This window comes from Haliotis cracherodii, unplaced genomic scaffold (genome assembly GCF_022045235.1).
Source record: "Haliotis cracherodii isolate W230 unplaced genomic scaffold, xgHalCrac1.p SCAF_8, whole genome shotgun sequence".
NCBI classification, from domain to species: Eukaryota; Metazoa; Mollusca; class Gastropoda; order Lepetellida; family Haliotidae; genus Haliotis; species Haliotis cracherodii.
In genome coordinates this window covers 46,955,058-47,019,454 of record NW_027266341.1, presented here as the reverse complement: position 1 = coordinate 47,019,454, position 64,397 = coordinate 46,955,058, and the positions used below count along the sequence as shown (strand labels likewise).

Below are 64,397 nucleotides of genomic sequence, written 5' to 3'. Positions count from 1 at the left end.
TGTCTCGGCGGCCTGTAAATGATCGAGTCTGGTCAAGGCAAACCAAGGACTGAAAACATGAACTACGATTTTCGTCATCTGGGCACGATGACATATTACCAGCCCAGTCACAGAGCCTGACCACCGGTCTATACTTAAGTCGGCTCTTGCAACCTGCTTGAGACATTGGGGGCATATCATGACATGGTATCCCCACAGGGAGATTTCGTATGCCAAGAATTCGAGGGCAATAAAGAAGCTTTCATGTCAACAAAACCTGAATAATATACTTGTACATACTTCCTACGAATCAATGGCGGTGGGGTAGCCTAATAGTTACAAAAGTCGATCGTCACGCCTAACATCCGGTTTCAAATTATGTAACTGTATGCAAAGCTCTTTCTTTGGTGTCCCCAAAAAGAATATTGCACTTTCGCACGCAGATCCAACAGGACTCCAAGTGAGTTCTATTACCTTTGATATAAGATGTCGGGAGTTTGAGAATCACAGAGAAGAAGGAAATATATATGACTTTTATTGTATACATTACAGTGCATACTTTTGAAACTCACTGAAGAGGGTAAAAACAATCATTTTATAGTGCTTAGCTCCGAATGACAGACGTACGTACGGTATCCAAGTTTTCACAGAAAAATATTCATATAGGTCAACACTAGACTGCTTTTGTCAACTCTCAACTGTTACAAGCAAGGACGACTCAGGACTAACTCTGGATCAGTGTACGGAATAATGTAAGTTACGCCATCATGATGAGGTCACGCGATTGTTGTTGCAGTTTGTTCTGAGCCAGGAATACACTAGCCATTCTCACCGTGCATCTTGTGAAAGGGAAACTGACGCAACTGTATGTCATTATGCAAATTATAGAGAAATTATATCAATATTTCCTGGCTTACGTCAACGAACGAGGCAACGGCTTGTAAAAACCTTAGTCGTGTTATGGAAACATGTGATTTTCTTTACATACGGACCTTGTGTCAGCCCCTTGGCCTATATTCACCCTTGTTTGTGCTACTTCCTGGTCATGGTGGGGCTACTTATCAACTGTACCAGCAAATTGTTTACGTCGGAAACAATGACACGCCTACCACACTGTGTAATGATCAGAAATACCTTTAGATAAATAGCTTTGCAATTTATGTTTGGGTGACGTGTTCAGGTTAGTGTGACCTTTCTTGGAAAACCGATCCAAATCGTAGAGTTAAAGTCGGACAAGGTTATACAAGTACACTACAATCAGTTGCGTAATCAATACACTCAATAGTAATTAAGTGGTTCTGTATCTGCATGTATTATGAAAGGCACATGAACAGAATAATAGCAACAAAAACAATACCAATAATAGTGATAATAATAATACAGAATAAAAATGTAGAATATAAACGAAGACTAACGAAAATCTGGAGTTCAGAGCTGAACGCTCGCAATAAAGTTAAAGTTACAAATACTTATGCTGTACCCGTCCTTTCGTGTTCTTGTGGTGTTGTTGAATGATCCGAACAAGAAATTCAAAGTACGCCCCCACACCAGGAATCATGTCCGATAATAAATCCCACCACCCTCACCCACTCTTCCCTCAATCGCTCATACTTACCAATCATAGTGGGAGGGCGTGGTTTCAGTAATGTGGAGTTTCTTCATGATAGAATTGTATGTGCACTTTTGCACACATTTATTTGTCTGATGATGATGATTTATTTGTCAAGACTCATGATGAAAACAAGTTATTCCACAGATTTCTAAGACGAGAAAGGATGTGGGACTCAATATCAGTGTTGATTTTGTTGATGGTTCTGTACTGCTGGACGATACAGAAATGAGTGCCAACCAAGCGAAGTGCCATATCAAATCGGCCTAGACTCAGTTTATCAAGGAGAAGTTGATATTTATTTATGTGCAGTGTGTTGAGAGGATCAGCAATCCTGCAGAGTCCTTCACTTGGATGAAGTCGTCTGGTCTGAAAAATGAAACAGAAGGCTTTCTGTTTACTGCTCAGGACCAGTCACTTCCCACTAGAAACTCAATATGTGATATGGCATCAACATGTAAATATAAAATGTAGATCATGCAATGATTATAATCAGTCTGTCAAACACTTTGTCATGATCAGTGGATGCCCAGCTTTGGCACAAACACAGTATCTTAAACGACATGAAAGAGTGGTTCGATCCTTTCATTACCGTCATCGCCATGTTTGTGTTTTTTTACGCAGAGGTCCATCCATGGTACGACCCATAATATGTTGAGTGCGCAATTGAAAATGATCAATACAAAATACTTTGGAATAGGTCCGTATACAGCCTTAGACACATCAGACGTTGTCCTTTTTGATTAATCCAAAGAAATCATTTAAAACATTGAATTTTCTGTCCTTTTTGACACTAATGTGATTAACAAGATTCAGGAAAATACATGGCAAATATGCGCATGCATTCCAAGTACCATGTCGTCCGACTCTCCATTGTTCACGGTGCTTTAGGTTTTGCACCTCCCTATCTGTTGACTGACATTGGGAGAGTACCCAGGTTTACTGTCAGGAATGCAGCCTTTCTGACAATCTGGGTAATGCAGAAGGCTGCAATGTTGGGGAGTCTTCACATTCTCCGAAAGGTTCTGGGTGGGTTTGACTAGGCAGCGCTTCGTGGGAGAAGTCCCATTCGCTGTCTGGGCTGCGTGTAGAGGGGGCAAGGGCCCTGAGCTGATGATGAGCCTAACCAGCCTGACTGTGCCAGGATCACCCAAACCTTCTTTGCTGCATTTTTTCTTTTAATCTGTAAATAATAATACTATGTGTCATATCTTCACTTTAAAGTATGTCCAAATCGCTACATTACAAATGGATCAATGATCAAGATCATGTGCATTCGAACTTCATTTTCAGGTCCATGGGGAGTGTATAACCCAAGATTATGGACCGAAGGACCGCCTCCGTGGTCTAGTGGTAGAAAAGGTCGGGGTTCTATCCCCGGCCGTGTCTTACCAAAAGACGTTATAAAAAGTCACTTGTTGTTACCCTGCCTGGCGCTTGGCATTTATGGGCTAATACAAGCACTGGTCGTCTCGGAGTCAGTTTACTGAGCCCGAGTGGGGTATTCTTGTTAAACTGCGGCCTGGTATCTCAATGGGCTAGCACTAAAAAATCGGCATCGGTCACACACACACGCACACACACACACACACACACACACACACACACACACACACACACACACACACACACACACACACACACACACACACACACACACACACACACACACGCGTGTCGCTATATAAGTGCAATAACCTTGGACGCGACGTTAAACCCCATTTCACCTCATCTCACTTTGTATTGAGAGCCCTTGATATGTATTTTGACTTTAGTTATGATCACTAATAGTACAAGGACACGCATTTGAACCCATTGAAGTCAATACACCAAATTGGCCAATTATTACGGCATGGAATCGGAGGTACACATTAAGGCATATTAACAGTGACGCAGGGACATTAAACATTGACATTAAAGACAACATATTTTCAGTCAAGATAACTTGATACTTTAACATCAATACCCACACTGTCCAAATAAAGTGGAAACTGATGCAGCATTTGTTGTATTCGAAGTTTCTAAGTAATTGTATCAACATTCCGTCAAGTTACATATTTTCTTGAACATCTTCAAAAAATGTCTTAGTATTAGCATGAAAGAGTGAATGAATTTGTTTCAATGCCCCTATTTGACAGTGACGCTTGGGTGACATCCTTGAGCATGGGTATGGTCTTAACATACTGATAATCATAAGAAGTACGAATCCCGGATTCCGAATAGGAGAATACATTAAGGGACGCAACTCTGCACAGCTATAACGGCAATATGATTCTGTCCACTGTGTCCAAGCGAGTAGCCTACTAACAACATCATTCAGTGCGCATCCAATTAACCCTGGCTATGTCGGATAATATTGCTCACAAACAAAATCATATATTTATATCAAATGTATAAAGAATTTACTTTCAGTAGTGTGTTTGAAGTGATACCACTAAATGTTTATGGGTCATTTAGTTTTCATCTTCGCGGTAAAAACATGCACACAAAAACAAATCAATCCTCTTTGAGTGAGTGACTGTTTGTTGTTGTTGTTGTCATCGTGCTTTGACAAACAGACACAGTGGAGCAACGAGCCACTGCCTATGTGCACGATGATTCTGCAGTAACTGCAGTGGGAGTACATGTGTGGGATCAGAGGTGCGAGTGTTTTCCAGGGTTCAGTTTTCCGGGGACAGTTATCCTGATACTGCGTGTCACGGCATACAATCCTGATACATACTGAAACCTAATCCTTATTTTAGTCGGCTCTTTTCACACTTGTGACTCGCTTTGCCTCTAAATCCCACAAGGGTTACCCCCATTAATATATATTCATTGCACTGAGTGACGTATGAAGCATTATCATTTGATAGTCTCTGTTTTTATCAAGGTAAGTAGAATATAGTATGATCAGTACTTCAAAATCATTCTACAGCTGATGGACAGGCTCAAGATCGAAAGTGCATTATCGTGTTACGCCGCAGTAGTAATCCGGTTGGTCACTGATCAGTGAAACATTTCAACAACAGACGTCTTTACTTCACGAGGTACCAAGTAAACATTTTCAGTATCAACGAAACATGCATGCGAATAACATTGATATATTGCCTGAGAATGGACAGTTACGTTGAGTGGAACATGTATCGTATCACGCTTATCGAATTATTGCAACTACCCAGTAGTCATCTGATACTCACGTCATCGTCATGTAGTGCATGTCTTAGTCTGTAACGCAATAATTACCTTGCAATATGACCCCTCGAGCACCTGTTTGAACGCATAATATAAAGATCATATTTCCAAACACGGTTTTTAATCAGGATCAGCACACTTTGTTTATTCCCGTGATGTGTTTCAATATAGATAGTCATTACTTTCTTAAAACGAACAACGCCCATCAGCAGAACCGATTTAGAAGAAAGCTGCGAACTGTCGGGAGAAGACTTCTGAAAGTTATAGGTTCGACATGGCGATAAGTCCCTTACTGCTACTCCTTGCAGTACTTGTGAATATTGACGCCTTTTTTCCAAATAGGCTCACATCAACTAAGCTAGGGAATGGAACGTTAACTCACAAGGACATCACAGAGATTGGTATATTACAAGCCGTTGCTTCATACTTCGAGGATAATCCCAGAGATGGAAGTTTTATCCAAGCGGGAGAGTTGAAAGGAATTGAGGGCATAACCGCTTTGAAACTATTTCAACGTTACTACGGAGGTACGTGTTGAGAATAAAGTATGCTATGTTTGTAATGAAGGACTATATTTTCAATGGTGGACTAGGAATTAACAGTGTTAAGTGTTTAACAGTTGATAAATGCTTTGCTTTTTCATATTTTCACAAGTTTGCATCGTCATTGTAATACCAAATTACGTCAGATGCCCCAGCGACAAAATGAAACCAAGCCGCAGAGATCTGCAGACACAGGTTTGAAAACTGATATACCACCGTCGTCTGTAAATTGTTTCGTTTATGTCTCAATGCTGCCTTCAATTGTTAAAAGTCATCTCTTTCTTAACCCTAGATAACTAAGTAATATAAAGTATGGACATTTACAATGTAAGTGTATATATTCGTATCAATGTTCAGTTGGTTTAGTCAAACTGACGTAATTCGGATAAAAGGTCGGTGTAGGGTGACAGTCCCAATCTCAGAATGCCATTCATCTTCCCCTGTCGCGTGGAACAGAAGGCAGCCTATAGCTAGCAGCGCACATCATCACTACCTTCCTCGGGGTCTTCCTTGTGCTGTTAGCCAGCCCTTCCGTCTATGCATGACGACATATACAAAGGATGGAGTGGAAGAAACACCTTCTGACGACTGTGGAAAACGCTGCCGACGACATAGTGGCTAGACAAAGCAAAGTCTTGGCCTTGAGTGTGTTCACTTTCATCACAAATGGTTCAGTAGAATGAGTGTGGACTGAAATCATGGGTAATCCGCCGATGTGTCGCTCGTGGTTCTATAAGCATAATTACTCAAATTATTTGTTGACGTTCCCGTGTCTATTGGCTATTCAAATGTGGATTTTGTCGGTATCTTATATCACACTATTGCTTTCATAATGATAACATTTTCCCAGTAGTTTGTCTAGAACCCCGATGATCAATTCTAATACGACCGCCGACAGACAAGGCGACAACATGTTTGGTTTTAAACACGGAAAGTAGTATCTACCTGAACGTCTTTACTTGCATACTCATAACCCAACGGATACCGCCATCCGTTGGCTTTACCCTGTAGAGGAACCTAACCGTAATATGATTAATCAAGTTATCAGTTGTTCGAAACAAAGTAAATGTGGATGCAATACCATGTCGATACAGATACAGACCAGTTGTATTAGTATATTGACTTCATGTAGATACAGTTCAAGCGGTTCCATTGCAGTCATTTCGTTTGTTTAAGATGGGGTTTCCGGGAGCCGTTTACAGGCTGCCATCAACAGCATTGTAACAGCTAACAATCTGGTTTATTTGGATCACCTTCACGAAGCTGTATGGCACTGTAGTGGCGAAACCATCAAGGAAGGTATTACATGTGCATAGCGTTGTGGATCTAGACTATTTATTTGTATAACTTCTTTGAATGTATTTCATCTTTTAATCGAGGGGTAATTTGATTGTTGCAAATAGCTGCAATATTTCTATTGTTATGTGCATATTCCAGAATCTAAAGACATAAGGAAGGCATTTATGGATGTTTCCTTGAACTCCCGTATGTATCTACATTTCGCTAGCAACGAAGAACAACAAAATCGTTCTGATATCTGTCACTGATTGTAATTGATTACTAATACGTGTCCGTGTTCTTTCTGTAAAGCACACGAGAAAATGGCAGGCCTCCGAGATCATGCTATACAGTTGTTGAAAAGGGACAATGCCAACTTTGACTCAGCAAGGCAGCTGATTGGCCAGTTTCTCCACGTGATGCAGATGTTCTACAGCAATAGCAATTGGGTCGAGATGTTCGGAGCAGACCCCTACTACGAGCTCGGTAAATACAGTTGAACCTCGTTGTGTCGAACTCGCGGGGACCTGAAAAAAGTTCGAGTTATCCGGGGTTCGAGACTTTTGGAAAGAATTATGCTTTATTTGGATACTTGGGACTCCCAAATAAGTTCCACACGGACATAACGCAAGCATCTAGAGTTTGGTGGCACATTTTTGTCACGATACATGTGTGTAAATTATCACTGATTTCCATGGTAAAGAAAAACTGCTGGATAAGAACACAAAAGAATGCATATGTACATGATCTGTAGTTCAGATATTCAGTTCGATGTTCCAAATATCGACATATGCTTATAACATGAACACTTAATATACGATACTATATGTATAAGGTTAGTCATTTGGACATTTGTCGTTTTGAAATATAGACATTGTGCAAGAGAAGTTTGACACTACATTATACTCAAGACTAAAATATATTCAACCACGAATGACGTACAATGTAGGAATATCGAACAGATGCACTGCATGTCCACAACATCAAAGACTTGAGGTGATCTGTGGCATTGCATACTAATACATTCCTACATAAGTATCCATATGATCTGTATTGACTCACGACATGTTACATTCAGAGATTCAATGTGATAATAGCTTGTCCTAATTTAATAATACGCTGCCTTCTATTTTACAAACGAAGGTATTCGAGGAAAACCCCTGTATGCCCAAGCTCCCCAAGCCATGGCAACTTGCAGGTCGTGTGGGTAGGTGTAGATACGTGTTTTCAAAGTTATTTGAAGCAGATGCAATCTTTCTAGCACTCCAGCCGACATTAAATTTAACGAGGAAATTGATGTACTCGCTACATTTTTAATAGTTTTTACACGAAATATACGGCTTTTCCACTGGACGAGAGACCGGTCACATGACCGCGAAACTGACGTTCATTAGATTCTGAACGACACAGTTTGACGTTCACACGTTTTTCCAGAGACTGTATTTTTGAAAATTAATGATTTAAACACTGACCGACGACTCCCACATTCTTGGTAATATACCGGGGAATTCCCTAACATGAAAAAATACAAAAACGTTTTTTTCTTACATAGGGGAAAATCATAGAGACTGCATGCCCATTAACATATATCGTCGCTACGATTCATCAAAGTGAATAAAACGAAAAAAGGCAGATTAAAATTATAGACACGATTCGTGTCTGGACTGACAGTAAAAGTCTGCAGCAATCTATGAATTTACCCCAGTATGTATCTACCACCTTTTTGTAATCATCTTCAGTGATCAGATAACTGATCAATGCTGATCGCCCTAGGTTCTTCCATAACTTCGGAAATCTCTCCCGTCACGTTGATCGTGTTGACCGTTCAGTACCTGATGTAAATGTATTACGACGAGCTGTCACTGTGTCTGATTTACTGAGTTGGTTCTTAACGTAACTTTATCATCTAATGGTGATGTTATTTGAAACTACAAAAGATGTTTGTGTTGAGCAATTAGAGGATTCGCTACAAACGCTCATATTACATCTCCCTTTTTTATTCCGCGATACAGCTGGTTGATGAAATACTGAGTGTAAATATGACGTCACAAGCACTGGGTATACAACCTTGGTAATATAAAATAGTGATGTATAAATTAATTAATTAAAGTATTGGCATTCACTTTCTGTAACTTCAATGGAGTGTGAACATTTAGAGAGAGGGCCAAACTGAATGAACGTCGGATTATGCGATAGGACAGAATAAGTTCACAGTAGTGTGATTCAGACATATATGTCTTCAAATGTTTCACATGTTTGCAAGGTAAGAAAAATCAGTTACCATCATATTGCTTGACAGCATATCTGACTCTCATTTCCATAAAGTACCCTATCCGAGATAGTTTATGCTGTCAAAAGAGCAGAAGGGTTACATTTTTTGTTTTATGTAACAAACAAATTTGCTTCTGATTAACGTTCGAATGGTTCTTACCCATTTTGTTAGCATGGTTAAGTTTGTAGTGATATTAATAAAGATCTTCGATAGGTTACTTTAAATTTTGAAATAGTTAAACATGTAAAAAGGTTTAAACAACGCACAATATCGCCTGATGTAAATTAGTTGACGACAAATACCTTATGTTTCTCCTCTGTGCTCCAAACATGCTGTAATGCCTAACAATCGGTTACCCTTTCATTGTTAAGGAATCAGATGACATCGTGCGACAACACACTCATTGTCGGCCATTCCATTCTCACAAGCGGATATCGGAGCGGCCAGGACATTAAAAAACCATACAGTAGGCATTACATGTTATTATCAACCGGAATATGTTTCACGTTAATTCATTGCATAATATGTGTAAATAATATTTCGTTTTAACTTTTTAAGCATATACTGCATTAACTTCGCCACTCACATGACAAGGAACAAAAGCTGATTAAGCACCGTATTTCGCTATACATTTTGGCACTTCTCTGCCTTGCCAGGAGCGGCTGATTGTGGGTTCGAATCGCCGATTCGTCCGATGAGCCTTGGTATGACAGCAACAAACCCGTGTTTGTTAATTACAAGAAAATGTACACGTGAACAGCATGAGCGTCTTTGAGCTTCCTGCACACATTGAGAGGTGATGTATAACTGAAAAACATTTAACCCAACTCATCCATTCCTGACTTTTGAAAAACTAGGAGATCCGAGTACGACCCAGCTAGGGAAGTGCAGCCATGGTGGCCGACGCGATGCTTCAGGCAATGACTCGGCAGCCCTGGGTGGCATCAACAAGGACTCGACTCTCGCGTCTCTGTCTCCACACCACAGCCTTCACGAAGTGGCAGCTCAGGCTGCTATCAACCATACTGCCTACTTCTTCCAAGACCAAGGTATACGTACCCCCACGGTGTATATATGATTCACAGATATGGCGTCTTCTAGTTTAACGTCATGACAGCCTGCCTTAGCGACATTTATAAGCTGCGTGAAGTTACAAATTAATTTAATGTTGATTTTGTTTACGAAAGATTGTGGTGACTCCACGTATTTATTGTACGGGTAACTTCATTTCAAAACACATGTGTTGCATACCTGAGTTCCTATTTACAAGTTTCAAACTGCTGGACAAATATATAACTAACGTGTTCTGTATCAAATCAACATGTTATATCTTTTATTGGTACTTTCCTTCAATCCATTCAGAAGGGTAACGAGGAGAAGTGAATCCCTGAACCTTGTCAGGAGTTGTTTCCTTGTTGCTTAACGCCGCACTGGGCAATATTCCAGCTATTTGACGGCGGTCTGTAAATTATCTGGTCTGGACCAGACAATCCAGTGATTGATATCATGAGCATCGATCTACGCAATTGGGATCTACGACATGCATCAACCAAATCAGCGAGTCTGACCACCCGATCCCGTTAGTCGCCTTTTACGGTAAGCATGGACTGCTGAAGACCTATTCTACCGTCAGGACTTACCTAAGGTGTAAACATCAACAGCCCACATCCGTAGATGATATCTTCCCTCCTTAAACTGAAACGTATTCATTTATGGCCTTGACTGAAATAATGTTCACGTTGACGTTGAACTCTATATGCCCTCGCCTACGTTAAAGACATAATGTATATAATCTTGTAAACTCATGTTTCAGAGTGAGTGAGTGAGTGAGTGAGTATGGTGTAACGCCACTTTTAGCAATATTCCAGCAATATCACGGCGGGGGAAACCAGAAATGGGCTTCACACATTGTACACATGTCGGGAATCGAACCCGGGTCTTCTGCGTGACGAGCGAGCGCTTTAACCACTAGGCTACCCGACCGCCCCTCATGTTTCAGAATGTCTATGTGGCATTATAGTACTAGTTGGGAACAATGAAGACAGAGCTGACATATGGATTTCAACTTTTTTTCACAATACGACGTTTTGGCACAGATGCTTCAACCTGCCACGTCGAATAAAAAAAAATCATCTCTGTCCTAATCTCGATCATGTTTCCCCATTTTATATTGTAATTGTCCACTTGAATAATGCTCTTTTATTGAAGACTATGGTCTCCGTGCTGTTATTGGTAAAGAGAAATATGAACAATTCCTCCAACTCAAGTCCGGTAACTCGATGATCTTCACGATCGACACAACTGGTTCTATGAGTAACGACATAGCAGCGGTCAAGGCGCAGGTCCGGGACATCATACAGACAGCTGTGGGGACCACAGATGAACCAGCCAATTACATTGTGTCACTCTTCAATGACCCCGGTGTGTATAGGAACCCTTTGTTTAGCAATGTACAAGATTTAACATTATACTGAATGCGACAATGTGTCCCTGTACCCGTCCTGAATATGCAACTTGAGTTTCGCTGGATTATCATTGTTTTTAAATATTAGTACTCATTCATTAAAATGCATGACTATACCCTTTCTGTTAGGAAATGAAAATGATTAAAAAAATAATTATGCTTCAGAATGTTAGAAAAGGAATGTCCACCTAAAAAAGCACATGGTTGCAATATGTTTTTACAAATTGTTCAGGCTCATAATTTCAAGTTAGAACATATCTGGTCTTTGAAAGGCACAAGAAGTGATACTCATGAGAAAGAGAATTATGACTTCGTTGTTATGAGGAACGCATTCGGAGTATATACTTACTCCTACATCAGTAAGTATAAACTTATTTGTGTTCCTCATAATAAATAAGTTGACATCCATGAAAGATTTCTGGTTTAGTAGCTGTAGCATATCTACTTAAACACATGACATACCAAATCGTATTTACAACTTGAATAAAAGTTGTACGTGCTATAATTATACTCTCCAGTCAACATGACAACGGTTTTCCAGTCAGGAAACAGCACGGAAACCCTGATATATATCCAAAGCATCAGGGTACATGGCGGGGGAGACTGCCCTGAGTATATCCTGGACGGTATAGAAAAAGGTAAGTCGATACGACTGATTTATCCACGATTATTCAGTGAGGTGGGAGAAATGGGGTTCAACGTCGCTTTAAAGATTATTGCACTTATATAGCGACGTGCATGCACACGTGTGTGCAGTTTAACAGGAATACCCCGGTCAGCACAGGCAGGGTAGCAACAAGTACCATATTGTAACGTATTTTGTATGACGCGATTGGGGATCGAAACCCCAATCTTCCGCACTCCGGGAAGACGCTCTGTCCACTCTACCACGGAGGCGGTCACGATAAATTATTCAGGTTATAATATCTCCATTCATTTTGAGAAATACACGTAACCCATTATTAATAACACGAACAATACACTAAATAACCAAATGTATTCCGACATTATTGATATGGCCTCTTGCCTGTCATATTGGAATAAGCATAAATAAATTAAAATTATTGTTAACGGATGGGCGTCATATTGGACACATCAAAACATCGTTATTCCGGACCCCGTTAAATCGGAATCCCCACCTTATGGGCGCTATTGGAGGGTACTAGTTGTGTATAGACTGGAACATGACCCCATATCCACTATTCGTTTATGTCTGGAAATGTCATTCTTGGTGGGGTTTTTCCCGGAACAATAATGTCCGGTTTCACCGTATATATATATATATATATATATATATATATATATATATATATATATATAACATTTTCACGTTTTACCGTTTCCTATTGTAATGAGAACTAAAGATGAACTTTGTTCCTGTACCTCTGTCTTCCATAATGTATGAAGCTCACCCAATCCGTCATTTGACAATTCAGGTATATGATTATTCGTAGTAACTAAATGTTTAAACAAAGTACTCTCTGTCACATATAAACATATTGTACTTTAATTTATGAGTCTGTCTACAGGAGTGTCTGAATCTAGTTAAGGTAAACATACATCACGACAAAAGTGGTAAATTATACTGGGTTTTTTTAAGACGTGCTGGTTGAATGTACTGTAAAGGTCCACATACCGTAAACGTTGGTTATGAATGGCAAGAACTCTGACACCTGTGTGTGTCTTTGACATTCGGTTTTGTATAACATCAGATCTGTGCCGTCAAAATGACTAAACGTATCGATAGAACTTTGCTATTCAACCTATTTAAACAAAAGCCATTATCAGAGAATATTTGCAGTTGATGAAATCATACACTAGATCGGCCCTGCTTCGTCGGTCATGGTTTTCTGTAACTGTAAACATGACAAGCAGCATCGTTTGTTTTTCAGCGTTGTCAGTCTGTAACCCGGACTCCCAAATGTACGTGTTCACTGATGCCTCAGCTAAAGACTTCAACAGAGTAGATCGCATCCTGACGCTGTTGGACCAGAAGAAGGTGAAGATAGACTTTCTTCTCACCAGTGATTGTTCAAGGCGGCGCAGGGAAACGGAAGGTAATCAAGGTAACGTTTGAATGACTTGCATAAACAACATATATCCAACATGTATCAGATCAAATGAGTGTGTTAGTTAAATGTAAATATAGATAGAAGCGGAATAAACTCTCATAATAAAAAAAAGCGACCATGAAAATAGTGACGCCACCAGGTGTTCGCGAAAAAACGAGGTCAGCCCGCACCTGCCGCAAACCTATGGAAAGGCAAGCCTCAGACACAACCTTTTGTCAAATTTGTAAATGTCCTCCACGTGTCTGCCACTAAACAGTTTGAAAGCTTTATTGAATTATAAGATATCTCCCATAAAACAGGATTCCAGTAAAAGAGAATAGTCTCACCTGTTTACAGAATCAAATGAACGTTTGTACGAAAGCCTTTAGTTATGATGCAACTTTGGAAACATAAATTTCGTATTCTCTCGTCATTTCAATTTGTTTCTGAAAATAACGTGTTTTTGTCGATACTTCAAATATAATCTTGTTATTTCCAGTTTATTTCAAAATCACGAAACTTGGAATTTGTTTCTCGTTATTTCAATTATTTTATCAAAGTTTCTATTATCGAAGTCTCGTAAGAGAAGAAAACTCGAATTTTCGATTTTTAAAAAATAAACTTGAAATAACGAGAATCTAATTAAAATTACGAAAAACTAATCGAAGTGATGAGAAAAAACTTTAAGCAACAAAAACGTAATTTAGATAACGAGTAAATAGTTGAAGCAACGAGAAAATATTCGCAATTTCGAGTTTTTGAAATTAACTTAATATAACAAACCCGAATTTTTTAGAAAATGAACAAATCATTAAAATAACGAGAAATTTCGAGGTAAAGAAATACAGATGTTACCAAAGTGGCACCATTAGGCCTCCGTACGTGAGACAGACATTAACTTAACAAGTTTGGTTCCTCCTGTTAGACTGAGAATAAACAGACATTTCTGAATCAGTACATGTACTAACCAGAATATTTAATGGTCGGTGCCTGATCAGGGGCAACACTGTACACAGACAGAGACCAGAGAGCACCAGTGGAGTAGGAAGCTGCCAGAGTCTATGTTTCGACTCCCGAATTCGTTCCGTTTATGATGCTTTATGTCATACTGCAGGCTCGCGGGTAACAATAAAGGCTTACGACATCCATGTAGTTGATGTTTATGAACAGATATAGGATGGCATCCTTACTTTATAGGATGACCAAAACTTAATAGGAGCACATAAAACTTCATTGGACAGCAATGATTCACTTGAATCTATTTAATGGTTTACTGTTAACATTTTGAATTCCCTAGGTGTCAAGGAAACTCTACGAATTCGACGTTCTGCAAGTGGCGAGGATCTGTACAGGTCTTTAGCTGAGGCCACGGGAGGGACTGTGTACGTCACAGACAAGACAGCCATACACAGAGTGGCCGCTGTCATACGCGTGAGTTTACGAATGTTGTATATAGTGAGATATAATAATTGCGTCTGGGTAAAACAAACCAATGTCTGATAACATGAACGGCGATTCTCGTCGGGGTACAATTACACACATTAAATAAGGACATTCATATCAACCATACTATTACCCATTGTCTTCATGATCTCTTCGACGTAAAATAATCAGAGGTTAAGGGAAACATACATTTATTGATGGCGATTACTCAGAAGTGTAAGATTGAGATAAAATTTGGCCTGCCTACAAAATGTTGTGATACGTCTACTGTATGCCTGCAGTAACAATAATATTGTAGACTGTTGTTCTTCCTGTGCAGCTCTTCATTCTCACAGTTCTGTTAAACAGGAATCGGCAAAAGCCTCTTCGGTAACCATCCTCAAGAAAACAGTCCCCTCTTCAGAAACACTGAACATCAGCGTACCAGTCGATAGCACCGTGGAACGCCTCACTATCATGATCATATCGAGCGGTGAAGCCAGAGAAACAATATATAACCCGCAAGGTACACATTTAAGACATTATTTATACTTGTATTTTTTTATTATGAAGTGTAGATGTTCAGCTATCGGGTGTTAATTAAAACACCGTTGTAACCGTAAATAGCTCACTAACTGAAAATAATGCCACGCCTTGCTGAAAATCAACGTCTACTCACCATGGGTATGCTGCAAACAGGAATGACGCAAAACGAATTTGCCAGACATATAATGTTCACTGAAACACAATATCATCTCTTATGTTCACGTTATGTACAACAGGGCAACACTCATGAGTTGCCTCCAGCTGGTCGTCCACCGGGACAGTACACTGTTCACAAATGAGTCCAGGTTTCATCTGGACAGCTCTAATGGTCGTGCAATGTAAGCAGGGTCCAGAAGAACGTTTTTGTCGTCGGTTTGTGGGAGGGAGTGTAATTGTGTCGGGTGGCTTCCCAGCACATGTTGGAACACAACTCATCATTGTTAGCGGCATTTGAATGGCTCACTCTTCCGGATCAATGTCGATCGAGGTCATGTTCTACCCTTTCTGCAGATGCCAAGACGCAACGTCACCTTGCGGCAAGATAACGCCCGCTCCCCCATCCACCCCCCCCCCCCCCCCTCCCCCATCCACCCACCCGCATATGCTGCACGTGTTGTAACAGACGTTCTTTGGCAGCATATATCGAATAATGTAAGGAAATCAAGCAACGTTCATCTAAAATAAATGAACTTCTTTTTTCTGAAATAGGTACAATTCAAACAACACATCAACACAACTACACAGTGGAAAATCTGAGTTCAAGAATTAAAATGATTAAGATCGACGTAAGTGTAAATTTGTAAGCAAAAGGATATATTTGTCAAATATGGGTAATTTAACATCAATTTGTTAATGGTGATTTGCGAGGATCTGAAAATAATTGTTGCTGTCTGAAACACCTGTACGACGGTAAAATTATTCATGCATAGCCTTAATGCAAATGTATGCATATTCCCCGTCATAATCTGTTTATCACCCTCCCACTTGACGTAAGCTGCGGGTCATGAATCATTGCTTGAGCTAACGTGTCTAACCGACTGAGTAACACACTGTTACATATATCAATTTACATTCATAAGGGCATCGTTGATAAAGACATAAACTTTAAACCTATAGCTATGAAACTATTTGTGACATATCCGTCAAGTTCCCCCAAGCCGGTGGCTGGCGAATGGTCCGCCAGGATTCTAACTCCTGGGAGGTGGAGGTGACAGGTCAGAGTACCCTGGATATATCTACAACTTTTGTGAAGCTGGACCATAGCACTGGCTTTGAGTATGAGATCAGAGGACGGCCTATTGCAGGTACATAATAAATAATGTATGTTATATAATTGAGTTAAATTTTGTGTCATGGTACTTCAATGAATACATTAAATGTATTTGCGAAACAAAATCATGAGTTTTAAGTAAAGGAACATATTCTCGCCCATGGGCCAAACCTTTTTCTCGCCCATGGGCGAAATATTTCAATATCGCTATAAAATCGTTGACTTAGGTTAAAATGAGTTTAATTTTGTGTCATGATACTTCAATGAATACATTTAATGTATTTGCGAAACAAAATCATGAGTTTTAAGTAAAGGAACATATACTCGCCCATGGGCCTGACAATGGGCCAAACCTTTTTCTCACCCATGGGCGAAATATTTCAATATCGCTATAAAATCGTTGAATTAAGTTAAAATGAGTTACATTTTGTGTCATGGTACTTGAATGAATACATTAAATGTATTTGCGAAACAAAAACATGAGTTTTAAGTAAAGGAACATATTCTCGCCCATGGGCCTGCCCATGGGCCTACCCATGGGCCAGACTTCGCCCATGGGCATGTGCTTGGGGGGTCAATGATTAATTTGATATCTCAGCTAAATATGCCTTGATAAAGTTCAATACTATGCACACAGTTGTATGCATAAGTAATTATAGTATTCCTTTACATTTGTTAAAAAGTTGACACAAAATCGGCGTCTTATATGAATGCACGAGATCAATGTCAAATCGATGCAGCGGCTAATTTATATATTTTAACTGTTAACTACAGATAAAGATTATGCAAATTCATGCATTTAATTCAACTGTTGTTTCAAGCAGCATTTGTGTAAAATAATGCATGTCATTCAAATGTTGTTTCAGGTAGCCTTTATGTAAGGGAAGAGTTGACCTTGGTATTCGTGGTGACCAATAAGGGCGATGTGACGACCAACATCACTGTGTCTATTGAGGACAACCAGGGGTTTGCCCAAACACCGCATACCCTCAACTATGTAATGTCCCCGAACCAGAATGTCTCAGGGGACTTCCGGCTGGTGGCAGGGGCGACTGAGGGCGTGACAAGGTACGTTGTTCAGAGTAGAGCACTTTTCGGTGAGTAACTCTTAAAGTAGAGTTTTACGGTGACAAGAATTGTATACAACATATGTGGTACATGAGACATTTTCATTCCAGTACCGTCACCATCTCCGCTAAATCTACATCCGGCAGGGGAGATAATTTTCAGTACGAAGTGAAACATATCTCGACCGAAAGACATGTAACCCGGGTAATATATAACCTATGTTCATGTACTTCAATGTTTCTGTCTGTCAGATCATTTCATTATTTCTAATTTGTGAACAAAATAGGTAGTTTTAGATATTAAAAAGTCTGTAATGAAGTCGCAATGATGTCAAAAAGGGCACTCCATTCTGCTACTTATCCTTACACAAAAGTAGCCGCTGTCACATTAACAATTATTCAGTCATATTCTCAGATTTACATCTATGTTTATCTATTTAGCCAGTGGATAACGTCAATCCAGTATGTAACGTCACCTCGGTGAGTGGACAGTGTAACGTCACAACGCTTGACCCTTGTGTATGTCGCCAATACACCTGGACAGGAACAGCTGAGATATGGGATGAAGGATTTGGCCTGTATCTGTTATCTGCATCTGAGAAAACATTCTTGGTATACGACCCTTTCCTGGTAGGCCAAACCAGGGACAACGGTTCAATACATGCTTCTGTTCGGTATGATCTTTAGTTATCAAGTTTCATTATCTGATTCATGACCATTATGTTGGTGATCGAAGCGACTATAAAAGTAATAGTGATTTCCAATAATAATCTTCAGAAAAATGAAGTAAAAATAATTAGTTGTGGTTGACAATCAAAATGATTTCATTCCCTATTGTGTTAACAAACGCGACATGGCGAAGACATTTCTGTTCTCAGATTTGTATTTTATTCATCATTTGGGAAAATGTTTGGTCGGCAAATAGGGAAACCAAGTAAGCACATGTTGATACATTCTTAATCATGACGACATGAAAGGAACACATGGGTGCTTAACGAGAAGACATTTCTTGCGAACGTGCAGTAATGAGAGGAGAACAATTTACCAGATCATTAGATTTATATCAATGTCACGCATATTATATTGAAAAATAGTGTTTGTGTAATTCATCTGGGGAGATAACTTACAATCCAGTATACATGCCTTTTTCCTAAGAGAAAATAAAAATAAAATCTGAATTTTGTCGTATAGGTAAATGCTGCTTTTCGATAGCATTGATGATGCTATCAGTTAATATATATATACTAGGAGACCTAACGCTTTATACAAATTGGCACGTGTCATCCATGAATGTGGCATAGTTTAGTTAGTGACAACATCAGGGCTGGAATAGGGAACATATGTCATGCCATCGTTTGCATATACACGTACTTTTGATATAATGGACGCATGGCCTTGTTCTCCCCAAGTGTGGTAATGTCTCTGTAGGGGCGACTGTTGCCGACTGTTGCCACCCAGTGTCCTACATCACTGTCGACCTGGCCAGCAACACCGGACTGTGTGTATTTGATCTCCTCCCAGGACGGAACGTATCCTTAAACAGATGTGAAACAACTGCGATTACATCAACAACTGCAAAATCAATTAAGGTACATTAGACACATTAAACGTGTGTGCACTTACTGTCATAACGATTATTGTTACAATATAGAACATATTTTACTATGCTTGTTTTCTCTGGAAAGAACCACCTGATTCCTACGTGGAAGCTCTATTGTCTCTAGCATAGCATAAATAAAGAAGTGGGCAAGACAGATTTACTTTGCGCGCATAAGTAAAACATCGTATATATTGATATGTTGTTGATTTTGTCCTCACCAATGGCTTATTATATATATATAAGCCATTGATGAGGACAAAATCAACAACACGCACAGAAAAAGCCATTTTTGTGTACCAATTTATCAAATCATTCTCCAAAAAGATAATACATGTACTCAAGTAGCCTGAAACAATATTGTAACTTTATACTGTTTGTACTTAACAGTCGGTTGCCCCAGAAACTACAGGGTTACTGTCCAATAAGGAAATTGTGATCGCAGCCTCAGTCGGTGGGTGTGTCATCTTCGTGGTGATGGTGGTCGCTGCCGTCGTCATCTACAGGAGAAAGGCTTTAGGCTGTTGATGGAAGCTCAAGACGTTCATAAAGATTTGTGCTTTTCATGTATATTGTAAAACTTGGCCGTAAATTTGTAGGGTAAATTACCGACAGGTGTGCTTTTTACCTGAAAAATAAATACCGTAAACAGTAAAAAAACGAATCTCCGTAATTGCACAACTGTATAATTATTATAATGGTAAATTACCATTAGATGTCAAACTACCACGGGCCTATTACCGAAATTAAACGATGCATTGTCAAATATAAGCTTTGCACCTATCATCTAATTTTTATTAAACAAAAATAGATAAACCCATGCTATTGGTGTGTTTCCTATTTGCATTTATACTTGACTATTCGAGTATAGATGGTAAAATCACAATGCATTACACTCAATGTACACCAGTCTCACCCTGTGACCCATGCAGCCTCTAGTAACACACGCTAAGATGATGAAATGAAAGGGATGATTATAATAGAACACAAACAGAACCATGTCTGAAAATTAGGACAGGGGCGAGCGAGCAAATGTGTGAGTGAGTATGATTTACGCTGCGATATTCTAGCAATATCACGGCGGGGGACAATAGGAATGGCCTTCACACATTGTTCGCATGTGGGGATTCGAAGCCGGGCCTTCGGCGTGACGATCGAACGCTTTAACAGTTAGGCTACACCACTGCCCCACACAAGACAGGAAACGAAAATGCAAACTCATCTTCATGTACATGATCATACGTGAACATATATCTGTGTCCTAGCAGAACAAATGCCTTCAGATTTCTTGCTACCCTAAATTGGACCGAATATGTCTCAAACAATGGCGGCAATGGAATACGACGACACCACAATGCATCTGTCTTCGAGTGAAAATCTAAATTTGCAGACCACGAAAAAGCAAATGACTGTGAACCGTAAGTTTCTGGGGTCCCGCGCCGTGATATTGCTGGAATATTGCTAAAAACAGCGTAAAACCATACTCACTCACTCACTCACTGTCTTGCTGGCAGTCAGTGTCATTATAGAACATGTGGGTAGGTGGGGCACTTTACTCTGATCGCTCTGTGCAACTGTGGTTGTATCTCATGAAGCAGGGAATCCATGTATATGTAACAATGTGTTTTGATCTGGTTGTAACTACTCAACAATATAATCATGGTACAGGTCACAGATCAGACGAAGTTGGTCGTGGAGAGTAGCTGGATGTGATATCGTGTTCGGCAGCTTGGCTCCTGGGACTTTCTAGTGCCGCTACCCTAGCTGCTCCAGTTATATCACGGCGTGTCAGCTTAATGTGGGAGGAAAGCCCGAAGTGGTGCATGTCTCAGACGTTTACTACTTCGGTGAAACCCAGGATCACGGGTATGGTTGTGACAAACCTAGAAACATAATCGGGGCGAACCGGGATTCAAACCCACAACCATAGGTTTCTGGTGTGCCCAAGGGACGAAACTCTGCACAGCGAATCGCGGCGCCTTAGACGACTGGGCCACCCGTGCCCCCTAAGCACATGTGGTGTCACTTTAGGCACATGACTGTGTTCGTAACATGACTGTGTTCATTCAGCTGTGAATGGGTACCCGGTAGGATGAGATGGTAATCTGTTACATTTCTAGCGCCTCACATGCAGCTTGATTTGTATACTCCCAAGTGAACTGCGTATAAGGGAAACCGATCCATTGACCTAGGTAATAGTACTGTAGCGCCACGAGTATCAGTTGATGAAGAAGGTTAACAGACATTAAATCGTGCCGTTGTCTTTGACCGTACATACACTAACTGAATTGTACGTTAAACACAACATGGCAATGGCGTAACATCTTCCCTCTCCTCTAAGTTGCTTTGATAGTGTTCACGAAAAACGCGCGGCGCCAGCAGGATTCCTTATTGAGGGTTGACGAATGTTGTCTTCTCCGAGGGCGATATCGAAGAATCATGTGGAATTAACGGTGATATTTACTTATATCAAGGCTAAGAGTTAATCCGTTTGCGGAAGGGTGTGTCTGTGATGTGTTCAGCGTTACTCTTGTTTACTTATAAATTACAAATCAACATGGGAAAATAATGTTTATGTCCACTTAACTCGGGCGTGGGATAAGTGTATACATTTGGAAAGAATCATAATACAGTGTAAACTACACTTTTATCCAAACCCTTCACACCACAAACAGTGAATTGTTCCCTTTAACGGTGAAGTCTGAATTTGACGCGGAAGCTTAAGAGCGTCCAGTGAATTTGAATGCGAACTAAGCGCAATACATGTTGAAAATAGATATTTTTAAAACACTTATATTAGATACACTGCGTATATACAAGCGGATATCTTTAAGTAGATACTTATATCGAGTGAAAGGATTGTTCCGTGTCGGTCCTATGCCTGAATACTGGAATACTTCCTTGTCATTGAGTGAGTGAGTGAATTGGGTTAAAAGCCGCTATTAACAGTATTCCAGTTATATCACGGCGTATCAGCTTAATGTGGGAGGAAAGCCCGAAGTGATGCAGGTCTCAGACGTTTACCACTTCGGTGAAACCCAAGAGCACTGGTAGGGCGCTGACAAACCTAGAAACATAATCGAAGCGAACCGGGATTCGAACCCACAATTATAGGTTTCTGGCGTGCCGAAGGGACGCAACTCTGCACAGCACTGCTACCCGTGCCCCCTCCTTGTCGTTGCAAATACATCTGTGTTTGACAAGAACATAGATCCGAGGACATGCCATCACGGGTCACGTCAGAACGACCTTTCGTCGGGCCGATCGGTGCTTCGCTTACCAGATTGGGAAAGTGACAGTCGGAATGTTTTCTAAGCACGTAACCTGGAATAGGTTAAACTGGAATACAGTTACGGACTGCACGAGAAAGCTCGAGAAAGCTTCTTTCTGATTGGCTAATATCCACAATGTCATTTCATTAGTGTGCCAGAGTTCGCGACAAGTCATCCCGACGTGACCAGTAATGGGATGGGTGTAACTCGTAGTGATAGTGTCTGCTGTCATCGCAGTCGTCGCCGTTGTCCCCAGGAAAATGTGTATGCAGTTGATGCAGGCTCAAGACGTTCACTATTTAAGTATTCATGGCAAACTTATAAGAAGATTGTAATGTGACAAAAAGACAACAGAGCTGAAATATTTCTGAGTGCGGCGTTAAACAACAAGCCCTCCCAAACCGTAAACTTAACACTTCACACTTAACGGGACACTTAACAAACGTAGCATGGCAATAGGCCTTTAAACCCTCGTTGTAATAGAGGATGTTATTTGCATGTTCTGCGCAGATATTACACAGGAGTATATTTAGAACTGTTGCTCTGATGTGACGAAAGTCACTTGGCTCATCTCACTCAAACAGTTATTGCGATCATGACACATCCACTATTCGTGCTGTTAATTTGCATTTATTTGAAACTTGTCAACGGATTTTTTCCAAATCATTTGTCAAGTTTGGACCTTGGGAAAGAAACGTTTACACACCAGGATATTACAGAGGTGGGAATACTGAGAGCAGTCGCAGCATATTTTGAGGAAAACCCCCGCTCGGAATCTCCTGTTGGCAAGGGCGAGTTGACCGGATTGGCGCATATAACAGCCAGAAAACTGTTTGACCGATATTATGGCGGTAAGTACTCTGCAGCTGAGCAATCCCTGCATCCTGCTTACACGCCGAGTAAATGCATCTATTAGCATGGTCAATTGTGCAGGGCAGAGGAACACATTGGAGCAATATTACCGTCAGCTATTGTTGTATACAGTTAGTGTGGACGTATACCAGCAGATAGGTATCAGGGAAGATGGATTGAGAGGGAGGCTGAAAAAAAGGCGACGAACATTTTCCATAATAATATATAATTGATGTGTATCATACGATCCGATCATATCAAAACTAAATAGGATGGGACGTTAGTGTGAGGTGGTGATAAGAAGTCAAAAATTATTATTTGTTTGTTATTTAACGCTGCACTCAGCAATATTCCAGATAAATGACGACGGTGTGTAATAATCGAACCTAGACCAGACAATCCAGTGATTGATATTATGAGCATCGATATCGATCTACGCAATTGGGTCAGCCAACCTGACCATTCGATCCCATTATTCGCCTCTTACGACAAGCTTGGGTTGCAGCAGGTCACTTTTAACCCGGATCTTCACCGGTAGAAGTCACGTAGGATAGTACGGTAGCGACGACCATGCGTTGTGTATTACGGTTGTTGAAGGTTTATTTTAGAATGAATGCAACAGTTATCTATGTCGCCACAATCCGCCGTGCTAAGATGTATCTCTTCTGCGTGCTTAAAACACACGATCGTATGTTCGAATCCCAGATTATTCCTGTCTATGTTCTACAGGTTTGTCAGGATCACACTCGTGCTTATGACTCCCCCAAAGTGTTAAACGTGCATCACTTTCCACCCTCTTCCAACTGACGCACAGTTATATTTCTGTGATGTCAATCTGAAAATATTAAAGACGTGTCTCATCATTGTCTGAACAAATTGGGGGGCACGGGTGGCCCAGTCGTCTAAGGCGCAGCGATTCGCTGTGCAGAGTTGCGTCCCTTGGGCACGCCAGAAACCTATGATTGTGGGTTCGAATCCCGGTTCGTCCCGATTATGTTTCTTGGTTTGTCAGCACAATACCCGTGCTCGTGGGTTTCACCGAAGTGGTAAACGTCTGAGATCTGCATCACTTCGGACTTTCCTCCCACATTAAGCTGACACGCCGTGATATAACTGGAATACTGTTAAAAGCGGCGTTAAACCCAACTCACTCACTCACTCACTGTGAACAAATTGCATTTAATTATGCAGCATTATTATCGGCCGAGTTGGAATTGGTATCAAGCGACCTATTCTGGTTGTGAGAGGCGACTAAATGAGTGCTCAAATTCGGAGATTTGGTTGAAGGCGTTTCAACTTACCCTGACGACGTGGACAGTTTCTCATTTTGTCATCACGGGAGTGTCTGCTTGTTTCCATACTTCGCCGTCATATACTAGTAGCTGGACACGTGCTGAGTGAGGCGTTGAACAACAAATACACACGCAGACACAAAGACGCACATTACTATTCTACATTCTATTCTTCTATCTGTTGTTTATTTGTAACTTCTATACTGAAGCGATGTGAAATCAAATTGGTCATTAGGTTCATGTTTACGTGTCCTGTGCGAACTACATGTATATGTAGGAATACTAATGGACATAATTTTCTCATAAGTATTTCATAAAATTGACATGACAAATACTCATCTTTGCTGCAGAGGACGCCTCAGAGAAGCGTTTCAAAGAAGCCATCGACACAATCACCAGTGCAAACAATCTCGTGGACGAAAACTACTTCAACATCGCCAAGTGGCACTGTCAGGGCGAGACAATACGGGAAGGTGAGAGGAGGAACTGGTCGTTGTATTTCCTTACAAGATGTCTGTACTATGCTGAAATGTGGTTTGTGGGTTGGATTGCTACATCTGAGGGAAGTGAGGGCGGAAATGAAATTAATATCCACGTCGATAGTATACCAGCGACATTTTAACAACAAGCTGTCGACACAGGGCGGTATATATAATAACTATTTACAGGGCAGAGAATTACATTTCAAACGAGTTGAAAAAATACTACAAATACACTAAGATAAAACTGCCAAACGACCATTTAGTGTGACATTTGGGTCATATTTTGCTAGAGTGAGTGAGTGAGTGAATTTGGTTTAACGCCGCTTTTAACATCATTTCTGTTATATCACGGCGTGTCGGCTTTATGTTGGAGGAAAGCCCGAAGTGATGCAGGTCTCAGACGTTTACCACTTCGGTGAAACCCACGAGCACGGGTATGGTTGTGACAAACCAAGAAACATGATCGGTTCGAACCGAACTCACAATCATTGGTTTCTGGTATGCCCAAGGGATGCAACTCTGCACAGCGTATCGCGGCGCCTTAGACGACTGGGCCACCCGTGCCCCCTATAGCTATTTTGCTAGAAACCGAACAATATGAAATTTAGGTTATTGTTCGCTCGTAACCAAACTCTTTAAACCTTGGGCTATAGTTAGCTTGTAAACCACAAATATCACACTTGGGCTGTAGTCCGCTAGGAATTAGACGATATAACAGTTGGGCTATTTCTCGGAAGTAACCAATTGTAACTTTCCTATGGACTGGGGACGATGGGCTGGGGTGGAATGTTAATTGTTGGGTTTCAAACTCTGCAGGTTGCCTGGAATCCCAGCAGGATTTACACTTTCCTTTCCTCATACTGATTGTTGGCAAGAATATGCAGCCTCCCAAGGAACGCTAAGTAATACAGTAAACTACGGTTATAACGAACACGCTTATAACGAACTTACGGATATAACGAACTTACTGTTATAGTCCCGACTATTTGCTGTAGTTATGCTGTATATATGCTTATAACGAACTACGCTTATAACGAACTAAAATTAGTAGTCCCTTTGAGTTCGTTATAACCGTACTTTACTGTATAACGTTTAATGAAATATGGAGGACGTGTTGCAGTATTCAGTTTTATCTCATCAACAGTAGCTATAGGTACGCTGGGTAACATGATAAATATAAACATAATAATAATTATCATATCAATAAGTAGTGTCAACTAACAGTAGTAATAGCAAATCTTGTTAAATCTTGGGGTAAGATTTGCTTGAGTGTCTAAATAGTGAATATCTCTTCTGCTCTTTTCTGTACTTAAAACTTAAAGGTGAATTAAATTTTCAAAACTCACGCCTGACTACCGGTGGTAGTACATGTAGACGTCTACATTGTGATTGACAAACGTAATTAAGTTGAGGTGAAATGGAGTTTAACAATGCGTTCGAGATTATTTCACTTATATTGCGACGTGCATGCTGAGTGTGTACGTGGCTGCTTGTACTAATGAATTAACATTGTTTTCATGGTGCCGCAGTTTTAACATAGATAAGCCACTCAGGCACAGAATACTGACTACGAGCTGACCAGTTCATGTTTTATCCCATTTAATTAGTTGGGTAACAAGTACCATATTTTAATAGATTTCTCTTTTTTGACAACCACCGACTTTCCGTTCTATGGACGCTCTACGGAAGCGTTTTATATCACTAAGTAGCATTAACCTGATGCTTGTAACTTCTGGTATTTGAATTAAAATGGATGCATTTAATGCAGGTCCTTCTCATCGCTTTTGGTGTCATTTGTCATCTAATGAAATGAAAAATATTTCATTTCTTCTTATATTGATGTTTATTCATGTGACGCAAATATTGGCGTTTAAATATTTATAATTAGTCTTATTTACAGACCTCTGTGAATTTACATGCAAGTCAGGTTGATTGTCTTTCCAAAAGTATATAAAGTCAACAAATCCAAAAGAACTATGCACTGCCTAGCCGTCGATAAAAAAGCTGATTTTGTAAATATTAGTTTCCTACTTTGCAACATTAATCGTACTATGGAAGCACCCGAATGTGGCAAGTGTAGTCATGCAAGTAAGCGCCCTTGTTTGAAATCTAAATGTCCAATAATTCATATCATTGGAAAGTACACTGCCTAACGGTGATAGGCATATGACATTTATGTCGAAGTGGACATTCATTGTGAGTTTTTCCGTGATTTATATTTACCGATAACAAATCCGGATGAAATTGTCAGTCTATTGGACGTCAAAACAAAATTGACGAACGTGGTCGTGATTAGTTCATACGCAGACTGTTTCAAGCATGATGTTACAGTACGAATGGCAGTTTGGAATGAATATCTTAAAGACATCCCGGTTACGTCCATGTAGGTTTCAATGTCCGTTCTCTTTCATTCGTGATAAAAACAACTTCGTGGTTACTGACATTGGAAATTTCCAAAACACAAGATGTGAAAGATCGGTAAACAGCGCTTACAATACTCAAATTGACATCACTCAATATTGGACATCACCAGAATAATTCTTAATAATTAACAAGATTATAATAACGTACTACCACCCACGAGTAAGTATACGTAGATTCAATCAAAACCGTTGAACCGTTTTCATGCGCAGCAAATCTATTCAACAAACCTATTTTCGATCACTCGTAACTCGGGCGGCGTACGTATGTCATACAATCATTGCTTCGTTCGCGCAATCACACAGACCGCTTATTTATTGTTATGATGTGTTATTAATGGTTTAAATCTAACCTATAAATTTGAAACGAGTTATAATTAGACAAGCTTAATATTTGAATTTGAAAGCTCAAGAAGCATAGAGTAGGATATATTTGATAAAAGGATACGATGACTTGCACAGGTGAAGGAGGCAATGCTATTGTTTTTACGGTACAATTGTTAGTAATATCTTGATTAAATGAAAGACAAAATTACGAAAATAAGAATTACTTCGTTTAAAGTAGTGTTCAGTGTATATACAGTTCATGTGCTCAAAACTCCCAACAAATTTGTTTCACTATGACCACTAGAAAACATAAATCCTCGTCTCTAGATCTGCTTGTGTTTCGCACATGGCTGCCTGACTTAGACCTTTGCTAAAAATATACTTTCATGGCCAGTCCATGAAATACATTTTCTTTCATATTGTTTAATAAATACGACTTTAGAAGTGTATTACACCTAGGTATGTACATGCACATTCAAAGACATTCGTGAAAGTTTATAACCAGTACAGTTTTACATTTCATCCCATTCTACAAAAGAAAAAGTTTGAAATAGATAATGACTGTAGGTCAATGAAAATACATGTAATGGAATTATTTGTCACAAAAGGAAAAATATATTCTTGAAATTAAACTTCGAAAATATATTATATAACAAAATATAGTATAAATAGTTTTCAGCTATTATGTCTTTGCTTTTTTCTTTTGACCAAGCTCAACTACAGCTTGGAGGGAACAAAAAAAGAATTGTGAAAAGAGAATGTATTTATTTTGCTCTTGGACAAGATTTATTTTTACAAATTCTATTTCTTATTAAGGATGCAAAACAAAGTAATGATTACTAAATACGAATGTCACTTGTCGAAGTATTTGCTAATTTACATAATGCAGAGTGAAAACAAATTTAAACAACTATTTAAAACATCAAAGCGAAACACATTTAGTCCACACTGAAATCCTGTTGTCATTCAGAAATCGATTGTCTACATATCGTGTGTAGATCTAATTACTTTGACTGTTTATGTTATAAATTGAACCATGCGAGATTCTAATATATGAGGCTAAACATTGAAAAGGTTGTTTAACATTGGATCCGTTTTTACAGCTTTGTCACTGTAAAACGTCCCATTCCCTTTCTCATCTATATGCGCATTATGTTCTTGGAATATCAAGCCTTCAAAAACAGATATGAAAAGCACATAAATATTATGTCAACATACCAAAATTAGAAAACGGCGCCAAATATATTCTAACAGTGTTAGTCTAGTTATAAAAGGTCTCATTCACTCGTCGGTCGCCGTGGACGTGATAGTACGTATATACTTTCTAGTTCTGTCAAAGAGAATATCATTATTTGGAAACTGAAACCACGTGTATCCATTATACGACCACGCCATTAAATCAGCTGTTTGATGTAACGTCATCCACGTCAGAACATGCGATTTCAAATCACGCGCACTTGTCCAGACGACAAATTCACAGCGGCGGGAAATCACCGACCGTCTATTTGCCTACACAAATAACATTGAAGATTTTACAGTCATTAAACGACAATAAATAAAGCGTTTACTCATTGCTGACTTTTCAGATAACATATCAAATAAGAGTTGAAGACTTGCAATAGATTATCATACGTTAATCGAGAGTACAGTCTACATCAATAATTAGTAAATTTAACATTAATTAGATCTAATATCCATGGCAGAATGTTAGATATACGAGCTGTCGTGCTATGATAATATATTTCATTTTCTGAGGAGATCTGTAATTGGTATTTGATTATATATGTACATACACAATTGATTATCAATTATCTTGTACAATCACAGAATGAGCCATGTAATCTGGGTGACAAAAGAAAGTATAGGTCGAGTTCCATGATCGATGAAAAAATAACAAGAAGAGGTTTTGTTGTGAATTATAATATAATCTAGGGAGGGGTAACACATGATTGATAAACCACAGTTTGAATGAAATTGTGCAGTCACAGGTAATGTAAGCTCAAGGTAAACAATGGTGGGGTAAGAAATTTCATTTTCAAAAGTTGTCTGATATGTCATCAAAACATTGTCAGACACACTACAAGTTCATTGTCGACACAGTTGCCTTCAATAGCATGTATGACCTCCAGCTGCCTCAATGCATGCTGTGATACGCCGCCTCATCGATGACGTCAGTCTTCTGATGACGTGGACTGGAATCCGTTGCCACTCGTCTCTCGGGTCCTGCTGCAATTCTTGTCTGTTGCCAGGAGGCTGATGGCGTGCTCTAATCTGTCTGTCAAGATGGTCCCACAGACGTGAAATAAGATTAATATCGGGTGAGTGGGCAGGCCAGGGCGAAACGTAAACGTTCTGCTGGTTTAGAAAGTTCCGAGTCAGTCTTGCAGTATGGGGCCTGGCATTGTCGTGTTGAAACAATGTTCCCTGCTGTTGGTTTTGTAAGAACGGAAGCTCAACTGGCTGCAACACTTGGTATCTGTACTGCACAGCGTTCAGGTTTCCCTGTATAATCACCAAATCAGTCTTCTGATCTCCACAAATACCGTCCCACACCATGACACTTCCCCTGCCGAATGGATGGACCTCTCGAATACAGGCCGGAGCCAAACGTTCACATCTGCGTCGATATACTCGTTCTCTGCCGTCATTTCGAAACAAGTTAAACCGGCATTTATCAGTAAACTCGACGCCAATTTCTCACTTGCCAGCGTCGAACCTGCCTCACCCATCGCAGTCTCAGGCGTTGATGTTGAGCAGTCAGCACCATTCCTCGGAGAGGACGATATGCTCGGATTCCAGCAGCATGAAGTCGTCGTAGTACTGTACGTTGGCTAATGGGATGTCCCAACGCTGTTGCTGCCGTCGCCGTCGCCGTCGCCGTTACGAATCTTTTTCACAGTTGAATGAGCCGTATCTGACCGTCTTCCAGTGGTGTTGTCACTCGGGGTCGTCCGGTTCTAGGCATGTCCTGTGTCCTCCCTGTCTGCCTGTACCGTTGAATCAGCCTGGCTACTGTCAATGGTGTACAACTAAACCTTCTGGCAATGTTTCTTTTGTGTGCTTTCATCACGTGTGGTTATACCCTGCAGATGAACGCATTTATACAGGTAACATGCATGTGCAGCTTATGCCATAGGCGGGAAACCTGTCTCAGCATTTTTTGTCACCGCACGAGCGCCGTCAAAGGTTTAGGGCAATTCATTCAAACGGTCAGGTAGTTTGCGCAATAACACATGATTGTTACTCTTTTTATATAAACAAAACAGCAGTTATTTGTAGAAACGGGCGAGCAACTAGGACAACTGGTAGACAAGAAATCGTGGCATTGCTATGATGCGAACGTGCCTTGTCTATCAATTCGGGCTTGTTTAAACTACGTTGTGATCATAACTTTCTGCCCATAAAAATACATCATACGACCACAATAATTAATTAACTATCATAGCTATATTTTCATATCTTAGATTTGAATAATTTCTGGAAATCGGCATCATAAACAGGACAATCTGCACTGTCCTTTCGTCTCTAGCGCTGTGCTATACCACCACGACACAGAGTATATGCAATACTTGACAAAAAACTTCCGTTGCGGACTAACGGTTAGTAGTCTTACGCCAATAACTGTACTGTGGGGAACAGTAAATCTTTCCGGCCAGTCTGATCAGATGAAGTGCAACGTGGCGGAAAAAGGTCGAGAAGCGCGGTAACCACTTTACTAATCTAGCCATATTTCGCAATCTGTAGCACTGCATAAAATATGAGTTAGACGATATTAAAGCTGAGATGATTAGGGTGATGATGGTTATAATTTTGAATGTGCGCACTCAGTGTTTGACATCTAAATTTACAGTTGAAAGGGGACCTTTTCATGGGACCATATGTGGTCCCGTGGCACTAAGCGGGTGTGAAAAGTGAGGAACCATATATGGTCCCGTGGTTCCAAGAGGGTTAACTGTATGGGCAGGGCGGTATTGGGGTCCAGTGGATCAAGCATTTGCCCGTGACGGTAAAGATGTAGGATCGATTTTCTGAACTTCTGAAGCTGATTATCAGTGTCATGTGAAACAAAGTTGATGGATTTCGAATTGCTGTGCTGCGTAACGGATGCAATGATAATATTAAATATTTATTCTTTTCTGTCAGCTGTCAACATACACAAACGTATGTATTTCAACACAGATGAATGTATATTCCACATATTTTGTTCCGTTATCTTTCAGCGAATGAACAAATGATTCAGCTGAGAGAACAAATAATCCAACTGTTCGAAGAGGACAATACTAATCTAGACTATGCGATGGAGTTGTGCGGTCAGTTTTTGCATATTATGCAAATGTTCTACAGCAACAGCAACTGGGTGGAGCTCTCCGGGGCGGTTCCATACTACTCCCTCGGTAAGTAACAGCCAGTTAGCGGACAAAGTTTGTTTCGTCATAAATTGGATATTTACATCTTATGCATACCATATGTAGGCAATATTAATATGTATAAACATACTTTGATGTTCTTAAGTTGTTTCTGTTGTTATTTGTTGTTCAACCCCGCACTCAGCAATACACTAGCTATATAAGGGTGTTCTGAAATAATCGAGTCTAGACCAGACAATCCAGTGATTCACATCTTGAAAAACATCGATCTACGCAAATGGGATAAGATAACATGTGTCAACATGTATCAACCAGCTCAGCCAGCCTGACCCCCCGATCCCGTTAGTCAACTATGCTTGTCGCCTCGTAGGACAAGCATAGGTTGCTGAAGATTAATTCTAGCCCGGATCTTCTCGGATAGTATACACCAGTGTTCAATGTTATTGCAGCGTCTTGTAGACTGTCAGTTATCGAGGAAGACCTTACAGTACATGTCACCCTTCTCATCGAACTGTATACATTATTTAGATTGTATTGCAGGCATCTGGATATAACAATGTGTTCATTTTTAGTTTCACTAACAAAGTAGTGCAGTTCGCTGAAGGTGATGTTCTTATGAATACTCTAAAGCATACCTGCTGCTTCAGACAATTGCAAGTACATTTTGATTTGTGATTTCTACGCTCATAGGTATACAACATTACAGTACCTGATCGAGTGTATCAGCCAATGTAATTATATCTATTCCTTCTTTGTGACAGGCCTGCGCGGTAGACCACTGTACGGTCAGGCCCCGCCTCCCATGGATACCTGCCGATCATGTGGGTCAGTGATTTAGCTTAACATGTACCGGTAAAATCGTTACATTAGTGTCAGTCTGATGCTTACGAAACGATACAGAGAGGGAAACGTATGTACATGAATGCTGATTGGGGAGCGTAAACCCGAACCGATGGCTCCTTTAGCGTTGGACTCAACGGGATATTGTATTGTCTCAGTGGGAATACACTACGTCTTTTTTCGATAAGTCCAATAGAATTAATCTGGGGAAGCAGTTGTCCACTTACATGAAAAGAAATAGTAGGTTTTAACCTTTAAGACGCTTCCCCATCCCTCGCTCTCTGACTTTTTCATCGTCACCGCCGATGAAATAATCACTTCCCTGGCTATATTATTTTTATAGAATAGAATTATTTCATAAATCAACATTTCACCGGATAAGACATCTCGAGCGCAAGTGTGTAAACCTGAGAACGTGCAGCATGTGATCTCTTCAAACAGCACTTGAACTAATTGTTTGGTCATATCAAAGTTCAGATCGTGTTCTCTGTTTCGAATACACACGGAACATTTATATGATCTTACCATAATAATTTCACAAAATATTTATTGTTGAATGAGAGATATGTACGAAATATATCTTTGATACAGCTGCAGAGCAATATATTAATATAAACTCCTCAACAACAACACAACTTGTTAGCTGTCAATGAAGTATACATGAACACATGTCGAATTTTATCCAATGATCACTGAGTGGTGGAAGATCTCTAAAGTCACAATCAGTAATATTCCAGTGCGTCCTAGAAACAACCAAGTGGTTGATAGCATGAACGACAATTAACCGAGGATGAATATAATAACAAACACAAAGGTGGCACATTGTAAGCAAAGCTTTAAATGTCTTATGTATAGATTACAGAATCTGGATTGTTTTATAACGATGATTGTGTTTCAAACCGTATATAACGAGCGTAACCTCTCATAAACGTAGTGCTGTAAAACTGTCATATTGTACACTGTATGTCGTGGTCAAAACATTTAACGACGTGACATGTACAACTGAAGCTACAATGAGTTTTTTCTCCCTCTCTCTACTCTTGCACGTGGCAGTTCATTTGTAACTATATACATATGTTTTAGACAATACGGCGACGGCGATTGCAAGGACAACTTGATTATTAAGGGGTCCTTACTAACAAGCGGATACAGGAGTGGCCAAGATGTACAGAAACCATTCAGTAAGTCACCAGATCCAAAAATACACCATTTAGTCCGGCTCTGTTCATCCCGAGCCGAGCAGTGGTTGACTGTTTACTTTGTGGAACGTCTTCTGATGTACAAAGGGACATTACTTCATACCTATGAGGGGTAGTAGGGTAGCCTAGTGGCTAAGGTGTTCGCTCGTAACGCTAAGGACTGGGTTGGATTCCAAACATGCGGCGTAAATCAAACTCGCTCGGGCATGACTGTGAAATTGATTTCATCCATATCTGTACCGTTTTGTAACTACAGGAATTGCAGTTTGCACTCGCTTATTTTGGTATCAAGTCTTCGAATGGCATTTAGAAGTGATACACATGAGGAAGAGAATATATGAATGAAGGATTAAGTATATACTCCGATACATTGTGCTCCTCTGATAAAAAAGTCGACATCCATAAATGCTCTTCCTAACTCATACATGTAATTCATGATCATAATATATGGGATGTATTGCAGGTTTTTTGCGCATTAAATACATACAATCATAAAACCATGGCAAAAGCATGTGGATGTTTAGCATTATTTTCAAATAGTATTTTAATGTACATCTGCATACAATACTTAACTACAGATGTGAGAGATGACTATCATGCGTTTACGTCAGAAAGGCTTTCGTGTCACCCACTGTTACATATTCCCAATCACTAGCAGCATCTTTCATAAAAGACTAGGACTGAACAAAATTGTAACCAACACAATACTACATGTTCGGCATTTGTATCGAGTCATACATACACGATACATACCTCTTTAAAGTAAATTTATGTGATACTTTGTCCTGCTCTTGTGGAAACCCATGTGAAAACAACATACACTTTTTCTTGAATGTCCCAATTACACTATTCCCAGAAATATCATGTTGGCTAACATTATAAAAGCTGGAACTACATGTACAATACAAAATATTCTCTACGGTGATGTATCCCTAGCTGAAAGTCACAATACCCTAAACTTCAACAGCGTTCAAAAATATAATTATAATGTCGACTAATAGATTCGCGTAACCCTTTATCATAAATATAGAATATCGCTCTGCGACCACTTATTATCAATTACGCCATTAGTGTATAAACTGCATGCATGTATATGAATACATGGGTATCTCTGCCTCCTTCTGTAAGCATACTGTTTACGGGTATGTATATCCTGGTGTATGTGTGTAAGTATGTGTATGTGTATGTATATTATATATATATGCATGCGTATACAAGGGTATATGTGTATGTATGAAGTGTGTGTATGTGTGCATATATGTACATGTATATAAGTGTATGTATGATTGTGTAATTATATATGTAGTCTTGCATGTATTTTGGATTAATGTGTATATACAGGTAAATTGTGTCTATAGGCAATTCTTATGTATGTCTATGTTATTCTTGCAAACATTATGTTTATGTTCTTGTGTAAATATATTTCTCTTTGTTACTATAAATGTAATATGTGCATATGTATATGAGTATGTGTATGTATGTATGTATGTATGTATGTATGTATGTATGTATGTATGTATGTATGTATGTATGTATGTATGTATGTATGTATGTATGTATGTATGTATGTATGTATGTATGAGTATGTATGATTATGTGTATATGTATGTATTTCTGTATACGTATGTATATGCATGTGTGTATGTATATGTGTATATATATATGTATAATCAATGTCTGTACATATGGAGTAGGGAAAGGGCCACCTAAGTTGGATAACTTTTGCCCAATCCCGTTGACCATATATGTCAATAAAATATGTTTAAAACAAACGTACCCGATTTGTTTGAAGAAACAATTATTTATATTTAAAGCACATCCGCCGGAAGAAGACATTTCATTGTAAGTCTTGAATTTGCAGAGGATCCGAAACTTAGCCAAATAGGAAAATGCAGCCATGGTGGGTCGTTCGATGCCTCTGCATCAACCAGCGCAGCTATTGGAGGTATCAACAAGGACGCTACCTCTCAGTCACTCAGCCCCCACTATCATCTGCATCGGGCTGCTGTCGCCGCAGCCATCAACCACACTGCATTCTTCTTCGAGGATAAGGGTATGTTTTGTATTGAAGGTTCTGCTCTTGATTCAACTTTGTTTGTACATTTATATTCACATGTTTAGCGTAATTGTCGACATTGATGATATGTGGGAACGTTTGTGTTCTAAATTTGTACCTATTGTCCACAGATGCACTTCATTTAATTGACATCTGACTCTTTTTGTGTATTGTAATATGAATCGGAGGATCTTAAATATACTCCCTAAAACAAGAAACGCATAAATGATTTCATTGCCACGAATATTGTTTCTGTCACCAAAATGGCTTCAAAATTGTTGAAATACGTCATGGATCATACGGATGTGAGTACTAGTATTTGGTAACGTTTTCAATTTGGTTTTGAAATTTTCACTTTGGGTTCGTCGTTTACAAATATCTAAAATGCCACCTTAAACGTTTTACACGTGCAAATTATGGAAAATGTACAGGCTCAACATGGCTATAAAAAGAAAACATCTGTCTAGAAATTTGTTGAATGATTAAACGAACCTAACTATGCCACGATTTGACTCAATACGCAGTATCGCCATTGGTCGACTTAAAGCTGGAGAGTCTAAGACATCAGTTGTCAGTCGTCTAAATATCAACCAGAGTAGAACTATCCGTTTCGTTGTACGATTTTTCAACATTCTGGGTCAACCAAAGACCGTCCAGGTTTCGGCAGACCACGAGTCACAACACCTGCCGAGGACCGGTACATCCGGGTGCTGCATTTACGTGATCGGACTGACACGGCCAAACACACAGCTGCTAACTTGACAAGACTACGAAGGATATCCGCCCAGACTGTACGGAATTGTCTTCGCCATGTTGGAGTAAGAGCCAGGAGACCTTACTTTGGCTACGTCTGAAGACGTCATCCCCGCCTTCAACGCGTTCGTTGGTGTACTAACGTTCAGATCTTGAATCTGCGATATTTGGGACGAATATGGCTTTGTGATGAATCACGTTTTCTCTTACATAGACGTTATTGCCGAATTCGTGTATTCAGGCGTGTAAACGAACCTATAGCCGTATTTGTGTACGTCAAGTGTAGATACGGTTGAGGCAGTGTCATGATGTGGGGGACAATATCCTACACATGACGTACGAATCTTGTTTACGTGCAGGGTTATCTGACTGCTTTACGTTACAGTGACAGTAACTTTTGCAGGAGCACTTCCTTCTGCCATTGACGTCCAACGTAAGGTGTTCCAACATGATAACGCCAGGCCGCACACGGATCGCGTAACGGGAGCCTGTTTAGCCAATAACAACCTGAATGTTCTTCATTGGCCATCTACATCGACATATTTGAAACCAATTGAGAATCTTTTGGATGAACTCGGCCGACGTCTACGACAATGTCAACCACAGTCTGAAACACTTTATGGACTGGCTCGAACAATGCAGGAGGATTGGAGAAGGATTGCCCAGGCCGGAATACAGAGACAGATACAGTCAATGCCTGGACGTTACCGTGCGGTTATGCAAGCACGTGGGGGTCACAGATATTGAACTTGCCACTGACAATCTGCACGACATCCGAGTGTTATGAAATCCGGAACATCATAAAGACAAACTTTGTTGTGCTGATTATGTAAAAATTGATGTTCTACCAAACAGTTATTCATTCCCCATCATGCTTTGAAATATACCCATTAACGGTTAAATTTTTCAGCTATGCGATTTTTTTTTCGAGAGTATATACTGCTAATCATGTTGTCGCTCATATCCGTTCATTTACTGAGCGTATTTTGGACATTTTGTACGTATTCGTTAAGCAAAGGTGTTGTTTATTATCGAGTTGCAATTATGAAGTACTGTATAACTGGATTTGGTGCGTCGGTATTTAATGTCAAAGTATATAATCATGAACATACTTTTGATTAAAACACCAGTATGCAGGTTACTGTTAGATCAAAAGGGGTCATCGGGGATTTCCCTCGTCATCGCATAAAACACTTGTATAATTGTGATCACGATTTCCTTTCCAGATTATGGTCTACGGCATGTGATAGGCAATTCAAACTACGAGCAGCTGCTGCAATTAAAATCTGGAAAATCGATAGCCCTGGTATTAGACTACTCCGGATCAATGAGTGATGAAATTGAAGCCGTGAAGACCAAGATAGGCGAAATTATCCAGTCTGTGTCGGGGACAATCAACGAACCATCTAACTACATCATCTCTCTGTTTAATGACCCACGTTAGTTTCGTTCATTCACATATTCTTGTTCTTGTTTTGTTTTGTTTTGTTTTGTTTTGTTTTATTTTGTTTTGTTCGTATTCAACAATCTACTTTTTCGATTTCAAAAGTTAAACAATTATATATTTTTGAAACATTATTGAAATTGTTTCATAGTCCGTTGGTTGTTGTCTCCGTGGATACATGTGTTTGTTTATTTGTTTGTTTGTTGTTTAACCCCGCGCTCAGCAGTATCCCAGCTATATGAAGGCAGTCTGTTAATAATCGAGTCAGTGATTGACATCGTGAGCATCGATATAATGACATGCAGATGCGAGCCTGATCACCCGGTCGCGGGATTCGCCTATTACGATAAGCATGTAGGACAAGCATGGGTTGCTGAAATCAATTCGAGCCCAGATCTTTACGGGTAGGACACAAAAATGTTCAATAATGTTATTGCAACGTCTTGTAGACTGTCAGTTATCGAGGAAGACCTTACAGTATATGTCACCCTTCTCATCGAACTGTATACATTATTACGATTGTATTGAACGCATCTGGATATAACAATGTGTTCATTTTCAGTTTCACTTAACAAAGTAGTGCAGTTCGCCTCCGGTAATGAGACTCTGACGTACCTGCAAGCAGTTGAGGTGAATGGTGGTGATGATTGTCCTGAGTATGCAATGGATGGCCTTCTTAAAGGTACGATCACGCCGACAATGTCATCACTGATTCAATTTGTGTAAATTTCATTGTGTTTGTTTCAAAATTTCATTGTTACAAAACATCCCTTTATGCATCGAATTCGTGCTTAGTAAATTATTTCAACGTATAACCTTATCATATATTTAAACAACTATATCAAACACTTGTTCTGGGTCAGTTACACGACATACCTTCGCATGACCCGACCCGATTAAGGAATGACCAAAAATATCACCATTGTCAAGTGGAGTTCGAACTTAAACTACACCCACTAAACCCTTTCCACACCACACACCAACACTCTACTTCTGAATAGAGTTGGTATTATTTACAACGATTGGAGCCCTAGTTGAGTCCCATGTCGCAACTGAAAAAGAGACATGTGTGGTAACATAGATAACATCATAAAATTTAGGAACTTGATTACAGATAAATGGAGGAATCCATTGTGTCGAACATTTTTTCACAGCCTTAACACTGTGTCAGCCCGACTCGGAGTTGTACGCCTTCACAGATGCTTCAGCCAAAGATCCGGAAAAAGCAACTATTGTGAAAACTCTTGCATTGGAGAAGAGAGTGAAAATTGATTTTCTTCTGACAGGAGATTGTTCCTCCAGGAAGAAAAGATCATACCAAATGAGTAAATAGCAATTGTTTTATTATCTAAAAGGTTACAATCATAGAACTGCTATGAACTGCTATTAATACCATTGGTATTAATGCATAACATGATACAAAATGTAACCTATAAACACGTAAAGCATATTACACATGTACATGTAGCATAAATATACACTTATAGCATAGATATGATTGTTCGGCAATATAGACTTGGAGACAAATAACTTGAAATAAAATTTCGAAATGTTTCAATATTATGATAAGGCATGCGCGTAATAAGATGAAAGTTCAGATGCATATTTAAATATATTTGTAAGTTATTGTATGAATACCTTTTCGTGTGACAAGGAATACGAAAGCTGGATACACCGAGATCTAAGCGCTCAACTGACGGACTCGATCTCTTCCGGTCTCTCGCAGCCTCGACAGGCGGATCAATCTACGTCACCAACAAACGTGGTATATCATCTGTAGCAGATATGATAAAGGTATTTAGGATCTAAAAGTGATGAAATATTGTAATATTGTAATATAAAACATATATCATACTGGAGTGAGGCAACACACTGTGCCGGAATAAAATGGTTTTGAGAGAGAGAAGAGATGACGGTTACCCTCATGCATGTATGAGTCTAATGTTAAGTCGCTGTCATGATATCGTTGCCAGGAGTCTGTATCTGCGTCATCAGTCACAGTACTGAAGATGAGCATGGAATCGAAAAGGAGTCTCAACATCACATTTCCAGTGGATTCCTCTGTCCGTCAGCTGACTATCAAAATACTCACAGATGGCGATACTCCTTCTGAGAAAATTTATTCACCAGATGGTAAGATGCTTGTTATACACCCGACCTAAAATGGCGGGTATATGGTTCAACCAAGAAATTCCGTCCGTCCTTCCGAGGAATTTTTTTGTGTGGCCTATAACTTGAAAACTGCTACATAGATTCTTTCAAATTTTGGTGAACACTTTTGATACCTATCGAAGAGTTTGATTTTAATATTTGGATTTTCTGGAAAAATACAGCTTTTTCTTTTTTTTACTTAGATTGGTTTTACTCAAACAGTTGTGTAATCTATAACTTGGAATCTTCTGCAGTGCAATGTTTGATGTTGATATTTTGTGTTTTGCAACTTGAAAACTATTTATGGATTCTTTTCCAATTTGGGTGTATAGTTACGATACCAATAGGATAGGTGCAGTGCAAAGTTTAATTTTGACAGTGGATCTCCAGAGAAAATATTGCTTTTTCATGTTTTGAGCTGGCACTGCGCGGGTATTTGTGAACCCTGCTCACCTTTTGTCTTGTTTAATTTCGTAACTAGATAACTCTCATACACAATATTGTTTTTACGTCTTGTTTATCCATACAACTCAGTATATAGAAGTAAAAATAATGAAAGCCTTTTGGTTTACTGAGATATAAATTCATGTTTGTTTCATGTATTATAGGGAGTGACTTCACATCAAATATGACTATTAAGGATCTTGGCAACGGCATTAAACTGATCAAATTGAAGGTTTGTAATAAGCAATATACACCACTTCTTTTAATTGCTACACAAAGAACATACACCTTCTGAATAAACACTATTGCTTCCGTAAATATATTCTGGTTAGAGGTTTGGACCGCCAAAGACACGGTCTCTTTCTTAACATGAGTTCTGAAATGTATTGTCCCTCGCTGTTACATAGATAAAATATGTTGCTGACAACGTCTAATTAGGTGAACCATAGTATTACCCAACCCTTAACTGAACCTTTACCTTGTATCTAAACCTGCACATATAGCTCACCTTCATCGATACTTTATAGAATCCCACACAAGGACTCTGGAGTGTAGCCCGCCTTGGATCTAATGACTGGGAGATTGAAATATCAGCAAGGAGCATACTGGACGCATCAGTCAAGTTTGTACAGAGGAACGAAATAACTGGATTTGATTACGAACTCACTGGTCGACCCATTGCAGGTACACAAGTATCACAAATCACAAGTATTACGAGTTACATTCAGATCGTTTATTGCTACAGGTAGAATTGTGGTACATTGTACCATTTTATATATTAAACAATACTGATTTGTCGATAGCACCGCTGAAGTTTGATCTGCAATGTTCTCTTCCCAATAGGTCATATGCTGAAACACTGACTTGGAAAAATAGTCGTGAATATAGATGCTTTAAAGAAAGCAGAGTCTTATCTCAGCCTTTTTTCTTGTGGGTGTTTGTTGGATCGCAAACCTCCCTAGACCAAAGATAATAATTATCGTCTTACTCCGAGGAGAAGCATGTGTGTCAATGTTTAGCCGAGAGTAAAGCCCGATCTCTCGATCTTTGTTTTTCTGCCATGATATTTACAGATCATGCCCAATTTATTATTCATTTTCATTTTTGACGTGTTTCTACCTCGATGTGGTGGCCATGGGATGGCGGGAGGGGGTACAGTTGGTCCCTATTAACTTATGCTTGTCTTAAGACCCGGCAAAGATGAGGGTCGGGTGGTTACGGTCAGCCTCTTAACTCGCGATGCGTGTGTTCATTTGTTTGGCCTTACATTTGATATATTGCTGACTGTATGTGGCGTTAAACAACGCTGCCTTAAATTGTATACGTCATAAAGCAATGCAATTTCCAGGTGACACTGTGACATTGATTGCTACATTACCATCTATGGACCTACTCACAACACTGAACAGCCTTCTTCTGTTGAATTCGGATGGTCTGGAGCTCACACGCCATGACGGGTTTGAACGTGTGAAGGGACGAGAGGAGTCAGCCATGTTTAGAAAGGAATTTGTTCTCCCTGGCCAGGTAAAGTTGAAAAGCTCATAGAACAAGTTCAGTGTAAAACAGTTCATATATCCACTCTCCAAATATTTACATGGAACTTATCTGAAAGGTATATAGCTTTGAAACAACATTATGCGGTGCCCAATGTAGAATCAAACCCGTGCGTATACACACGAGCACCACAATACACATGCTTATCTTAAAAGAAGACTAAAATGGATAGTCTGGCTTTGTGGTGTAGATCGAATCCCGACCGCATGGATCGTTGCACATGCAGTCAGCCACGAGGTGTCTTTGGCCAGACTACAGGCCGCCATGACGGAGCTGTTACATTGTCAAATGAACTCACTCACTCATTCGCGAATAGATACATATATCTGTAGTTATCGCTGTTTTTATTTTGTTATTCCTAAGACAAGGACACACATTCCGATTCGCGAAATATTTTCTGAGACAAGAGCAAATTAAGTATTTGTTCCTTAAGATGTCTTTGACATATTACAAGCGGACTAATCATTTTCTTCTTTGCTTGTGTGATCTATTCACGGTGCTCCTTTCGCTCCTTCAGTCATTCCGGATAGGTCTGATAGGAACAGACAACCATGGACATCAGTTTCAACGATTTCATTCCAAACAAATTGTTCCTGTCCACATCAAGCTGAAACTCCTTCCGATAAACGGTACGGTGGCTGAAAGAAATAGTGAATTATTCTCGACAACTGCGAATCGCATCAGCATTGCATGCTGAACGTCAACAACTAATCTTAGATATATGCATGTACTGCAGTGTTTAAATTCAAGTTGTATGATTCCTCAACGTGTTACTTGTTTGTATTAAGTCAATATACATTTAAATAGCTAATGCATGATCATGTAAAGTGAATACACATTACATTAAAGTATTCGTAACTTGTGACAGTTTGATGCGTAATAGTCTACATACTTTGGCTGAGTTGGTTAGTTCGTGTTTTATTCGTGTTGGTCATAAATGTACGAAGATGTATATCTCAAATTTGGATATCAAATGTATACCTCAGTAATACATGGAAAGGTACAAGTTATATGGGGTTATGGCGATAATCATGATCAAGCACCATCGTGGTGTCAAATATAAGCGTAATCCTAACTGTCATCACAGTCCGAATTATGCGATTCTTTCAGGTTTTCTAATACAAACGCAGATACATATATTTGCATCTACAATTTCGAAGCCATGATACTGATCTTTTTTACTAATTTCAAACTATGAATACATTATGATGATGTTGTAACGAATGGAACTCACTTTCTGACAAAGATTGACGCTTGTCGTGCACGGCATTGTATCAGACACAGTACAGATCGATATCAAATCAGCAAATGGTCAAGATGAAGTAAACGTGTGTGTTTCAGGTACTCTCTACATCAATGAGCGACTGGCTGTCCCTTTTGAGGTGACCAACAAAGGAGATGCGGAGTCGTCCATCGACGTCAACTTCAAGGACGACAAAGGGTTTGCCGAGACTCCAGTCACACAGACATTTGATATAGGACCTGGTGACAGTGCATCGGGGACGTTCTGGCTGCAAGCAGGATCACAGGAAGGAGTTACAACGTATGTGAACTTTTATTTTGGTGGTTAGATATTGCTGATACATACACAGTGAAACTGTGTTAAAGGTCGAAATGCCTAGAAACATAACATAAACATCGGGTTATCCCTAGTTAAGCTGTGTGTCGACATTGGACGTTAGTGCTGATTAATTACGTCGTCACAAACGATATTACGAGACTATTGAGTTCGAGATTTAGGGGGTGTAGCAGTAATCGAGAGTGCTTACCACTGTCGAAGAACAAAGATGTGATTACCACAATGTATCTGTGAACACAGCTGCTGTTTGTCAATATGATGATGATGATGATGATAGTGACTATCCAACAAATGTTCTGAGTCAGTTTTGAATAAAGATGTCCATTGTTTGGTATGTCTCACAACCAGGACTGTGACAGTGTCGGCGAGGGCATCATCGAGTGATTCAGGCCGTTTTCAATACATCATACGACGTCTGTCCACATCGAAGAGAGTTGTGCGAGTAAGTGTTTCGTTTATGATTAGGAGATGTACACTCGAGGATCACGTGGAACAATTTCCATGATTCCAAGAGAGTAGTTTGACTGAAGAGAGTAGGAGGGGGGATTTGCATTGAGATAAGTCACTGTTTTCAGATAAAGCTGCAAAACCAGTCTTCACTTAATATATGAACCTCAATATTTTCTTTTAAGATATATTTACCTTAATACATATACGTTGCTAAAATAAAATGATTATTGCATTACGCTTAGACACATTTATTCCGCATAGATATGTTGTATTGATATTGATAATTCTTTTCAGAAGGTAGATACAACCAACCCCGTTTGCAACATCACCTCCATAGCAGGAACATGCGACCTTACAGTGATTGACTCGTGTACCTGTAATACTAATCGATGGTCGGCATCAGCTGAACTGTGGGACGAAGGCTTCGGACTCTATCAAGCTACATCCTCTATCAGCGAGGATGATGGGAGTTTCAGTCTTCAGAATTTCAACATGAGCCACACCCTAGAGGAAGGCGTAATAACAGCTCGTGTGTCGTAAGTTCCTTCTCTTTCATCCACCCATCCCTTAACACCTTGCTCCGTTTTACGTCACCGTAAGCAAAGGTCGGGATATGATGACACACAATGAGCCAAGCCTCCAATTTTAGCCACACGATCCTCATTTAGGCTATGTTATAAGTAAAGTGAAATGAGGTATAGAGAGTACAGCGAGTGGTGTGGGGAGACCCGAGGTATACTTGATTTTTTAACAATGGTCCATGTTTAAATTACATGCTCAAAGTACACCATTCTTATACCGGTCAATACTGTTTGCGCTCGATATTCATTCTCAACTCCTTGGGGAGTATACGCAAGCTGCCTGTGAGGTGCCAGAAGGTGAAAAAAACAATAACCCTATTGTCCGACCGTGTAACCATTCAGTGCTGGGTAAACAGGGGCATATTTCGAGCAAGTCAATTGCCTAGGGAGACACTACATGAAACATGTGTTTCAGACTGGGACAGAAGACTAGAACCTCTTAGGGTCAAGCTGCCGAACACCGTCACACGTCTACGTACTCACCGCGACAAACGCTATTTAACTTAACTGATTTCTACTGTGACTTGTGCGCTGTGTACACTACATACGTTATAACTGTTGTCTTTTAGCTCCAGCTGCTGTAACGCCCTGGCTTACATTAACGTAGTGGACATGGCTGGCAACTCCGACACCTGTTTGATTAACCGCTTGACCGACGGCGGTGTCCCTGTCACCAACTCCTCCGTCACGGAGAGAGCTTACATCAAGAGACAATGCGCTGTTGACACTGGCAATGACAAGGTACGTACATACATATATATATGTACGAACAAACATTGTGTACCACGCTGTCTGCACACTGATTGCCCGTCGACGTTGACATTGATCATAATATCAATCACTGGTTTGTCTGGTCCAGAAGGGACATTACCGTGGCTTGTTGCAGTACAATGCTGTCCTCCAGTACTTTTATTCCAATTCAGTCATCACTAGAGAAATGATTGTAGAAATTGTCCTTATGATGGCGCATCGCCCTAAAGCGTAGAGATTGTGACATCATACGGACGAATTGAGTTTTAATCCTCATGTGGTTAAAATGTCTGAAGCGGCCGAAGATCCGGTTATCGCGTACTTCTTGAGTAATACTGCACGTAAAACAAGCATATTTCACTTAACAAGTTGGTACTAATTACAACAGAAGATATGAAGTTACATGGATATATTAGACGGGAGGTTTTGCAATCTTCTGCACAAAGTGACAGTTGCACATCAAATATGATTGAATTCTACTGTACGTTACTGAAATTATTACTACGTCATTAGAGGTTGTTTCATCTTAATGAAAAGACACTTTTCCGATGATTGTAGGTAAATAAATAAATCATTCAAGGAGATTTTCTGGTGTTAGGACGAATGTTGCCTTTAAATTGTTTGCACTCATATCGTGTTTTTTTTTTCGTCTTCATACAGAAGCCGGAGAAGAAACAGAGTCGGAATGAAGGCGGCTTACATGTTGGACTTGTTGTCGGCACTGTGGTGGGTGTCACTGCCTTAATCATCGTCATCGTCATCGTCAGTCTCGTTGTCGTCAAGAAACGGAAGGTGAATGTCTCATACGACGTGAAATAGCTGGTAAATAATGTTACTACGGCATTGCCGAATTCCAGTTGCATTTATATGATAGCTTTTTATATGGTCTCTTGATGACCTTATGTACAAACTAAATTCAAAAGCCGGATATTGTACAGGATGGTCATTGGTACCCGAAGTCAAAGACTTCGTGTTACTATTCATGATTTTATGTCGAATCCGCCGAGTATATAATGGCATTCTCTACGGCACAACTGTCATGTACTTATTTACATATTACACATATATTAAGTTTTAGAAGCATTTTACACCAGCCTCCTCGATACCTTTGCGATCGAAGATCGAAGATATAACGAGTACTAAGTAAGGATATTAAGAATTTATGGATTTATTTATTTATTCATAAATTCCTATCCTTAATTAATACTCCAAATTCTAAATGCCTATCAAAGAAGAAGAAATAACTAATACTATCTAATTTGGCGAAATCTTTCTAAATCCATAAATATATGTTTGCATAGAAATTGCTTTAAAATAAACTTTAACATTAACAAATTCAAAGTCAAATTTAATTGTCCAGCAATTATTGTGTAGCTTACACATGTTAATGAGGAATATCTGGTTCTATTCATCTCATACCTAACATGGCATATCAGTTTGATCGGAAATGAAAATTTGACGTCTGGGTTTCTTTTGGAGGCCATATGGCATCAATCTGATCTAGCTTTTCTCTTGCACGATATTTGCTTAGTACACCGATAGAGTATGATAACAACTCATCATTATTATTCATATAATCCTTATTGACATACGTCTTATCTTCATTTACCAAAACGTTTTTTGATGATCACTGTAACGTTTGTTTTGTGCATATTCTTTATAATTATAACAATACCGGTAAATATGTATGTTGAACACAATATCTAGTTTGAGGTTTTGAACGAATTATACCTAGGAATGTATACCGTAGGGCGTTGTTTTGGCCATATGCGTGTAGTGACGTCACATTAGACCAACTAGAAGGTATTGGCGTACTGTCAACTGAAACCAAGGTGAACATGTGAGTGAGTGAGTGACTATGGTTTTACGCCGCTTTTAGCAATTTTCCAGCAATATCACGGCGGGGGACACCAGAAATGGGCTTCACACTTTGTACCCATGTCGGGAATCGAACCCGGGTCTTCGGCGTGACGAGCGAACGCTTTAACCACCAGGCTACCCGACCGCCCAGGTGAACATGTTCTATATGCTCCAACACAATGGTAACAGGGCTATATTCCGTAATCCATTGGAACTGGGGTCACTCTGATTCCGTCTAACATGTGAACAAACACGCACATGCAACTGTGACGTCATGTTACTGGACTTGTACACGGGATTTGACTCGAAGACGTATGTCAATCCAGACACCAGACAAGTGAACCAACAGAGTGAGTATAGTATCAGTATAGTTTTACGCCGTTTTCAGCAATATTCCAGCAATATCACGGCGCGGACACATGGGTGTCACACATTGTACCCATGTGGGGAATCGAACCCAGGCCTTCGGCGTGATGAGCGTACGCTTTAACCACTACGCTACCCAACCTCCTTGTAAGCCAATAGAACAAAAACATGATGAAGTACTGTTCTGCTGACAATCTCTGATACAGTGTTCAATGAAAATGTGTCGTTAAAAGTTAAAACTGTTCAGAGAGAAATGTTGTTTGAGGATCCTAATTCTTTCAAGCAACGATTTGTGTTCAGGGCGTTTTATCGCTGAATCCCGTTGCTAAGCGACATGGATGTGTTATCTCATACCTTTTAATGTACAAAATAAACTCATGTTCAGATACATCTTACGTGTGTTGTTATTTGCAACCCTCCAGTGTATAAAACACATGTAGTTTAGACATGTTGTATATAGTCGTTGGTGTTGTGTGTGATAATGTCTATGAACACTAATTAGTGTACAGTTAATAGTGTCAATGAGACAGGAAGTTATTGACGACGCCTGATAGCCAAGTTCCTGACTAAAGACAGTGAACGTTCGCGAGCGCTCGGTTTTTTAATATTCTCCCGTTTTATGCAACAAGTACATTGTGACAGAGACACAGTGATGTGTTAAATACTACCTAAAACCCGTGATGCTATGTGGAGGTGTGAGTGGATCTTTTTACAAAAGAGTTAAAACATTGTGGCAGACATCCTGTGGTTCAATTTGAAGTTCTTCCTCCGTCATCACACGTTTGTAAGACAGTTAAACCCAACCATTATTTGGTCTGTTTGTTTGCTGTTTAACGCTGCACCTATATTCCAGCTATACAGCAGTATGTAAGTAATCGAGTCTGGACCCGACAATCCAGTGACTGACATTAGGAGCACCAATCTACGTAATTAGGATATATTTGGTATACCCCTTTCCCATAAGTTATGATGACATTACAAACAAAATAAGTTTAAAATAGTTTCATTATTCCACAGCTTTATGATATTCTGAAAGGATTTGCATACGTCCATGGTCAGAGAGAAATTGAATACCCTGAATTAAATACGCCACCTATTAATCATAAACAAAACATCATCAGTTTGGTCCCTTGGAGCAGATTACACGCGGAGGTAAAAATTACGCCACGCGTTTATATGGCAACAATCCAGATGGACCATGAACATTACGATAGCAGTATTTACTTGTATACAAAATATATAATAAGGACATTGTTTTGTCAGGGCAACAGTTTGTGTCCAAATGCAATCCCACTGAATGTTTAATGAAAATCAATGGATACCTCTTTGTGCAGATTGTCCTCTACTTCGAATGAAGTGCACCCTTGCAGAACACGAACCTTGTGTTGTTGATTTCTGATGTATTGGTTTATCGAATTATATATCTAAATTCGTGTGTGAAACCTGTTAACTGCCTGTAGCGGTTAACACTCTGCTTGATTTAAATTGATTCCTATTTTGACCAGCTGATCCGCACGTAACTGGGAGAAAACAACGATTTGTCACATGAACCTGTTGACAATGTCAAGGGTATTTGTGGCGACTGTTAGTATAGTCGATAGTATACCGTCATTGCAGAAAAGGGGCAGCGTGAAGCTTATGGAGATTGCACAGATAGAAATACGCACGTATCGAGATTACTGTAGTCTTTAGATAACTGCAAAGACCAGACCCTGATTCGTTCAGATCAGGATGTTTAAAGGCGACTGTGCTACGTGGACTTCTGTCTGTTCGACATTATAAATAACACTATGAGAGAAATGTTTTAAACTAGTAAACAAAGAATGTGATGTTTAGGGAATACCAAGGACATTTGTTTGGACTGCCAAATCGTCAAGTCCCCCTTTAAGATTCAAAGAGCTATGAAATCTGTTAAGTATTAAGCACATTTCAACTATTTTAATAGTTTTGCAGTGGTGTAAAAGCAACGGTCAGACTAATGCAAGACCGTGTTGCGATCATATGGATCCCTGCACTTTCCAGCAGTGAAGTTTTTCAGGTTTTTCTGGGAATCAAAACCTCTACAAAAATCAATAAGACGAGGCAATTGTTACACCAACTTCCTATCTCAAAGGTTAGCCATAATCATTAATACAATCAATGACGGACGTTCTGTATATTCACAGAAAGTAATTGGCACAAGAGGAATTATTTGCATGCGGATTCTCAAAACCTCAAAGGATATGCTTGAATATTAACAATCTCAGAAAAGAAGCCACTATCTCGCACGAAATCTGTATTGCTTGAGCCAGTGGCATGTATCACTAAGCGATGTGAAAAGTGTTGTGGTCACATCTCGTCTATCGCTAGAGATTCAAGACAATAAGTTAAAAATGACAGCAAATGTCATCTGAAGCTTACTGAGAAAACGATAAGAGAAATGCTGGATTGCCACACTTGTAACATTTTGTGAAATTTCGGGATGGGACATTTAAACAAGAGGTAGGCATCACTGTGTCCCCCTCCTTGCGGAGGTGTTTCGTTATGCAAACGAGTCAGATTTTAGCTCGGATTGCCAAAATTAAATCGAAATAATTTCGGCCAAGAAGTTTACAATAAGCTTCAGATATAAGGATGATCTGATATCGTTCAATAATTGTGAAATACCCAATTTCATTCCACTAATTAACCAACATGACCTCAACATAAGAGGGAGGCAAGTGAAGCAGCCTCATCGGTTTCATATTTAGATCTGGGCAGAATGTGAGTGTGTGAGTAAAGTTGCTTTCAATAATATTCCAATTACATAGCTTAGTGAGCGAACGCTTTAACCACGAGCTCGAGGAAAGCCCGACATGATGTAGACGTTCATACAACACAGGTATGGTTCTGACATACCTAGTAACATAATCGGGGCGAACCGGGATTCGAACCCAATTTCATAGGTTTCTGGCGTGCCCATGCGTGGCGTACACGGCGAATTGCGGCGCCTTGTTCATAAAGATTCATCTTGACAGATAACTCCAGGACAAGACGGATGACTTCAACTCCAATATTCAACTTTCCCTTCATGTCGAGCAATATTCCAGCAGATCCAGCTTTCGTTGTCTACATTTAACAACTAGTGAGGTACAATCGAGCTCGCTCGGTCTTCAACACTTCATAGAGCGTCATACGACTCTTTCACAATCGTTGTTTGCTCAATGTAACAACGTTCAAAGTCTCAGAAATCACTTGTACTATATATTCCCGTGTTGTTGTTTTTTAGGTGAACAATTCTCTTGTCTTTGCATTCGTTTATGACGGGTACCAAGGGTGGGTCACGATAAGTTTACCTCTTCGCGAACTATTTTATAGGGACTTATAAACACATGCTCACAATAAAGTCGGAACCATACAATGGACTCTACTTTTCATCATTATGGAATTTGTTTTCAGCTTTATTTGTCCAAGTGTCCAAGTCAGTGAGTCCGCATTTGACCTTTGGTTATTTCAAAGCATGTTCAACATTCCAGTATAAAATATAAATCCTTTACACACTAGTTATTGATGTAATTAAAACACGGAATTTAGAAACAACGACTGGAAAAGGGGCGCTTGGATTTATGATTATCTGTTAATTTCTCTGTACCCACGTGAACGTTATCGTTTTCAATTGTGTTTCTTTCTTTGCCTGTCGTCTGTAATTGTAATGACTTCGATTTCGTTCTTGCAGTTACGCATTTAGAATCTTGAATATTGACAATCACGTTATGCGTTTATGAATCGATTATGTCAACTCCATTTCCTTTGCCAAGAAACTGGAAACAACCATCCTGTATTTGATCCAGACTTTAATTGAGTTCAATCGCGCCTGATTATGTCAGGATCTTGTTTATTGGAAATTTAAGAGACCGTTCAGTGTAGTTTGCCATTGACACCGCCGAACTAATCTCCTGGAGCTCAAAGTATTTACTGACTACAATCAGCAGGTGGGTGACATGGGGTCAGTCCTCATCCGATCGTGTATCCTGAAATGACTTTCGAAGGAAACGATAGTCACAAACAGAGGTTTTATCTGCAGAGTATAAATAGCATCACGACAACCTTGACAACAGTATTAGTTTACTGTGTCCATTACAATTGTAATTGTAAACCGCATTCATAATACAATGTGATGTATATATAATTAGTTTCCAGTCATGTGATTCTAACCTTATGCCTTCCAAAATAATCAGGAATCACGGGCCTGTGTTTTGTGACATGTTTAACAAACGAGGTATGTAGAAATGTTTGTAACATACACTAAAAGCAGATATGTAAGGATTCAACGCTTCAATAAATATGAAACATAAAGTATATTTAATCAGTACATTACAAACATGTATGTATCTAAACTATCAAAACCCTAAATGTAAATGATACCGTGGCTATTTTTGCTTCTACGTGGCAGTAAAATTAACACACCAGTTGATATAGAACAAACACAAATGTGACAACATCCAAAAATCAGTTTCTACTTTTATTTCTTGTGGACCTGATATTGAACAATAAACCCCAGTCAAATATTATTCAAAGTGCATTAAATAAGAAGGATTACATCAACGGGTAAAGCTCACCGCGTACTAACTTGACGACAATTTATTTAAATAAACAGTAGGCGGAAAATAAACAATAATCCAAGATTAGTGGAACAGTTATTGTTTGTCATACGTACTATGTTATAGTTATATAGTACAGACTAAATGTCTGCTTTACAGCTTGTCTTCTTGTCGTTCGTCGAAAATCTGGGGAAAGTGTATTTATATTCCTAGAACAGATTGACTGATCGTGAACAAAGCTTAAAGCTTAGTTCACAAGTAAACGCAGACAAAATAACAATAAATTTGTTTGACTCATTATCTTATCAATGTTTTTACACATGCGCGTGTTGACATCAATGTGCTATAACAAACGTGGGTAGCGTTGTTACTTTCAGTATTCTATACTGAACCGCAAAAGAAACTTCACCATGTATAGATATATGAGAAACCTTATTTGCCCAACTACTATAAACATACTTTGAGACATATTAAAAAGATGAAACTTGGCAAAACTGATCATCAAGGTTGAAATTAAAGTGTCAAATGTTTTTAAAGTGAAACACAACTCTAGTCTCTAAGAAAATGGCATCACAAGTCGGTATCTCGTGTGTCCGCCATGTGCATTGATGACAGCCTTGCAACGTCGATACATGGAATGGATGAGGCGGTTGATGAAGGCCACAGGCACTTCAGCCCACACTTTGCGGAACGCCTGAGGCAGTTCAGCGGCCTTGGTCGGACGTCATTCAGCTATCTTTGTATCTCGTCCCTCAGGTGCTCAATGGGATTTAAATCGGGTCTGAAGGCAGGCCACTGCATGGTTCTGATGCCATTCTGCTGGAGGAAGTCTCTTGTTGCTCTCGCAGTGTGGGCACGGGCGTTATCACGCTGAAATTCGTGGTTGCAGCGACGTGCCAAATGAGGTATGGTGTGTGGTCTCAAAGACTTGATCAATGTACCGAGCTGCTGTGACACCATTGCCTCTCCGTGGACTGATGTTCTGGGAGACCACAGGGCCGACCCTCTGTGCAAGACCAAATCCATCCCCTACACCGTGATGCTCGGACCACCCCACGAGTCTCTCTCAACAACACAACACAGGCTCTCTCTCTCTGCCATGTGCTGTTGAGATACAGTAACGGGTCTGGTCTGAGAAGAGAACTCTTCTCCACTGCTGGTGGTGCCAATGTTGTTGCTGTGCTCCCGACAAAAGACGGTCCAGGCGATGCGTGGTGTCAGAATGGGTCCTCGGTGTCGCCTGTGACAGTGGAGGTGTCTGCTCGTCAATCGTCGACGCACGGTGTCCGCACTAGTGTGTCGCTGGTGTGTCCCCATTTTCCGCAGTAACAAAGCGATCTTGAAAATGCTGTCGCACAAACTGACGATCCTGACGTCGGGTAGTGACCCTTGATCTTCCACTACGTGGTCGGTCATCTGCAGTTTGGGTTGTCTGGTACCGTTGCTGGAGCCTGTATATGATCCTTATGTGGACTTGAAATGCATTGGCTACTTGCCGGGCGGTGTGTCCAGCTTGCAATCGTCCGAAGGCATGGTGTCGCCGAATTCTTGTCAATCTTAGCATGTGGTAGAAATTTAATAACGAATGAATGTTATCTGATCTTGAGGGATTGTTATAGGGCAAGAAATGGGGGAACGCATGTGCATTTCAATTTTGCACGGAACTCACGTGCATCGGGTTACCATGGCCGTTGCCCTGATGCGTTTGGGCGATCGGTTTTATTGTCATCTGCTTTGTTTTTTATTATCAAATTTCATTTCTCCGGACATGGTAATGTTAATTGTTTAGAAACTTTGACAATAATTACCCAGATATTTAAATGACAACTTTTCATGCAATGTTACTTGGGGTGACGTTTCTTTTGCGGTTCAGTATATTTCCTGTGTAAGTAATATTGATTTGTACACGAAACATAAATGCACCATAAAAGGCACTACAGTCAAGACGACACTCTAGCATTTAGGATATGTTTTCTTCCCAGTAGACTTCCTCATAACGTTTTGTACAAGGAACAACATATCGGGAACCACAATAACCGCTGCTGTCATTACTAACATAACTACTCCCACTGATCCGATACCCTTTGCTGAGGGCCTGTTATCCTCCACACTCTTATACTTCAACAAGGTCTTAGTCAGATTGGCAGTGTCAACCAGCAGCCTCCTCTGAGTTTCTTCTTTAATGGTTTCCTTAGCCTCCTCGGTAAGAACATACACCTTCCTCTCATACCGGGTACACATGCACTGATACTCCCCTTGACTGGTTCCTTCATAGTCGCACGACATGTCAGAGGCTAGGTGACTGGCGTATGTCGTTGTGTACATGGCTGCTTCTAGAGCGGACTTGAGGATGGTAAGACCGGATTCCGTATGCTTCGAATCTCCGATAATTGTGATACGTGTGAAGGCGTACGGGTACTCCTGTGTGTTAAGACTGTTTTGAAGCATGGGTGTTAACGTTTGTGTTACCTGGATTGTCTCCTGGCTCATGTCAGGCTCTTGAGATGACTGGATCTGGACGTCGGCAGACGTCGCTTGGTAACCAGCATCACTTGTCCTCAGGTTTGGTACAGATGTAAGTGCCGACAAAAGAGATTCGGAACTACTTGGTTGAAAAGATGTTGCTAATTCCGTTCCTATGAAGCAAATTAAATATCGTAATCAACATCGCAAGAAAATCGTCAGTGTGGGATACTTGAAATGTGATTAACCAGATATGATGATATGATGTGTCTTTAAACTAAAATTTAGTTTCTACTTTTGTTTGATAGTTCGTTCCACAATTCCACAGTCGACAATAGTAAATCACATTTAAAACTAGCGAATCCACACACATAGGGAAACACTGTCATTGTGGCAGGCTACCCTGGTATTCATCTCGTGCGCAAGCAGTTCGAGTGTATGCAAAATATTCAACATATTATGTCGAAAACATTGTTACACTAATATATCACTGTTACTCTTTGAGTAATTTGTCATTGTCCAAATACAATGTCACATGTTTAGTAAGATATATATTTTCAAGTTTCATATAACCTCCCGCATCATTATCTGTCCCTGTTTGTTCTTTTAATATCATGTAGAGCGTCACGTCAACTGAATCACAATATACCATACAAAATATGTATACGTTAAGTACTAACTATTGATATCTGAATTAGTGCCTGGTTGAACATTGTTTTAAAAAAATAGTTTGTTCGCTCTTTGTTACTCAAGCTAAATGACGGCTGACTGGAAATAATCGAATCGGGATCAGACAATCCAGTGACTGATATCGTAATCAAGGGGGCGGGAGTAATAGTGTGGTGTAAGTGTGGCTTTAATATTCAAGACGTGTCACGGCGGAGGCTCAGCGAGTTTGTTTCACCCATGTTGTCGGCGCGACGAGGAAACGCTTTAACCTCTTGGCTAGCCAACGGATTTATTATTAACTTTAATGGGTAATCGTTTTAAGAATATCGCTATATTACTTTGTTCAAAGTTTAGTAACACGTTGATCAATATACCTGCTCCACATCGCAGTCCCGTGTATCCAGCCACACATTCGCAGTGATAGCCGGCAACAAGATCTGTGCATATTCCGCCATTCAGACATGGGATTGAGTCGCACTCATTGATCTCTGCAAGAAAATGCATTCGCAAAATCATATCAAACATCCACTTCAGTATTAACTGCAACATAAAGCATGCAGTGAAAAAGTGTAAAAAAAAAAATTCATTTAATTACATTCATTTCATCTGTTCTACAATAACAGCATAAATGTCCATAAAAAGGCCGCCTTTGTTGTCTTGTGGTATTGAGAGCGGAACGTCCGGGGTTCCATCCCCGGCTGCGTCATACCATACCAAATGAGGTTAAAAGATGGTACGTTTTGTTACCCTGCCTGGTGCTCGGAATTAAGGTGCTAAAACAAGGACTGGTCGGCTCGGAGTCAGTATACCGTGTCTGAGTGGGGTATACATGTAAAACTGCGCCATGGTAGCTCAGTGGGCTAGCACTGTAAAATCAGCATAGTTCCGGACTAGTACAAGCAACCACACACACGCATGCACGCACGCATGCATGCACGCACGAACGCACACACACACACACACACACACACGCACGCACGAACGCACGCACACACACACACGCACACACAACCGCGCGCGCGCACACATGCACGCACACACGTTCTTGCACGTCGCAATATAAAGCAATAATCTTGGACGCTACATTGAAAAAGTAAAATGAACATTGTTGTTAAAGACACGGGTGAGTGTACATAGTTTAACGACGATCGCCACAGCATAGGCATACGACGAGACATCAATCAGCGAGGAAACATATTCTTCAGCACTGTCATCACGATATTAATTCTGCTCTTACAAACACTACTCTAGTCATATGACGGCAGGTTAATGTGATGCAGGTCTCAGACGTTTGCCACTCTGGTGAAAGCAACGAGCACCGGTATGCTCCTGACAAACCTAGAAACATTTTCGGAGCGAGTTGCGGCGCCTCAGACGACTACGCCACCCACGCCCCTTCTCCCCAAAGAAGTGTTTACTATTCCATTATCAAACGCAATGATAGTCTGCGATTTTCCTTGTCTGGGTGTACAATTTCGTACCCATTTTGACAGATTTAATTTCATGACACAGTGGCATTTACTTAAAACAAGTGAATTTCATGACACAGTGGCATTTACTTAAAACAAGTTAATTTACACGACACGTATATGGGACTGTACCTGTCGGTATATTATTTACTTACCAGACTGGCACGTGAGCCCTGCATATCCCAACGGACACAAGCAGATAAACAGTGTCCCGGTGGAGGAACATGTACCGTTATTGTAGCATGGTTCAGCAACACACGGATCATCCGCTGCAAGAAAGACATATTTGATTAAAAATCTTTGTTAGCGATATTCAATTTGAGAACAATGTGAATGGCGGCATACAAACTACTACTACTACTACTACTACTACTACTACTACTACTACTACTACTACTACTGATAATGCTTATATTTACCAATCATAGTGGGAGGGCGTGGTTGATTAACGCCGAGGCTCTTCATGATCGAATTGTATTGTACACTTTTGCACAGTCAAATTTATTTTCTTCTGAAGCATGTCAAGACTCGTGATGAAAACAAGACATTCCACAGTTTTCTTAAACGGGCCAAGGATATGGGACATAATCTCAATGTCAATATTGATTTTGTTGATGGTCCTCTATAGCTAAACTGCGTGTAAACCAAGCGAGGTTCCGTATCAAATCAGCCCCGACTCGGTGTTGCAAGGAGAGGCTATCTGAACGACCACTGCATCGAGTTTATGTGGAGTGTGTTCAGAAGATCAGCAACTCTCCAGAGTTCTTCGCTTGAGTGAAGTCGTCTGGCCTACAAAGTGAAACAGAAGGCTTTCTGTTTGCTGCTCAGGACCAGTCACTTCCCACTCGAAACCGTCAATGTGTGATTTTGCATCAAAATGTAAATATGAAATGTAGGTTGTGCAATTAATTTAATGAGGCTGTCTAACACATTGTCAGCGACAAACACAACATCTTCAGCGACATGATGGAATGGGTCGATCAGTTAATCACTGTCTTCGCCATACTTGTGGTTTTGACACAGAGGTCCATCCATGGTACGGCCTAGAATATGTAGAGGACGTCATGGAAAATGATAAATACACAATTCGTTGGATAAAGCCATAGACATGTCCAAGCCAACAGCCCTCATCTTGTCTTTTTTTGTTATATGCAATGAAATCATGTATATCATTGAATTTTGACAATCATAAAACAAACCAGATTTTATTGACGTTAAAGCATATCCTGGACATCTTACACCTGGTCTGGGAAGCTTATTTGGTACATGTCATTGGAAGGTCATCACTAAAGGCAATCACATTGTTTTGTAAAAATGCTCACTCGACGTTTATGGCGACGCTTTCGCTGTATCAATGATGGGAGCATGAAATATGGTGCAAGTGAGATTCAGTGTTGTAACATGGGTATAATCTCGACATTTGCAGTATTACCTCTACAAGAATGCAGGATTGAGTTTATTATACAACATCAAATATATGTCTGTCAAAGGTCACAATAACCGTTAATGTTAACATGTAAAGTGGTTGAATACTTATTATAGTACTTTGTATCCATGCATTTTAACTTGTACTGTTGTCACAATGACGTGTACGTGGTGCATAATTAAGACATTCTTGGGAGTACAATGTGGATGTCAAGGTAAGTTGGTATACGTGCGGTATTAAACCTTTCTCAGGAGTCCGTTTTCGAATTAAGTTTCTTTTAATATAAATTCCCGTATTAAGTAATTGTGACCCGTCAGTAAGCGAAAAATACAATTGTGTCTTAATGACATTGCAAACATTCTTGGGATATGTTACTTGAATAATAAGTTATTCTTACCGTGCTTATATTAAAAGATATTTTTTGTAGTACTCTGAAGCATAACATGGAAGAATGACTAAAGAAATATTTAATATTGCTAGGTAAAACGTGAGAGACAAGAGCCTTATGGTTTTTGGTTACATTACACAACAAAACAAACAAGCAAACATCCAAATTGTGCTTCTTAAATATGTCTTCTTAAATATGTAATGAAAGATGCATTGTTTAATTTCGGAATAAATTTAGTTTTATAGTACTGTTTATGAAGCACAGTTACTTTTTCCGTTTATGTATAGTACAGTCCAAGCTGCAAATGTTGTACTCTCAAAGAGATCGTGTAGCGGCACAATCAGACGAAGAACGGACTTACCTGTCTCACAGATGACTCCCGTAAAGCCAACAGGACAACGGCAGGTGAAGGAAGCGCCGGTTGAGACACAAGCCGCATCGTTGAGACATGGCCCAGACGAGCAGAGATCCTGCCCTGGTCATACAAATCAGTATTATCTCAAATGAAGCAACATAAATAACATCTATTCCACGTACAATTGTCGCTGTGGTATATAAGTATGTTTAGAGCTCTGGTTGTGGAGTCGAACCCCTGCCTCGCCTATATAATAGTCAGCGCAAAACAACAGCCTGCAGCGAAAGTTTGTTCGTGTGATGTAATTGAATAACAATCGTCAAAGCAATCATAAACCAACCTTCACTATGTTCGTCAACATGAAATGAAATACGAAACACAAATCTAAATAAGATGTGTGTGTAAATGAGCAGTAAAATGTAAAATGACAAAAAATGTTTTGAAGCAAACTGGTAATATGGTAAAATCCAGGTACTGAATGTCATTCCACCAAGGTAGCCACACGCTGCGTTCTTGTTCGGGTTTGCGTAAATGATCATGCCGACATCATGCACGTCAGTTTCAAAAGAGGAGCCCTCTAGATCCGTAGTTAGGGCCGACAGGACTCCAATGTCGGATCCAGGAATATGTTCTATCACATCTGGACTCCCGAACGTAATGTTAGGATTCATCGTGGTATTGTAGTACACTGTTACATACAGGTACGTCATGGGAACAACCACGAGCTTTCTAAAGTCATAGACCGGTCTTTTATAGAAGCATTGGCGGCACAGTTGCCATGAACACCCCTCCCAGGTTTCCGACAACAACCTTGCCATACGCGATAACCATCACTGTGTGTGTAGACATGAGAATCTGAGTTCCTGTAACTTCAGTGTCGAAATCATGAAACTCGCCCACACCTAAAATGACAGGATCCTGACTGCCCACTGTTACCACACTGTTATCCATGTGAGCAACAACTCTGTATATGGTTCCGTTTGGGTTCTGCATAGTTGTTGTAAGGACATAGCTCTTCCCAAATTATTCTAAAGGAATCAGCATTTCAATCATCAGGTCAGCCATAGGCGATGTCGTAGGGACGGCAGCCCTTTCATTACCGGAGAAAACGGCAACTGGGTGGTCACTAGTTATCACAGTTCCGGTAAGATCACCCTAGCAGGACAGGCCAATGACATCAAATCGGTTTACTGTGAACCATATTGTCGTTCCATTCTGGTAACCAGCGTTGGTGCAGGTTCCATTCAAAAGACAGAGTTTGATAATAGCATTGGTGCCATCATAGAGTCCCGCGATTACAAGATGAGAAGGGTCGGGTACAGCATCTCTAGATACTGCAACATAATTTCTGGTCAAATGTTCCACAGGAATCGCAAGGAAGCCGTCAACACTCTGGTTGTTGTCATACGAAGCAAATACAGTTATATTTCTTGTCGCTATGATATGTAGCGCTTTCCTTTCAACGGACATACCCAGACCGCCAGTATACTTCTACGTCTCGGCCAGGTCCTCGTTGTGGGGAATCAATGGACTAAGAATTATTGTTTTGGAATAAGAGCCGTGGTCCCCAGTGAGCATCACTTTACAAACCTCTTCACTCACTATATACAAGAATCCGGGAATCCGTCATCGGGTTATTAGGTATAAATGCTAAAACAAACTCCGTGCCTCTGTGGTCCTTAGAGAGTTCGTCTGAAAAAACTACAAAATTCGCATGCTTATGTACAAGAATATATGCTTGATCGTGGTTAAAATCAATGCCAATATGCCTTTCGTGCTATTATAAATAGTGGCCATTTAGGTTTGTCCATATTTAACATGGGCTGCCTTCATTTCTTTTATAAAACTAGCACTGTTCGAGTACTGTTCAGAGGGTTATTTACCTTAAAGTTTACTCAAGTGAAAAAATGTAGTAAGATCATGGGCCTTTTTCGTGTGTCTTGATAATAACTATTTGGGTAAAACGCGTTATATATTAATAAAGAGACCACAATTTGGAGTCGAGCATGTCTGGCATCATTCTCAGAACAACAGTGGAGTGTGACTATTGTAAAGGACTGTTGTTGATGTTTTCAACAGATTTCATTCCACAATCGGTAATGTTGCTCCCGATATAAGCAGTGGAATATATTGACTCGTTATACATACCCACGTTGAAAACAGCCGGTAGGATCATCAGAAATAAGACCTGTAACACGGTAATACATATAATTATAACAGCCTAACAGGAGACTCAGGTCGCAGACTCGTGTATTGACGTGCCAGCACACGGATGATATACATACATACATACGTCCGTCCGTCCGTCCGTCCGTCCGTCCATCCGTTCCCCGGTCGTTGCTAATCATTTGCATTTGTAGATAATTAAGTATTAACTTGACATAACATCCGTTATACATTAGAGTGTTTCGATAATAGTCAATAACACATGAATGAATCCAAACACGCATATGTTAACAAAAGCCACGTCAGTGTCTTAAAGAGAGTGAGTGAGTTGGTTTAACGCCGCTTTTAACATTATTCCAGTTATATCACGGCGTGTCAGCTTAATGTGGTAGGAAAGCCTGCAGGTCTAAGACGTTTACCACTTCGGTGAAACCCACGAGCACGGGTATGGTACTGACAAACCTAGAAACATAATTGGGGCGAACCGGGATTCGAACCCACAATCATAGGTTTCTGGCGTGCCCAAGGGACGCACAGCGAATCGCAGCGGCTTAGACGACTGGGCCACCCGTGCCTCCCAGTGTCTTATAAGTATTAACAGACTACATTATTTTGGGTACATACGCGGCAAAAACTTGAATACATTGTACACAATGTTAAATTCGCATGTCAGAAAGTATGTACACATCGGTATTGACAAACTGATATATATTAAAACTATTCTATTTCTCTTCTTTATCGTCTTTCATGTATATTTATAGAAGACATCGAATCAAGATATTTAATACAATGGACATTCCAGCATCATGCACGGTTGTCTCTCAAAATATTTTGGATATCATATAAACGCATCAAATGGATGAACATTTAATACTAAAATGTCGTTTAGCTGAGAAGAAACTAAGTATTTTCCGATCACAAAAGACGCAGGTCAGTTAAAACTGTCCAATAACAGAACAGAGTCTACATGTTTGTACGTACCGCCATGTCTGTAGTTCTCATCCACGCTGATGTTGAAAAGAAGAGGAGAGAGGATGTTCCTAGCCAGGCATTAAGTACACAACCTGTTCACAAACAGGAGACTCCATTGCTATGTGAATATTTAAAATCAATGAAATCTGACCTGGGTTGTATTGATTGTTCGCAACAACAACGGATATAATCAGACCTGCGATATTGATTATCATGGTGATGTCTGGTTAATAAAATTACCACTTCTAAATACCAAACCTATATTACATACACAACTAGTGTACGTCAGTGGTATGTGCATTGTCTGTGTCACTTGCCATGAACTTGAACAATCATATTATCAGTATTCAACTCGCACTACCGCAATGGTGCCAATGCAATTACAAGTGTTCTAAATGCCTAATGTTAAACTTGGCATCTTCATGTCACCAACAATCAGTAAAGAAATGTGTTTTTAGGTCTGACAAATCTGAAACCTAACTCTCCCCATCACAAACGAGCCTTATAATACCATGGCAGTAGAATACCACACGCTTATTTAAGCCTTGAAAACAATTCCATCTTAAACTTCATTTTCCTTTCTGTATCCAGCAACGACGGGTGCGACGAGTTGAGGATATTCCCCTGGTATCAACAGTTGTCTATTCAGTTTGTCTGCTCTCATTTCCCCTTTAACGGTAACAGGAGTGCGAAATAATGACTCTAGTTTGGGGTTATTAGCTAATATTAGTTGCAACTATAATGGATATTAAGCAGGTTAGTGAGTAGTTTTATGTGGTTTTGGGTAATGTTTCATCAAGATCACGGCGGGAGACACACAAAATGGGCTTACAACGTTGTACTTCCAAGTACGTGGGGATTGAATCCGGGCATTTGCCGCGCTGATCGAAAGCTTTAACGACAGGGCAACACAACGCCTCCTAATGAGAAGTAGAATACTCGTCGAACAGTGCGCATCTTATATTTTATGAGTAAAGAAATAATTTTGGAATATCGGATAAACTTCTATTTTGAAAATTTATTGAAAACACTTCTGACAACTAAGAAGAAAAACGTACAACTTTATGGCTAACGACTTCTGGTGTTATTGCATAAAGATGTAGATTTTTACACCGTTATGTAACAGTTACCTCTGACAACAATTAGTTGTGTAAGCGTTTTCATAAATCTTAGAATGTGTGTCTCATGTTTGTAAATAGTTACATTATTTTAAGAAATTCGTTCTACTGGAATGGAATTACATATACAGTCTATGTAGTGTATACTGTATGCATGTACCTTGCTCATACGAGGCTTGCGTGAAAGTTCCTGGCCACATAAAAGGAACTGCGCAATAGTGAAACATTTAGTTGTGGACATAACATGATGCCATACAGGTACATCCACAAGAAACCTGAGTCAACTGCTGTAAGGACACAGCGAATATTTCACAAGACAACACTCATTCAAAATCAATAGCAACCATTTAAAAAGTGCATATGAATTAAGGTGTTTGATAAACTACAGCTAACATACAACAAAAGCGAGAAAACTTATTCCATTGTATGATTCCGGCTAATCATAAACTTGTGTGGAACAGGTGACGAGTTACATTTCATGTTATATTGTCCTAAATTAATT

The 64,397-nt window shown here is 39.9% G+C and overlaps 3 pseudogenes; 2 read left to right on the top strand and 1 right to left on the bottom strand.

Annotated features, from left to right (window-relative positions):
- Window positions 1-5,021: 5,021 nt before the first annotated feature.
- Window positions 5,022-20,031, top strand: LOC139451017 (von Willebrand factor A domain-containing protein 7-like; annotated as a pseudogene).
- A 3,026-nt stretch (window positions 20,032-23,057) lies between these two features.
- Window positions 23,058-48,690, top strand: LOC139449487 (von Willebrand factor A domain-containing protein 7-like; annotated as a pseudogene).
- A 4,118-nt stretch (window positions 48,691-52,808) lies between these two features.
- Window positions 52,809-62,856, bottom strand: LOC139449994 (uncharacterized; annotated as a pseudogene).
- Window positions 62,857-64,397: the final 1,541 nt, after the last annotated feature.